We start from the raw sequence: 72,089 nt of genomic DNA, 5'->3' as shown, positions 1-72,089 counted from the left end.
TATATATATATATATATATATATTTTTTTTTTTTTTTTTTTTTTTTAAAGGATGAGATCAGTATAATGTACAGCAAGTTACCTGTTGACAGTTGCTGGCTTGCTCATACCCCAAGACTAAGGTGTCACTTGATATTTGTCCCATGTAGGTTTACCTTGGTTAACAGCCCAGAATTTTTTTAAGGGAATAAGTTTACATGTTGCTTTGATTTCTAGATGAATATTCAGTAATCCTTGGTACATAACTTTATTGAGGTTAAGGATTTCTTTTCCTCATGTACCTCCTCCCTTACATTTCTCTGTCACTGACAGACAAACAGTTCATGCATCCATGAAAGGGTTTATTCACCAGCATACTCTTTAGAGAGTTTCAGATGTTTCTTCAGGCTTCTTGTCTTATATTTTTCCCCAGAGTAAGGAAAGATGGTATTACAAGGATTATACTTACTTTTTTAAACCTCTTCTATGAGTATGTGGAATAATATATTTTCAAGATGGAAACTTGTAAAGGTATCTTGCCATTGATTACAGAGAATTACTTTTTTGCATCCAATGACTTGGAAAATGCTCATCTTGCTGTCCCAGTTTAAAAGCCAGCAGGTCATTCACAGTTAAGATTTATATGGAATGGACTCTCATGGGAGTTTACTTGCTTATCTCAGAGTTTTTTCTTTTCTTCTCAGCTCTTTACTAAATTACAGTAATACCTCGAGATACGAATGCCCCAACATACGATTTTTTTTATATATGATGAAACATTTCATATAATTTGCGCCTCGAAATACGAAGATATTTTTGAGATACGAACAGCCGTCGGTAGGTGGCGCAGCGATCGCTCGGCTACCCACATCCACCAGAACATTCAGCCTGCGTTGTGTATTGTTGTTCATCCTTTGTGCATGTATGTGTCTTTGCTCCTCGGCAGTGTGTATTTTTTCTAAAGTTTTATGAACTCAAGACCATGGGTCTCAAAAGTAAAAGTTTGGTGAGAAACACACAAAATAGCCTGTATTCACATATTGATTACACTTGGAAATTCAATGAACAAGTGAGTACAAATGGTATTCTACCCACAAGCAACTCTTCCTCTTTGCAATACAAAAAACCTCTAAATGTTATGGTTACCAAAATATCACAGGTTGAATGAGGTGGCATCCAATCGGGTTCAGCGGCCTTCTCTCTCTCTCTCTCTCTCTCTCTCTCTCTCTCTCTCTCTCTCTCTCTCTCTCTCTCTCTCTCTCTCTCTCTCTCACTCTCTCTCTGTGTTCATACCACTCTCATTCAAAAGTTGTCTCCCCACAACATGGCGAGAGACCCAAGGTGTAGAAGTAAGGCACGCGGGAGGGGTGGCAGAATTTGACACCGTGAAATCACTGTCGCTCCCGGAGTTGGTGACACAGTGATGTATAGCATATATTTGCTCCTGATGAGTGTTGCTAGCTCACAGGCAAAGAAAACAGGGAGAAAATAGCCAAAATATAGCCGTAAAAAGCTTAAACGTCTATCGACATGCCCTGAGTCTTGCATGATGAACGTCTATCGATGTGTCCTGTGTTCTGCGGGTTAAGTTGTTATTTTGGGGAATATAGTACATTTATATCATCCATACAATGAACATTGTATTTATCTTATATTAAATCTATATTTGGTTGGTATGCGTTAATTTTTTGGGGTGGTAAATTCGTATCACAAGAATAAATTAATTCTATTTCCATTAATTTCTATGGGAAAAATTTAGTTTATACAATTTTTTTATATACAACAATCGTCACGGAATGAATTAAATTCGTATGTCAAGGTATCACTGTATTAAAGATTCCTTTTTCCTATTTTCTGGCTTTAGGTATTCTGACTACTATTTACATTGACGATTGTCTTGCGGTGGCAAATTCAAAAGAGAAACTTTTTCCTCATGTAAAATATGTTGCCTTTACCTTGGATCAACTGCATTTCACAATTAACATAAGAAGTCAGATCTCCAGCCCAGTTATGAAATAGAATTCTTAGGTTTTATTTTGAACTCTAGTGATATGACTATATGACTAATATACTCACACAGGGTACGACCACTAAGATTAAGCAGTTGGGTTTACAATTATTGCAAATGGAGGAGATGCGAGGCGAAGATCTGGCAGTCTTTATTGGTAATGTAATTGGTGCAGGTGACTCTGTATATGTATTGGTCTCCGTTGAAATACAAATATTTAGAAGTTCTGAAGAATGAGGCTCTTACACAAAATTGTGGTGACTTTGATGCCTTATTTCATTTAGATCAGAGAATAAAATGTCTTATACACTAGTGGACAGCTAATATTCATTCTTGTGTGAAATCAATATGCACATCAGCCCCGGACTTATTTATTTCTACAGATGCTTCATTGTCTGGTTGATGGGCTTGTGCAGATGAACTCATTACTGCTTGCCACTGGATTCAGCATAAAAGTGACCATATTAATATTCTGGAATTGCAAGGTGTTCCTTTTTGACTTCAGGCTCTATTGCATACTGTCCAACATAAGCATATTACTAGAATTAATTTCAGGTAATACCATAGTTGATGTGAGATTTAATTATTAGGATAGCATTACACAACATAGCTGAAGAAAAACTTTTTGACTGGGTTAGTGTGCAGAACATAGACTAATTTGCTAAATCCATCCAAGGTTCTTTTAGAATTGATTTAGCATCTCGTGAGTGATTTCAATAAAGAATGGAGATTAATGCCCACAGTTTAGAGATATTTGCAGTATTTATTTAGAACCCTCTATGGTACTTTTTGCTATTCATCAAAACCTTCAGTTACATCTTTTCTACTCTTGGAAACCAGATCCTGAGACTTTGGGCACAGATGCTTTTTCATTCTGTTGGAGTAATGATTCACTCCTTTATGCTTTCCCTCCCTTTAGAGTCATAAAAAACATAATTTAAAAAAAGTAAGGCAAGACAAGGCATCAGTATTAATGGTTCTGCCAGTTTTGGGGGCTCAACCTTGGTTTGCAGAGTCTCTTCACCTGTTGAAAGCTGCACCTCGACTTCTTCCTCAAAGGTGTTTTTTTTTTTTTATACCATGTGGAATTTCTGGGCTAAAGGGGATACTTTTTGGGGTACCTCCTATCTGAAAGCCCACTCGCTAGGAAACCGTTGCCCCGAGTGAGGAAGCCCAACCTACACTCGGACCGTGGACAGAATTCGAACCCATGCACCTGGAGACCCCTCGGACCCCAAAGCATGCATGGTTCCACTGTACCAAACAGATGCACCCTGTCAGGAATAAGGCATATTTACAGTTGACAAAGAAGCTGCGAATAAGACCAGATCAAAATAAACTTGTTAACAACCAGGTTACCTTTTAGGCTTGCATCACAGGCCACAATTACTAGATGGGTCAAGGATGTAGTGAGAGAGTCTGGTATATGTAAGGTGTGGTTTAATGCCTATTCAGTTCGGTTTGCATCCACTTCTACGACATTTAGAACAGGAATGGTTTGGGTGAGGTTTAAACAAGCATTGAATCTACTTTTGCTAAACATTACAAGGCCATATTACCTGTGGGTTCCTTTGGGCAGAACACTCTGAAATTGTGGGCTGAGAGTATGTAATGATCTATTTTTTATCTGTAGTTATTTGTTGTTTCTGGCATGGACAGGCATGTATGCAAATTTGGTGTTTCAACCTTTTTATTATGTTGGGGATGAGGCTATGAAGTCATGCATGACGTCATGCTATTGGACTGCACAACTGATGAGGAATTATGAGATCATCATAACTTACCCTGGTAAGTGTGCAATGATCGGGGTTCCTCTTAGGCTGTGCTGTCCAACTATACATGGTCATGTGTGCCCACCCATCCCATTTCACTTCATGTCCCTTTATTTTTGTGGTTCTATTTGTTACATAGCTCATGCTAGTATATTGTCGTTTCACACATATCTGTATATAGTTTCTTTGTCAATTGTTCTTGTCACCTATGTGTTAACCTAAATTCAGTGTTATGCTTTGTGAATGGTTGTTTTTCTGGTAATGTGGTCCCCCACATCATCTTCTCATCCCCAATTCCAGATGAATTCTGAGCCTTGGTACCAGTGCACCGTAAGTCATGCATGACCATGCATAGTTGGACGGCACAGCCTAAGAGGAACCCTGATCATCGCACACTTACCAGGGTAAATTACGATAATCTCATAATTCTTCGTCTTTCCCTCCTTTATTTCATCCTGATGGCACCACTGCCATCTCATCTCCTTGGATGATTTTGGGCTTGTCCCTCCCTCTCCTCCTCCCTCTGACTTTTTTACGTCTTCAATCAAAATTCTTCATAATGATGTTTTCCATGCCCTCTCTGGCCTAAACCCTCGGAAGGCTTGTGGACCCGATGGGGTCCCTCCTATTGTTCTCAAAAACTGTGCATCCATGCTTGAACCATGCCTGGCCAAATTCTTCCATGTACACCTATCGACTTCAACCTTTCCTTCTTTCTGAAAGTTTGCCTACATTCAGCCTGTTCCTAAAAAAGGGTGACCGTTCTAATTCCTCAAACTACCATCCTATTGCTTGTCTAAATTTTTTTTAATCTAACCTCAATAGAAAGATTCTCAAACATCTGTCACTTCACAATCTTCTATCTGATTGCCAGTATGGCTTCCATCAAGGTTGCTCTACTGGTGATCTTCTGGCTTTCCTTACTGAGTCTTGGTCATCATCCTCTTTTAGAGATTTTGGTGAAACTTTTGCTGTCGCGTTAAGACATATCAAAAGCTTTTTATAGAGTTTGGCACAAAGCTTTGATTTCAGAACTGCCCTCCTACAGTTTCTATCCTTCTCTCTGCAACTTTCTATAGCAGCCATGGTAGACAGCCACTGTTCTTCTTCTAAATCTATTAATAGTGGTGTTCCTCAGGGTTCTGTCCTATCACCCACTCTTTCTATTATTCATTAATGACATTCTTAACCAAACTTCCTGCCCTATCCACTCCTATACCACCCTATATCTTTCCACGTCCTTTCAGGGATGACCATCCTTTCAGGAAGTCAACAGGTCATGCAGGGATGCAGAATGCCTGATTTTCTAATCTTTCAAAAATTTCTGATTGGGGCAGAGAAAACTTAGTAGTGTTCAATGCCTCAAAAAACTCAATTCCTCCATCTATCAACTCGACACAACCTTCCACACAACTATCCTCTCTTCTTCAATGACACAACTGTCTCCCTCTTCCACACTGAATATCCTCGGACTGTCCTTTACTCATAATCTTAACTCGAAACTTCACATCTCATCTCTTGCTAAAATAGCTTCTATGAAGTTAAGCATTCTGAGGTGTTTCTGCTATGTTTTTTCCGCCCCTCCAACTGCTAACTCTGCACAAGGGCCTTATCCATCCTTGTATGGAGTACTCTTCGCATGTTTTGGGGGGTGTTCCACTCAAAACTGTTTTATTAGATAGGCTGGAATCAAAAGCTTTTCATCTCATTAACTCCCCTTCTCTGACTGTCTGTCTTCAGTCTCTTTCTCACCACCAGAATGTTGCATCTCTATCTCTTATTGCTATTTTCATGCTAACTGCTCTGATGATCTTGTTAACAGCATGCCTCCCCTCCTCCTGTGGCCTCACTGCACAAATTTTCTTCTGCCTCTCATCCCTATTCTGTCCAACTCTCTAATGCAAGAGTTAACCAGTACTACTCTCAATCATTCATACCTCTCTCTGGTAAATTCTGGAACTATCTGCCTGTTTCTGTATTTCCATCTTCCTACGACTTGACTTCTTTTAAGAGGGAGGTTTCAAGACATTTGTCCTTATTTTTTGGCTAATTCCTTTAAAATCATTTAGGGAACCTGCAGTTTCAGTGGGCCTTTTTTTGTTTAGTTTTGTTGCCCTTGGCAGGTCTCCCTCTTGCGTAAAAAAAAAAAAGTAATAATAGTAATCACTGAAGTTGAATATTTAATTCATCATTTGTTTTAGGGAATGTTAGAAAAATTATGATGGAGGGAGAAGGTACATTAGTGCACGGGTTCTGAATAGTGCGTGCTTCAATACCCACATTTGTTTCACTCATTACCTTCCTAGGTAAGACATGAAGATTTGAGAACTTTCTTTACAAGTTTATTTTTCTCATATCTGATGAGTGATAACTAAAATTATCACTCATCAGATTTTCAAAGTTTTTGGTGGTCATCTTTAAGACAAGTCTCATTTTTCTTAAATACAAAATCCTCAACTTGTGTGTGCAACAATGTACAAAATCCTCAACTTGTGCAACAATGTACATCATCATTTCATTAATTTGCATAAACACGATCAGTAAATACTGCATCAGATTTATAAGATTTTGTTAACACACACACACACACACACTTAGGAGTGATTATACAGAACAGCTTATCACCAGAAAACCACATTAACAGAATATTTGGAAAAACTTACAGCACACTCCAAAGTATTGAATTCTCATTCAACTACTTGGATGAGAATATGATAAAGAAAATATTAACCACCTTAATTAGACCTCAGTTCGAATATGCAGCTGTGATATGGTCACCACATATGAAGAAACTAGAAAGAGTGCAGCGGTTGGGAACGAGGATGATACCAGGTTTTAAGGAGGTGCCATAAGAGGAGAGATTAAGAAGAATTTACCAACATTAGAAGAAAGAAGAGAGAGGGGAGATACGATAACAATGTATAAAATAGTAAATGGAATGGATATCCTAGATAGAGAAGACTTGATAAGGATGTCTTCCAACAATGAACTGAGAGGACACCCAAAGAAAATACAAGAGGACAGTTGTATGAGAGATGTCAAGAAGTACAGCTTCCCATATTGTGGCATTGACAAATGGAACTAATTGAGTAGAGAGGTGGTGTGTGCGGTGAGTGTCTGTCAGATGAAGAACAAATTTGATAAATGTGGACAAAGAGACAGAACATAAAGAGTCAAGCTCAAGCCCTGTAAATCACAAGGACAAAGAGACAGGACATAAAGAGTCAAGCTCGAGTCCTGTAAATCACAAATACGTAAATATACACACACACACACACACACACACACACACTACAATGACATACTACAACATAGAAAGGGATGAGTGGATGCTATTTACCTGGACTTGAGAAAGGCCTTTGATAAAGTGCCACACAATAGACTGATGTGGAAACTAAAGAAGATTGGAGGAGTAAGTGATAAACTAGCAAAATGGATGGAAAATTACTTAGTGGGAAGAGAAATGCGAACAGTGGTGAAAGGAAAGAAGTCCGAGTGGAAAAAGGTAACCAGTGGAGTTCCACAAGGGTCAGTGCTTGGTCCCATCATGTTTTTTATTTATGTTAATGATATGCCAGTAGGAATTGACAGTTACATGAATATGTTCGTGGACGATACTAAAATTATGAGGAGAGTAAAGAATGTGGAAGATTGTAACAAGTTACAGGAAGATCTTGATAAAATATATGAGTGGAGTAAAGAGTGGCAGATGGAATTTAATATAAACAAGAGCCATGTTATGAAAATGGGAAGAAGTAGATACAGACCAAACAGGGATTACAGGCTGGGTGATGAGAAAATTGAAGAGACCAATGAGGAGAAAGACCTAGGAGTAACCGTGCAAAACACTTTGTCACCAGAGAAACACATTAACAAAGATATTTTGGAAAACATATAACATGTTTCAAAATATTGGTCTTGCATTCCACTACTTAGATGAAGGAATGATGAAGAAGATACTATGCACTTTAATAAGACCACAGTTAGAATATGCAGCTTGCGTCTGGTCACCACATATGAAGAAAAATGTGAAGAAGGTGGAAAGGGTACAGAGGCTGGCAACAAGGATGGCACCAGGACTCAGGGAGTTAGACTATGAGGAAAGGCTGAGGGAACTGGGGCTGACCACATTAGAAAAGAGAAGAAGGGGAGACATGATAACTATATAAATTGGTGAACAAGATTGACTGACATATTGGACAGAGAGTTGATAAAGGTGACCGCAAGTAATCATCTCCGAGTACATGGAAAAAAAACAATAAAAGATCTGTCTAAATGACGTGAGAAAGTACAGTTTCCCGCATCGTAGTACACTCAACCCTCGATTTGCCGGACTAAAAGGGGGGAAGGCTTGTCCGGGAATGGCAAATGTCCGGCAATGGAAAATGTCCGGGGGTCTACCCCCTTGCCGGACTTTACCCTATACAGGTTGAACCCCGCTTTAACGGCACGCGATTTACCGGAATCCCGTGTTTAACGGCAAAAATTTCCGGTGGGAACATAGTGTTGTCTTTAACGGCATTTCGGCACCTGCACCAGCTGTACCAGGAAGTTGGAAAATAAATCAGACGTTTTTTGTTCAGAAAAACAAAACTGAGGGAGAAGAAAGAGACTTTGCACCAGATGTGGAAGACAAGAGAAAGAAAAATAAAAGAAAGGCAGGATCAGGAAGAATAGAAGTAACAGGAGGTGCCGAGGCAAAGGCAAAACCTCCGACGACCATCATCATCATCATCATCATCACCACGTGGGGCCGTAACACATGCCAATGCCGCCGACACGTAAGCACAACACTCGTGTGACGCGGCAGACTTGTTTACAGTCCAGTACTAGACGTGTATGTCCGCCCGCGCTGCCATCTATAGTGCCCGATTTGCGAACTTTGTCTGGCGCGGTAGTTTGAAATCGACTTGTCCCGGACTTTTTTTTTTTTTTTTTTTTTTTTTTCCACAGACTCTTGTCCGGCAAATCCGAAATCCGGCAAATGGAGGTCCGGCAAATCGAGGGTTGAGTGTATTGATAAGTGGAATGAACTGAGCAGTGATGTCGTTGACACAGTGTGTGTCAATCAGATGAAAGAGAGATATGACAGGAGTGGCCCAGAAGGCAGGACACAGAGAGCTTAGCTCAGGCCCTGTAATACACAAATAGGTAAATACAAATAGGTAAATACACACACACACACACACACACACACACACACACACACACACACACACACACACTAGTATCACTGACAGATGGAGATAACAGATGAGAGAACACTCTGAAGATCATTTAGTCAATGTTTGAGGAACATTAAAAAGTTTAGTTTTCCACATTGAACAGTGGATACCTGGAATGACTTGATTGAAGAGATTGTAACAGCAGAAAAAGAAAATGTACATACAAAAGTTGGATTAAAGTAGATATGGAGAATGGTCACTATGAGCCCTGCTCAAACTCTATAGTATACAATTAGGTAAATACACACACAACACACAGAGGAACACACTCCAATGACAGGCATTGTGAAACAGACCTAGACTGTATCTACAGGGGGGAATAGGGCCATAAAGTTGTCCTGTCTTCAAAAATAAGAAAGATTTGGGTGCCATTTGGAGTGAAAAATGGAGAGGCGAATGCAGGTGGTACCGCCAGTCATATGTTTTTAAAACATTCACCATGTCTAGAAAACCCAAGATTTATTGAAACACCAAGACGGAGATTGGGAGAAGAAAGCACTGACAAGGAATTTTCAGGATTTTGGGAGGGAAAAGGTAATGAGAAGGTTGATAAACATGGAGAGGGAGATGAGACATACAAAGGATGTACTCTCAAGTATCCTAGAAAAACCATACAAATTAATGATAGAAAACACTGAACTAAAAGAGAGAATAGAAGGATGTGAGAAAGTAAGAAAAGTAAACCAGGGGATGAAAGAGGAGATGGAGGAGTTAAAGAAACAAAATTGGCTACATGTTGCAAATATGAGGAGACTAAAATGCCTACAGAAGGTATAGAATGAGGCAAGCAAAGTGGAAAATGGAATGGGTGAAATCAAATTGGAGGAATTAAGAAATCCCTGGAGAAAAGAACAGGAAAAGGAAAAAGTTAAATTCACGGAGATAGTCAAGAAACAGATACAAGAAAAAGACAAAGGACACTATAGTACAAGTAATTAAGGAGAAGGAAGATTTGGTGAGAGACACAGTGGACAAGAGGAAATGTTTCCTAATTTTGAGGCTAAAGGGAAAAAAAAAGCCTAACAAGTTCAGAGAGAGAGAGAGAGAGAGAGAGAGAGAGAGAGAGAGAGAGAGAGAGAGAGAGAGAGAGAGAGAGTGAGAGTGTTGACAAAGATTGTTATTAAGTTAGTTCATGACAGCACACAAGGATTGGAACAAGAAGTGGAGGAAGTGATCACATTGGGAAGGTTTAGTGAAGGGGAAAAGAGACCACTGAAAGTGAGGATGAGATCTCAAGTGGCAGTGGAAGAGATAATGGAAAGAAAAGAAAAATTGGCTGAAGATACTGAATTTAATGACATAGGGATAAAGAGTTATGAACCTGGAAGAGAGAGAAAAGGAGAGTGTGCTAAGAAATGAAGCTAAGGAAAAAAACAAGAAAAGGACAGAGATCAAGAAATTCTACTGGAGAGTTCTAGATATGAGACTGTAGTGGTATCTTCGGGAAAAAAAGGAGGTAATGGAAGAGGTAAAAAATTAAGAGTGACTTGTACAAATATAGATGGGTTGTTGTCCAGTGTGTTGAAGGTTAGAGATTATTTGAAGGAGAAAAGACCGTATGTAATGTGCATAGTTGAAATAAAGCTAAGAGAGGAGGAGGTCCATGTTAGTTTTAAGGAAGAGGGATATAAAAGTTGAAGAGACAGAAAGGGAAAAGGGGGTAAGAATGCTAATAATGGTTCATGATAATATATGTGTGGAGGAAGTAAACTATGGAGATGTCATGGTGGAAATAATAGGAGTAACAATCAAGACAGAAGAAATGAAAAAAAGGAGAATCAGTCACGTATGTGCCACCTAAGACAAATACATGGAGAACAGAAGAATAAGGAAATGGAAGGAGAGGTGATTAAGTGCTTGGGTAATATGATGAGAAGAGATGGAAAAATACTTTTAGTAGGAGACTTCAACTGTAAAAGAGTAAACTAGAGAGAGATGGAAGTAATGGGTAATGCTGGAGCGTGGAGATGTTACAGTTAACTTTGGTGAATACACTGGATCAGTGGGTATAACACAGAAAAGAGGGGAAGAAGAACCATCATTGCTTGACCTGGTATTCACAGAGAAGCAGGAGCCCCCTCCTATCATATATTATCAGAGTCCAATGGGAAGAAGTGATCATGTAATTTATGTTGGAAATGCAGGAAGAGGATGTGTGCTAAGATACACGGAACTACAAAAAGGGGAGATTAAATTATGCAAGAGCAAATTTTGAAAAGTTGAGACAACTTTATGGTGGCATAGAATAGAGAAACATTATGAATGGAAAGACAGTACATGGGAAATATGAATAATTCATATTTCCCCTGTACTTCTGTAAGAAACAATTATTGTTCCTACAGAAGTAAAGCGATGGAGTGAGGAAATATGTACCAATCTATAGAGTAAGGAAAAGCATACAAGCTTGGTACAATGGCAGATGTACAGAAGCTAAGAGGGAAAAAGATAAAGCTTGGAAGAACTCAAAAAGCAGAGAAATGAAAGCAACAGACAGCAGTATAAGGATGTGAAAAATGAATATATTAGAGTAAGAAGAGAGGAAGAAAGAAACATTGAGAAAGATGTGGTGCAAAAAAGCAAAGATGAACCTAAGCCTTTCTACAAGTATACAAACTGTAAGATGAAGAATAAGGAAGCAATAGAAAAAAATAGTTACAGAAAGAAAGATATACCAAACAGCAAAAGAAAGGAGTGAAATAATGAATGAGCTTCAAAAGATGTTCACTAAGGAAAAGGGATTTATAGAACTAAATAGAACATTGCACTGTCAAGGCTTGCAGGAAATCATAAGTGCACAAGCAATAAAAGTAATGGAACCGGATGGTGAGTCAGGCTGGACACTAAAGGAATATCAATTGTTAGAACCAATTTGAGAAATGGTTACAAGCTCATTTAAGGAAGAGAGAGTACCACTGGAATGGAAGAAAGCCAATATAATCCCATATTCAAAGGAGGAAAATCAACCGAGCCATTAAATTGCTGACTGGTGTCACTTACAAGTGTTGTGGGGAAGATATGTGAAATTGTTATCAAAGAAAAATGGGTTAAATATCTGGAAGAAAAACAAGTTACATCGAGCAAACAATTTGGGTTCAGGACAGGAAGATCATGTGTGTCAAATTTACTAAGTTTCTACTCAGGAGTAGTAGTTGAAGGACTGGAGAGCAGAGATGGATGGTTGGACACAGTATATATCTAGACATAAAAAAAGGCTTTTGATAAAGTCCATCATAGCAGACTACTTTGGAAATTAGAGAACATGGGAGAACTGAGAGGAATTATGTGAGATTGACTATGGGATTATTTAAAAGGACAGAGAGGTGAGAATTGTGATCAGAGATACATACTCATCCTGAAGTAAAGTAACAAGTCAAGTACACAAGGGTCACTGTTAGCCCCATTATGTTCCAGGTATATGTAAATGACATACTGTACAGAGTGACTAGTTATATTAATTTGTTTACTAATGATGCAAAATTCCTAAGAGTAATCAAGACCTGGGAAGACTGTTTACTGCTGCAGGAAGATATGGACAAAATTTGACTGGAGTAAGGAATGGAAGTTAGAATTCAATGTCAAGAAATGCCATATACTGGAATTAGGAAAGAGTAAAAGAAGACTAGTATGGAACTATCTGATGGGAGAAGAACAAATAATGAAGCCTAAAGAGGAAAGAGCTCTGGGAGTGGTTATACAAGAAAATCTGAGCCCCAAAAAACACAAGTAAGATACGTAATACTCCACTTAACGAACAAGATAGTGGGTGTCAAAGCTGTTCGTAGAGTGGAAATTCATTAAGCAGACGTAATTTTCCCTTAGGAAATAATGGAAATAGAGGGGGATGCGTTCTAGGCTGGTCCCCAACATACCAAATGGGTTAAAAAATATATATAATAAAATAAATCAATAAAAAAAAAAAAAAAATATATATATAAATAAAAAAAAAAAATATATATATATATATATATATATATATATATATATATATATATATATATATATATATATATATATATATATATATATATATATATATATATATATATATAGCTTTTTACAAGCCTTGCTCCCAAGAAAGGATTGTTTTGTAATGCATAAAGTGAAATCTTACATGAAATACCAAAAAATAAAGCAGAGATGATGAGATCGGCCACAGACAGCGGCGACTTGGCCGCTTCTTCTTCTTCTTCTTGTGACCTTTTTAGCTTGGCGGGTTGTCTTTCATCACGATATTAAATTTGTTTTCACTCCTCTTTTGCCTGCTATAATGGATATCATATCTTAGTATTCATATACGCTCATGCCATGAGGATAACCTGGACTCCATGGCACTCAGTGATAGTGAATTACTAATGAAATACTGCGGTATTTCATTAGTAATTCACTATCACTGAGTGCCACAAAGTCCAGGTTATCCTCATGGCATGAGTGTATATGAATACTATGATATGATATCCATTATAGCAGGCAATAGAGGAGTGGAAACAAATCTAATATCATGGTGAAAGACAACATGCCAAGCTAAAAAGGTCACAAGAAGAAGCGGCCAAGTTGCCGGAGTCTCCGCTTTCTGTGGCCGATCTCATCATCTCTGCTTTATTTTTTGGTATTTCATGTAAGATTTCACTTTATGCATTACAAAACAATCCTTTCTTGGGGGCACGGTTTGTAAAAAGCTAATAGAAATGTTTTGTGAACATATATGCATATATAAGACAGTAACACCACATCCAGAGGTGGTGTTCCCAGCAACCTCAGAGCAATCTCGTCACTGTCCCTCCAAGCGTTCATGGAAGCCATTTCGCGGCAAGAGGTTGCTCTGAGGTTGTTAAAGAATCTTGGATCCAGCTCCAGGAGCGCTAGAGACAGGCGGAGAGCCAGACAATCACAGCGAAGCTGCCGCGTTCGGTCCCTCACCCGGCAAATTCAAACCCAGAAAATTCGCTAAAACAGGTGTGGTTGTACGTTATGCGGACTTTTTGGTCTAACTTTATATAGTACGTTAAACTGGAAATTTGTTAGACGAATGTTCGTTAAGCAGAGTATTACTGTATTTGGAACAGTGTATAAAATATTGACTAATATTAGGGTGGCATTTCAGTATTTGGACAGATATGATGAAAAAAATTATTACGAGTATGATGCGTCCAAAGTTGGAATATGCAGCAGTGGTGTGGTCACCAAGCTTGAAAAAAGATAGAAGATTAGAACAGATCCAGAGGATAGCTACAAAGATGGTGCCTGAACTAAAGGACCTAACATATGAAGAAAGGCTGAAGGAAATGGGACTGCCAACCTTACAACATAGAAGAGAAAGAGGAGACCTAATAACATTGTATAAAATAGTTAATGGCATTGAAAAGATAGACAAGCAAGACTTGGTGCTGGTGAGAAAAGAAGCTGGAAAGACAAGAGGACATGCAAAGGAGATTAAGAAGGGGCATAGTGTGTAGGATATTGGAAAATGCCATTTTCCACATAGAACAGTGGAAAAGTGGAATGCATTGAATGATAAAGTTGTTACAACACATAATATGCATAGCTTTAAAGAAAAAAATAAATAAGTGTAGATATAGAGACAGAACACTGAGCCCCACTCGAACCTTGTACAATACAACTAGGTAAATACACACACACACACACACACACACTAAAATCCTCTTGCTTGCTGGTTTCATTTGATTTTGAAGTATGTAAATGTAAAGAACATTAAGTAAGCATCTGCAAAGCATGGGCACTCTTCACTTTTATGGAGTTGTCATGAGGCATTTATTTCATAATTCTAACCTTGGCTTTGACTATGTATTGTATCTTAAATTGCTAGTCTTACAGCAGTTCTCCTAAACAATCTTGCATTGGTTTTGGCTCCATTGAAAAAGAGCAAAAGAAAACAAACCTTTCATATTCTTTAGTATCAGAGGCATGCAAGATATTATATATAGGGTATAAAACATGAGGTTTCCTTTGGATACTCTAGAGGTGAAAGTACAAGCTATTCTTAGTAAAAAATATTCCATACACATGGGTGGCTTTGTTTACACATGAGGTGAAATTCATGTGGCTGGGTGACGGATACAACAGCTGGGCTAGGCAGCTGTTTTATGTCATAGAAACAGCTTGTCAGCATACTCCACCTTACTGTTAAGTGTGACATTTTTAATCATGCAGTATATGACCGCATTTAGTGCCACCATCTTGGTGTGAAACTTCAAATAACTGCTACCCTCACCATCTCCCTGCCTGGCATTGTAGCCTATTATTCCATTTTTTGTTCATTATAGCCATTCTAATTCTAACATTGTAATGTTTATTGGTAAATCACCTATTCATCACAATTCTTCTTCTCATTACAGGTTACAGTAATACTCCAAACTTGTTGAAATGGTGATGACTGTGTTGATGTGCATTGTTCAAAAGTAAAATTAGGAGTTATTCAGTCATCATTTCTACAGGTTTGGAGTATTACAGTACCCTGTAATGAGAATAGTAGTATTAATGAGTGAACAGGTGATTTACCAATAAACATTACACAATGTTAGTATTGCAGTAATTAATCAACAAATAGAATAACAGGCTCTGTGACACTTTGCCTACTTGGGGGACTGGCCAAGGGCAACAAAAAAAATTGATTAAAAGAAAAAGCCCACTGGGGTGTCAGTCGCCAAACAAATTAAATTGATAGTAAATAGACAGGGACTACAAGGATGGTAAAGCAGTCATGCTTTTTATAAGGCAAATATGAGATACAGTAATGTTTTTTACATAATGGCCTTCTGCCTCCAGCAGCCTTCCTTGGCCATCACCCCAACTGTTGGCAATTGCACAAGTAAAGCCTTACTATTGCCCTACATGTGTCAAACACTTGCCACAGCTGTTGTCAACAACATTGTTTCCTCATCCCATGAGGCAAGTAGTGGGGCCTATACAGAATAGTGCCTTGGACAGCTTTGCAGGGTGAAGGTGGGCCATGTCACCATGCCCAAAGGCATGACCAGCAACAGTCACCATTATAAGACCACAAGCCTGTCACCCATCAGTACTATCCCATCTCCCTCTACCCACATTTGTGCCACACCCTCACCACCCATCACCTCGAGCCCAGCATAACATTGCAAACCAGATAAAAATAAAGTTAGCTGTTACCAACTCAAATTTGACATTTTTCAGCCAAATTGGCTTTTAAAACTGGCTGAAAATGGCCACAGCAATTTCTTTAAATAAAAAAGTCATTTTTGTTCTTGTTCAAAGTCATGGCAAAAATTGCAGAAAGTTGCTGGTGCAACTTTGCTTAATCTGACTTTCAGAGAAAGTTTGTGGCTTTCAACTTTACAATTTAGAAATTCATGATGTGGCAATGTCACAATTCAGTGCTGCAACCCACAGTTCTGGTTGTATGTGTCACCATGTCTTGCTTGAAATTCACCCCAGAACTGAACAAATCTTCAAAATGCATATGTGTAGAGAACATTTTCTACTTAGAATAACTTTATTTTGCTTCTTGCAGTATCTGCAGAAACTAGTGTTATGTAAATACACTCTGTATACAGTAGAGAGCGCTTCAAATTTTAAGCTAACTTTGGATACTAATTGACACTCAGTCCCACACACAACACTGTGGGACTAAGCTCTCCCTTGGATAACAAAGTCTAGTACACAATTCTCCACATTGTAGGTTAATTATACCTATCTTAACTCACTTGCTAACATTTACAAACCACATTTACTCACTCACCATTTATAAACAATACATTTTCTCTTCTTTCCTAACAGATCCACAGCATGTTTATTACTCATAGCCCCTTACTATCTTTTATAAGTGATAACATTCTAATTTTACTTTGATTTAGCAAACTTACATTAAATACCCAAATCTCCAGGACTCTCCTCTATTAATACCCTCAGGATCAACAATACAGCTGAGTGGTTGGTCTAATTGCCATAGGATTTAGAACAAATTATCACCCATGCATTTACAATAAGGCACATGAAAGGCTTGCAGAGTTAAAAACCAGCATTATACTTCATCATTGATAAAACTAACCTCTGTACAACTTTACACATTTTGAGTTGGATGGTCATTTAAATTCTAAAGTGGGTAAAATGCTGAGCTGAAAAATTCAATGCAACTGAAAATGTAATGGAAGTTGACATCTCTCTGCATCCATTAATGCAGAACTCTGTTCAGTAACAATGGCTTATCCTAAAAATTTGTGTTAGACACAATATGTGCACAATATTTTAATAAAAGAAGTTTAAAGGTCAGTTTTATGCAAAGCAAGAATGAACTGCTTCAAACTGGATTCTTTTTGTTAGGAGTTAAAAAAAAAAAAAAATCATATTAGGAATGAAACACTAGTGGATATATAACTTTAGACAAGATCACTCAGTTGCTGCTCTCAAGTATCCAGTAAATGAAATCAAGTGTTTTATCTCATTATGTGTTGAACTTACTTAGCTTCCTTTCCTTGTTACTGTACCAACAATTAATTGCAGATAGTGTGAGGCTGAAAAAACACACTGCATGACCTGCCATCAAATCCTAAGGGAGCACACCCATGCATGATCTGCTGTTCCATTAGTGTTTTAGCAAAAGTAATGTTATCATTACATTAAATCCATCTCTACCTATAGTGCTTCCTCCATTCGTCCTTGATGTGAAGGGGCCTCCTTCCCATTCACTCATTTCTCATTGACTTTCTTGTGGAGAAATGTACCTGTCATGTAGAGTCTAACCATTTTTTAAATTTCTTTATTTTACTCATTTTTGAAATCCTGACAAGGCTAGATTCTTGAGATCTGGACAAATTCTTTATTTACTATGCCTGCATGACACAGCTGTGAATGCTGCCTGCAAAATCATGACTAACACAACTCAACTGGAGTCCTCAAGCACAATACTTTTTTTGGCAAACTTTCAGCTCTGCACATTCCTCAAGCACAATACTTTTTTTGGCAAACTTTCAGCTCTGCACATTCCTTCACTCCTGCAACAACTTGTCTCCTAGTCATCTCAAATGATGGCCTCTCCACATTAACTGTCTTCCTCATTATTTTGTGTAATACTTGGTTTCTCCAATAGACATCATGCAATTTGAGTCACAAGACAGTTTTAAGTGTTTATGCATGGGGTGTAACATGAGTTTTATGGATATTACTAGAGGTTAAAGTACAATTGTACTTTCACCTCTAGTAATATTCTAAGTAGAAAATTTTCTGTACATTTGTTGTTTGTTTAGCCGTGGAATGAAATTTCAATGTGGCAGGGAGATGGATACAATAGTTGGACTGGGTGACTGTCAGCATACTCCAGCTTACTACTGTGTTTCACTGTTTCACTGTTTGATCTGCTGCAGTCTCTGACGAGACAGCTAGACGTTACCCTACGGAACGAGCTCAGAGCTCATTATTTCTGATCTTCGGATAAGCCTGAGACCAGGCACACACCACACACCGGGAGAACAAGGTCACAACTCCTCGATTTACATCCCGTACTGCTAGGTGAACAGGGGCTACACGTGAAAGGAGACACCCAAATATCTCCACCCCGGTCCTCTGGCTTGTGAAGCCAGCGCTCTAACCACTGAGCTACCGGGCGTGTGTGTGGAATATCATGCAATACATTAAAGTATTCACTGTCACTGTACCATTGCTGTGGCTGGGTTTGAGCTAATTCTTTTTATTATGAAAATGGAATCCTTGTGGTCCAACACCAAAGAAAAATGGGTTCTAAGTACCTGTTGTAAATGTAAAAAAAATTTGTGATATCAGCCTAAATGTGTCTGAGCCAAGCCTTTTCTATACCCACTGTGATGAGCAGTGGTGAGTCATGAGGCAAGCCATACCCCAAGGGCATGCACTAAAGCATGGGCATCCTTTGGGATGACTCTGTCAAAATTTGAGCACTTGGTTAATGCATTGGGAATATTCTATGAATATTTTAATTTGTCGACACATAACGTGCGTCGCCCACAGTTTTCGGTATTTTACTGTGTTGTCATCTGCAGGGGACAGGTTAAAATAGATTGTACTTTTACCACTAGCAGTATTTGCAAAAACTTATGTTGCACCCTATAACATTGTGATGTCAATGCTGCTTTCATGGAATTGTAATAAAATACCACAGTAAATGTGGTAAAACTATTTAAGTAAGCATAAAAAGAGTGCCAAGCAACTTTTCATCCCAAGCTGTAGGTGTAAGACGACACCAAAATAATGAATGAATCATAATCACATGCAGACAGATGCTATCATCATCATCTTGCAGTAATAACCTGGGATGCTGCTTACCACTCTTTATATCCTTATCTATTTTTTTTTTTTTTTTTTTTTATGGCCTATCATGTCTGTATGTATACTTAAAGAGCATGTATAGGAAGCACTTTCAGCTTCCAAACATCAGTGGTGCAGGCAATTTAAATAATGGTACCCATATTAGGGCCCATATCACCACTCAAGCACACTTTTGGTGTAATTGGTGTAATCACCTAGAGCCTGGGTATCACGGTGATATGTAGGTACCTTTAAACCTCACAACAAATGGCAAAGTTTCATGGTAGTATGTGGTGGGATTCAAACCTACATGTGAACATCTGCTCAATCCCATGCTCACCATCTTATCCACTAGACCACTGCCACCCTTGTCTAGAAGAGCCTTCTTTTTTCATATACAACTATTATTAAAATTATTCATAAGTATAAGCACTTTCAACTCCACCCATGACTTAAAATTACATTCTCAGTTTTTTTTGGGGCAATTTAACTTTGTATGATAGTGGAATCTCAGTTCTCTAAATTAATTCCTGGATGCAGTATAGAATTATAAATGTTCAGAAACTGAAAATATTTAACCATGGCAGTAAATGAAAATTAATTAATGTTCCAGACACCAGATGATTTTTTTTTTTTTTTTTTTTTACAACTGCAGTTTGTGTGTAAAAGAAAAACTTCAAGATGAGTTAGTTCAGGACTAAGTGCATAAATCTGATATGATAAGTTTCAAGCCTCAGTTCTTTATAAGGGATAGCTCCACAGGGGAGTGATGTGGACTATGGTGTGGATGTACAATGAACAAGGGATGTGTGATTAACACACACACTGTGGTTATGTATGCACAGCTTTTTCAAGAACAGAAATTATAGTATGGCAACCTAAGCAATTTTGAGTTATAACTGGTTCCACTGTAGTATATCATTCATCTATTCAATGATGGAAAAAACAAATACAGAGCACAAGATGAGGGAAAAAATAATATTTTTAGTGTGGAAAAACCCAGCAACTGAGATAAGCAGGAGACAGGGTGACTGAGCCATTGTCTAATCAGTGACAATTTATGCTGTGCTTGAAAGCTGGCCCATTATAGTAATGATCTTACATTGATCAAAGCTGTTTCCAAGATACTTGAGGGCAACACTGATTACTCAACAAAATTCTTCCATTTCTACTTTTGTGGTCCCTCTGTAACTAAATAATCATCAAATCCAACATTAACAACATCAGCTTCACAACTCCTGCAACTTCACTCTCCCTTATGCTTGCCCATCCACTAGGAAACAACCATTGCAATAGTACACCTAAAATCTAAAATCATTTCTTCATGTCTCCTCGTATCCTCCAAGCGCCAAGAGTGTACCTAAGCCAGATGGTGAACAAGTCCAGCCCCATTTCTAGCCAACTCAGCACAGGGGTCATCTTTGTACCTGTAACAATCATCACAGTTAAATAAATTATTTAAGGTGATAGTGGTTTCTTTCTACTTTGAAATAAATTATTTAAGGTGACAATGGTTTCTTTTTACTTTATGAACAGTTTATTAAAACCTTACATAACATCTTTTCAAACAATTCATATGAAATGCTTTTTTAAATTCTTAGAATTAAAATTAATTTGAATTAACCATAAAACTACATAAAACATAATCAATTTGAATTAACATCATGAAACTTCATAAAACATAAGGACTTTTAGATTAAAACTTTTTCTTATATAACTAAGAGGGAAAAACTAACCAAGGGCAACATGAAATTAAAAGTTAAGGGGGGAAAAAAAAGCTCACTTAGTTGCCAGTCCCCGTGCACCTGAAAATTCTTAAAATTAAAATCAAGTTGAATTAATTCCATGAAACCACTTAAAACAGGACTTTTAGATCTAAAACTTTTGTTTTATGTATGAGAGGAAAGCTAGCCAAGGGCAACATGAAATTCAAAAGTTAAAAAAAAAAAAAAAAAAGGCCCACTTAACACGTTAACCGCGTTTGGCAACTGAGCACACTCGCCTGCACTGCGTAACTTTCATTACCCAACCACACCAGTGTCCATTGGACACTTTAGAGAGAAGAGGTATATATCATTGTGAGAGCGTGGCCTCTAGTATAGAGCGTAAAAATCCATGGTACATATATATACCGAATCGTGGACCAGTAATTTTTTTTCCCTTCTAACGCGTATTGGTACACCAGTGTGCCAGGCATGGGCTGTAGCATATGATGATATATTCTTGACACTATCAACTGTACCTGAGTAAGGTAATAACTTAGTTCCAAGTGGAATGAAAAACAGAGAAGAGATTGTTAAACCTGAAAGTGTCATTGAGTACAATAAAGCAAAAAAAGTGTTGATGTTGCTGATCAACTCAATTCCTACTACTCGCCACTCTACAAATCAAGGAAGTGGTACAAGAAGCTGGCTCTGGAAATGATTGCTGGGTTATCAGTGACAAATGCTCAAATTCTATACAATAAATACTGCTCAGCAAAACAAGTATGCCTAAAAATCTTCATAGGATCAGTAATTCTCTCTCTTACTAAAAACATTCCTGAGGAAATTACAAAACCAGGGAAGAGGACCTCTGATATATTGGGTGCAAGAAAAGAACATACCTTACAGGAAGCAGATGGACCAATGAAAAATACAAGGAAGCGATGGAGAGGATGCTATGAGAAAATCTCACTGTCTGAGGAATACAAGGTGGCCACAAAGAAAGGCTAGGAGAGTATTCATCTATTACAATGAATGTGAGGGTCAACCACTCCTTTGCATTTCATGTTTCAACGAAAAACATGACTTGTGTAATTAGTGATCAACATTATGATGATCTAATATTCCATTATTTTCTTATATTGATTGTATTTTTGAAGTAAAATGTCACCAAACATTACTTGTTATTCAGAAGTATATATTTTTTTCTTTCAACAAAGGAAATTAGTCTTATCATTTTTATCTTATTTTCCAGTACCTTAGCAACGCATCTGCGGCCATAATAAATACAATTTTATACACAAATTGTTTACATACTCAAGTTTATATTAGTTTTTAGAAAGTGATATTTGGGCCTCAGATGTACCAATACACAACAAGTGAAACATTTGCTCGGTACACGGGTGGCCTGATACGCGGTTAACGTGTTAATTACCAGTCCCTGTGCAGGTCCGAGAGATTTAGCCAAAAGAAAGGGATAAATGTCTTGAAATCTCCCTCCAAAATGAAGTAAAGTCATAAATATGGAAATACAGAAGCAAGTAAGGAGTTCCAGAATTTACCAGAAAAAGGTATGAATGATTGAGAGTACTGGTTAACTCTTGGATTAGAGAATTGGACAGGGTAGGGATGAGAAGAAGAAAGTCATGTGGATCAAGGCCACGGGAGGAGGAGAGGCTTGCAATTAGCAAGATCAGAAGGGCAGTGGGCACAAAAATAGCAATACAAGATAGCAATGCCACATTGTGGCAGTGAGAAAAAGGCTGTGATAGTGTAAAAAAAATTAAACAAACCTTCAATTTCATTCCATTCTACAGCCACCTCATCTATGGGAATCTTTAAAGACTGTGCCAAGTATAGCATTTCAACATCAAAGGCCCTGGAAGAATATGAAAAACACTTATTATATAAATTAAACATCATTAGTAACTAACTATCCTAATTTTTCATTCTTTATTTTCCTCTAAATTTAGCTTCCCATGCAATTTTTTCTTTAAAATAGGAAGGGAACTTCTCTTACTTATGGCATGTTAAAAAAAAGCGATCCTTTAATCCCACTGTCCCAAAATAAACAATGAAATAATGGAAACATACTGACCATCTTTCAACATGGAGGCTGTTGAAAAGGATACGGGCAGCTCTCCTGGTGAGCAGCTTAAATCCACACTGTGTGTCCCTCACACCCCGCACAGCAAACAGCCACACCAAGGCATGGAAGCCGTACATGAGCACTGTACGGAAGAATGAGCGTGTGGCCACTGATTCTTCCTCCAGGTGAGCACGGGACCCACAGGACACTCCCAGTGCATCACTCAGCTCTCTTTCCTCTGCCAGCAAGATAATCAGTTAAGTTGCTGAAAACTTTTGATGCTGCCAATCAACATGCTGCTCATCAATATCAAAATCAAATAAAGATGAAAAAAGTTCACACATGATTCTTTTTTCTGCCAAATAATGAGATAGGCATTAACAGGATATATAAAACAATTCGTACACTAAAAAAAAATTATGAATTACATGCATCAATGACTGTCCTACAAAGATAACATGATCCTATCAAGGAAATTAATGGACATAAGTAAATATAGCAGACTCAAACAGAGAAGCTATGAGATAATCAATTCCAAAACTAGTAGTAACTGGAATATTTTCCAAATATCAATAATTTGGAAGCCAATTAGCTTCCCTCTATAAAATCACATTCATTAATTTATCTATTAAATTCATATATTCATTTATCATTTATCTATTTATTTATTTTTTTGTTTTGTTTTTATGTTTGAGGGTCACTAGCCAAGGGCAAGAGAGGCCAGCCCACTGAGGTACAAGTTCCAGAATGTTGAAAGCAGAGTAAAAATGGATACAGGACAGGTGCCTCAAAACCTTAAGACTTCATCATAAGAAAGTTGCAGACTTCACAAAAGAAAAGGATGAATGACTGAAAATGCCCCTGTATGGAGTTAGCAGTTGGGAGGGGGTGACAATAACTGAAGGAAACAACTATAGACGTCTAATTTCACAGAAGCTGTTTTAGCAAGAAACAAGATCTATAGTTTCCAGTTTAAATTATAAGTAAAGGATAGGCTGAGGATATTCAATGTTGAAGAGGGGGACAGTTGAGTGCCACTGAAGAAGATGGGATAGTTGTCTGGAAGGTTGTGTCAAGTTGATAGGTGGAGGAATTGAGTTTTCGAGGCATTGAACAATACTAAGTTTGCTCTGCCCCAATCACAAATTTCAGAAAGATCCAGTCTCTGCATGAACTGTTTACTTCCTGAAGGGTTGGATGTCTATGAAAAGACATGGAAAAGTGTAGGGTGGTATCATCAGCATAAGAGTGGATAGGACAAGAAGTTTGGTTTAAATATCATTAATAAATAATAGGAAGAGGGTGGGTGACAGGACAGAACTCTGAGGAACACCACTGTTTGTAGATTTAGGAGAAGAACAGCGGCTGTCTACCATAGCAGCAATAGAATGGCCAGAGAGGAAACTTGAGATAAAGTTGCAGAGTGAAGGATAGAAGACATAGGAGGATAGTTTTGAGATCAAAGATTTGTGCCAGATTTTATCAAAAGCTTTTGATATGTCTAAGGCAACAGCAAAAGTTTCACCAAAATCTCTTAAAAGAAAATGACCAACACTCAGAGTAAGGAAAGCCTGAAGATCATCAGTAGAGTGGCCTTGATGGAAGGCATACTGGTTATCAGATTAAGGACTGTGAAGTGATACATGTTCAAGAATTTTTCTATTGAGGATAGATTAAAAACTTTAGATAGATACGATATCAAACCAATAGGACAGTAGTTTGAAGGATTAGAGCAAAGTTCATGCAAAGGGAAGCAGGATTTCAATAGTAGGTAGTTTACTATCACTCAGTGTCAAAGAGTTAAAGTGATTCTTATGGCATAATTGTATATGAATACAATATATGATATCCATTATAGCAGGCAACAGAGGGGCAGAAACACAAATATTGTGGTGAAAGCAACACACAAACTATAGGGAGTCACAAGAAGCAGCAGCAGCTGCCACAAATTGTAGCAGACAAAATAATACCTCCTCATCTCCTGCTTTGTTTTTGGTGTTCCATGCAAGATTTAACTTTGTGCATCACAAAACAATCCTTTCCTAGTAGCGAGACTTGTAAAAGGCTAATAAAAATGTTTTGTGAACACAAATATATATATGAAACAAACAGTAACATCTCCTTGAGGTGGTTTTTTTCTGACAGTTCTCACCCCTCAATCAGTCTGGAGCTAACCGGCACTATGAATGGGTTGTTTCTCTGCCTTTTCACCTATTGTCCTCAGCTATGGTATGTAAGTGTCCTTCACCAGGAAAGTAATTGCAAGAAATCAAGGAAGACTGTAACCAATGAAAAGAAGTTGGAAGTGTTTGATCACTATGCTAGGGGAGAAAAGACCTTGGTCATTGTCCCTGCAACGGGACTCAGGGAGAGCAAGTTGCATACCATCAGAGCTAATACAAGGAAAAAATGTGTTTTTATGGTCTCCATGACCTAGTGATGTATTAATAGTTTTATTAAGGTCTGAGCAACAAAATCCCCAAATAAGCAGACTTTCCCAGTGGCCAGAAATGTAATTCCCCCTATTACCATTGTTTTCTAAGGAGAAATTAAGTTTGAATAATGCAGCATCTCCAGGAAGGTCACCCTCGCATTCATAGAGAGTTGACTGGGAAAACAACACCGCCACTGCTCTGAACCTCCCCACCCCCTGCCCCTACACACATACAAGATCAGGCAGGGAGTTCCAGAGTTTACCAGAGAAAGGTATGAATGATTCAATCAATCAATCAATCAATCATGGGGGGTACACGTCAGGTAGCATGTCGCCTCGCCTACCCTATGGCGACACTCTAGGTGGTCACACAAAGCAAGTCTCCATGCAGGCTCCCTTCCCATGCCAAGTAACTCCCAGTTGCCTGGCACTGGTTAACTCTTGTATTAGAGAGTTGGACAGAATAAGGGTGAGAGGAAAAAAGCAACCCTTGTGCAGTAAGGCCGCAGGAGGAGGGGAGGCATGCAGTTAACAAGATCAGTAGAGCAGTTAGCATGAAAATAGTGATTAAAGATAGCAAGAGATGCAATATTCCGGTGGTGAGTAAGAAGCAGAAGACAGTCAGTCAGAGGAGGGGAGTTGATGAGAAACAGAAATTAACAAAACTGTGTGAGTGGAACCCCCCAAACATGCAAAGAGTACTCCATACAAGAATGGATAAGACTCTTGTACAGAATTAGCATTTGGAGGGTGAGAAAAACTGGCGAAGACGCCACAGAACGCCTAACTTCATAGAAGCTGATTTAGCAAGATGATGAGATGTGAAGTTTCCAGTTTAGATTACGAGTAAAGGACAGACTGAGGATATTCAGTGTGAAAGATAGGCACAGCTGAGTATCATTGAAGAAGAGGGGATAGTTGTCTGGAAGGTTGTGTTGAGTAGATAGATGAAGGAATTGAGTTTTGAGGCATCGAATACTACTAAGTTTTCTCTGCCCCAATCAGAAATCTTAGAAAATCAAAAGCCAGGCATTCTGTGGCATCTCTATGTGATCTGTTGATTTCCTGAAGGGTCAGTCATCTCTGGAAAGACATGGAAAAGTATAGGGGTGGTATAATCAGCGTAGGAGTGGATAGGGCAAAAAGTTTGTTTAAGATCATTAATAAATAATAGAAAGAGGGTGGGTGACAGGACAGAACCTTGAGGAACACTACTTTACATATATATAGAAGAACAAAATAATGGCTGTCTACCACGGCTGCAACAGAACAGTTGGAAAGAAAACTTGAGATAAAGTGACAAAGCAAAGGATAAAAACCGTAGGATGGCAGTTCTGAAATCAAAGCTTTGTGCCAGACTCTATCAAAAGCTTTTGATATGTCAAATGCAACAGCAAAAGCTTCATGGAAATCTCTAAAAGAGGATGATGACCAAGACTCAGTAAGGAAAGCCAGAAAATCATCAGTAGTGACCTTGATGGAAGCCATACTGGTGATCAGAAAGAAGATTGTGAAGTGACAGATATTTGAAAATCTTCCTATTCAGGATAGATTCAAAGACTTTAGACAAGTAAGAAATTAAAGCTATATGATGTTGGTTTGAGGGATTAGAACGGTCACCCCTTTTAGGAACAGACTGAATGTAGGCAAACTTCCAGCAAGATGGAAAGGTAGAAGTTGATAGGCATACTTGAAAGAGTTTGGCCAGGCAAGGTACAAGCATGGAACCACAGTTTTTTAAAACAATAGGAGGGACCCCATCAGGTCCATAAGCATTCCGAGGGTTTAGGTTAGCAAGGGCATGAAAAACATCATTACGAAGAATTTTGATTGAAGACATGAAATAACAACAGGGAGGAGGAGAGGGAGAGACAAGCCTAGAATCATCCAAGGTGGAGTTGTTAGCAAAGGTTTGAGAGAAGAGTTCAGCTTTAGAAACACATGAGATGGCAGTGGTGCCATCAGGATGAAATAAGGCAGTGAAAAATTAAGAAGTAAAGTTATTGGAGATGTTTTTGGCCAGATGCCAGAAGTCACGAGGGGAGTTAGAGTTTGAAAGATTTTTGGCATTTTCTATTTATGGAGTGTTTGGCAAGTTGAAGCACAGACTTGGCATGAAATATAAAGTGCATGAGATTCAGGAGATAGAAGGCTCAAGTGCCTTTTGTGGGCAACCTCTCTATCATGTATAGCCTGAGAACAGGCTGTGTTAAACCAATTTTAGAAAGTTTAGGATGAAAAAAAGAATGAGGAATGTACACCTCCATGCCAGACACTATCACCTCTGTTATGCCTTCAAAACACAGAGATTGATCTCTGACACGGAAACAGTACTCATTCCAGGGAAAATCAGCATAGTATCTCCTCAAGTCCTCCCAACTGGCAGAGGCAAAATGCCAGAGGCACCTCTGCTTAGGGAGATCCTGGGGAAGGATTGGAGAAATAGGACAAGATACAGAAATGAGATTGTGATCGGAGGAACCCAATGGAAAAGATAGGGTGACAGCATAAGCAGAAGGATTTGAGGTAAGGAAGAGATCAAGAATGTTAGGCATATCTCCAAGATGGTCAGGAATACAAGTAGAGTGTTGGACCAGTTGCTCTAGGTCATGGAGAATAACAAAGTTGAAGGCTATTTCACCAGGATGGTTAATGAAGGGAGAGGAAAGCCAACCAACACTGGTTTACCTATAAGAGTTTACCTATAAATTTGCTACAGGAAATGAGCTACGCTCGTGGCGTCCCGTTCGCTTGAATCCATTTATCATATTTTTCTTTAAAACTATGGATACTTCTTGCTCTCACTACACCCTCCGGTAATCTATTCCAGGCAGTGACAGTTCTTGCTGGGAAACTGAACTTCTTAATATCAGTTGTACACCCCGGAATCCTCAATTTCAAATCATGATTATCTCTTGGTCTTCTCGTCATATCCAGCTCGAGAAAGTCATCTCTATCAATCTTGTCAATCTCATTTACACACTTGAACAGTTGGATCATGTTACCTCTTCTTCTTCTCTCTTCCAACGGTGGCAGATTTAGTCTACATAATCTTTCCTGGTAATCTATATCATGCAAGGCTGGCACCAGTTTTGTTGCTGCTCTTTGTACCCGTTCCAGTTTATGTATATGTTTCTTCAAAATGAGGTGCCCATACCACCTATGCATATTCTAATTTTGGCCTCAGAATTGGTTCTATTACTTTTTTGACCAGTGTTTCATTCAAGTGAGTAAATGTAGTTCTGATATTTGCAACTACAGGCAACCCTCGTTTAACGAAGGTTCACACAACGAAATTTCGCTACAACGAAGGTTTCGTTTTACTACCATCTGCTCGTTTAACGAACACCAAACTCGCTTTAACGAAATTTTATCCCGGTAATTTTTTCCAAATTTGAAAGCCCCACCGTATCATGCAAGCTGACAGGCTTTTGAATACACCAGGAGCTGCTGGTACTAAGGCCTGCCTCAGGAGAAGTCCTGAGACACCTGTAGAATAAAGATCAAGATCAAGCCTCTCGTGGACAACACAGGCGCTGCCGATACAAAGGCCTGACTCAGAAGAAATTCTGCGTCACCTGTAGCATCAAGATCAAGATCAAGATCATGCGCACCACTCACTCCCCAGTCAAAACATAACAGCGTCACCAGCAGCTCATCTTCCCTAGTTCAACTTACCACCAAAACGCCCTGCAATGTGGCCTAACGTTACTAAGAAGACCAGGAAGTGTCTTACTCTCGAAGTGAAGCTGGGTATTATTCACAGACAAGAGAGAGGCCAGAAAACTAATAACATTGCTTGCCACCATCTTGACTCCATCTACTGTCTACTATTTTCAAGTCAGCAGACTCTATTAAGAAGGCTGGTGAGACCGCATCTTCCCTGAAAGCTAAAAGAACCACCTGAACTCGTGACTCTACAATGGATAAAATGGAAAGCCTTGTGGAAATGTGGTACATAAGTTTTGTATGCAGTACCATGATGTGCACTTTGTTTACATTCCACAGGTTGCCGGTTAGTGTATTTCCCGTTTCACTCTCCCTCCCTTCATAAAGTTACGATCATCAACATTATAAAGTTATGCACATACATACATTAGTGTACATTATAATGACTTAAATTAAACTACCTAAATGTTTAACTTAATTTTTACTTTCATTAAACCTTTTACTGTACTATGATGCACTCTCGCTTTGCTTACTCTCAATGGAAGTTCAAATCAGGGGTTAAATGTGTTAAAATCGGTTCACTTAACGAAGTTTCGCTTAACGAAATGTTTTTTAGGAACGTAACCTCTTCGTTAAGGGGGGTTGCCTGTATTGCCAAACCTTCCCCTACAATTTTGTTAATACATTATGTCCCTCAGGTGACAAGTTGTTTTGTACTATAACCCCCAAGTCTTTTTCTCTTTCTACACACATTAGATTCACTCCACCTAAGTTATAGCTTGCATGAGGTCTGTGTATACTTCTTCCCATTTCCAATACATGACATTTGTCAGCATTAAATTCCATCATCCTTTTATTGCTCCATTCGTGAATAATATCCAAGTCCTCTTGTAATCCTTGACAATCTTCTTGGGTTTTTACTTGTCTCATTATTTTTGCATCATCTGCGAACAAATTAATATAACTTCTCGAGAAACTCCATCCGGTAGATCATTTACATATGTCAGGAACATTAGGGGTGCCAACACAGACCCTTGTGGGACTCCACTCTCTACTTCAGCCCATTCAGAGCTTACACCCCGTACTACTGTCTTCATTTTTTCCCTGATAAGTAACTTGTCATCCATTAAGTATCTTGTCCCCAAGTCCTCCACATTTTTCCATCTTCCACTTAAGTCTTTTGTGGGATACCTTATCAAAAGCCTTTTTTTAGATCAAGATATATACAGTCTACCCATCCTCCTTTCAGATCAACTATATCAATTACTCTTGAATAAAAACTTAGAAGGCCAATGTTTTCCAACTTGGGGCCTTGATATTCTCCTAGTACTCCTTCTTCTCCAACATAATCACCATCTTTTACAAACACTGATTTAAACTTGTTATTTAATACCTGAGCTATTTCTCGCTCATCTTCAATAATCTCTCCTTCCACTTTCAGCCTCTGAATTGCACCTTTAATTTTGGTTTTACCATTAATGTATTTGTAAAAAAGTTTAGGATCACTTTCATATTTATCCACAATGTTTTTCTCATATTTAGCCTCTTCCTCTCTTCTCACCTCTGTATACATATTCCGTGCTCTATGATACTTTTCCTTTGTCCCTACATTCCTTCTTTTTCTCATATTTTTCCATGCTCTATCTCTCTCTTCTTTGGCTTTTCTGCATCGCTCGTTAAACCACACTTTTTTATCTCTCTCTCTTGGCTTATATAAAGGGACTGTTTTCTGAACCACTTTGTCATATACTCTCAGTACCTCTTCCAGCATTGCCTCTGTATTCAATTCCAAAATCCTCTCAAACCACCTCCTCTCTCTAAAATATTTCTTCATATTCTCTATGTCAGCGTTCTTAAAGTTGTACTTATTAATCACAGTTTTCTGGGACTCACACTCCAATCCATATCTGAGCCACACTTCACATATTAGGACTACGTGATCTCCTCTTCCTAATGGGCCCTCAATCGTGATATTACCTATTTCTTCCTCCTTTCTAGTAAATACTAGATCCAATCTTGATGGGTTATCATCTCCTCTAACTCTTGTCATTTCTTTGATGTGTTGGTACAGAGCATTTTCTGTCATTTGATCAAATACTTTAGCTCCCCAACTCCCTTCCTCGCATTTCGGCTCCATACTTTCCCAGTCCACTTCTTTACAGTTAAAATCACCATAAAGTATGATGCGATTTGATCCTGATTAATCTTTCTAAGGTATCCAAGGTCTCTTTCCTCATTCTCTCATGGCTTTCTCTTGTCCAAGCTCCTGTGTATGGTGCTACGTACGTTATCACTGTGATTTTTTCATTTTCTTTCGTTGTAATTTCCACTGCTAACACTTCAGCTAATTCAGACTCAATCTCTATATTTTTCACCCTTAAACTGTTGTGGACCAGAATACAAACTCCTCCACCAAATCTACCCACTCTGTCTTTCCTCCAAATGTTGTATCCTTCCCAGCCAAACAACTCCAAATTTATCTCTTTTTTTTACTTTAGTTTCCACCATACAAAATACCATGGGAATTTTTTCCCTTATCAAGTCTGCTATTTCTAGTCTTTTGGAGCTTATGCTATCCACATTTGTATAAATTAACCTTAGATCCACAAAAACTTCTTCCTTCACACCTCTTGTCACTACTCCCTCGGGGCCATCATCCCTCCTATGGCCCCTTTCATCTCTACTGACATACCTCTCTTGAACAGTCTCACCACTTTTCCCCTCCTTATAGCAAAAAAATATTTCTTAGCTTCTTCATCTGTTCTGTTTTCATTTTGACTTCTAGCCACTTTTCTCATCTCTTGAACTTTCATTCTCTCTGGTAATGACATATCTCTATTTATATAGATTTCTTTCATTCCCTCTATCCTTCTGAGCCTGCTTGCCATGGCCAACACCTCCCTTGCAGTTCTTTCAGAGCTGAATCTCACTTTCATAGGTCTTTTGTTACAACTTTTCTTATCGTGATCGTATCTACCAACTCGCCTTATATCTTATATCTTATCTAATATATCTTCCATTCATCTGTCTTCATCATCCTTTATTTCATCAAATATCTTATGCACCATATTTTTGACATGATCTTGTCTCTTAACTATACTTTCAATCACTGGTTATTGTATTCCCGATATAATAATTGAGGAAGCCCTTTCACATTCTTCTCTTATTAGGTTGGTATTTTCCTTGATTTTTCCCTTCACCAGTCCTTTCATGTCACCCACCACTTCTTCCACCCTGGAGCTAATTTTTGATAGCTCACTTTTGTCCTCATTTAAATCCCTGCTCAATTTTACCTCATTATACTTTCTTTCCACTAATTCTTCAGACTTTTTAACAGTTGTCTCAATTTCTCTCTTATTTTGCTCCATTTTTCCTACACACTCCTCTGATTTCTTCACACTTGACTCTACAGCTTTATTATTTTCTTCCACATTATTAAGTAAGGCATTCAACACTATCTTGTTTGCTTAGTTCATTTTTTCAACTCTTCAAACTGGCTTCTCATATTCTCTGCTTCTGTCTCAAACTGTTTGACCTTCCTCTTAAGGCCTACATCACCCATCAAACTTCTAATCAGACCCTTATTTCTCCTGGAATTTACACAAACACTCCTTAAGGTTGTCTCATCCATATTCATGACATCCTGAGAGTCTTCTATGTCACTTACATCTTCTAAATCAAAACTTACTGATTTGGCTTCTTTTCCCTCCTCTGCCAGTCTCTCAAAAGTTCGCATTATATCACCTTTTTCACCTCCTTTGTCCAGGATCACTCTCCCAGTAGCTCTGTCTGCTGCCTCTGCCATGTTTGTTTACATCCTCCTGGGAGACCTTCACTTGTGACCATCTAGATCGTCACTTTCCAGAATAAATCAGTTATTTCAACACTTCTCAACAGTTATAGCACTTCACAAATACAAAAATGCGGTAGGGACACCACGGTTGTTGCCTCCTTCAGCAAATTCAAGGCAGAAAAGCTTGGAGCTACTTCAGCTGCTTCCCGGAATCTGCCATCTTGGATTTGAACACTGAAATCTCCAAGGATGGAGATCTCCACAAAAGGGTAGTGACAGAATGTGCTCCACTTTGGAAGTTAGATGGTCAAAGAATTTCCTATAGTCAGAGCAGTTAGGGGAGAGATAGACCACAGATCAATTTAGTTTGAGAGTGACTGTTGAGTCTAAGTCAGATGGTGAAAAACTCGGAAGACTTGAGAGCGTGGGCACGAGAGAAAGTTAAGTTGTTGTGCACATAGATGCATCATCCAGCTTTAGAGCAAAAATAAGAATAGAGAAAGTAGAAGGGAACAGAGAAGGGGCTACTGTTAGTTGCTCAGACAGCTGTATTTTGGAACATTAAAGTCTCTAACAATGAATATCTCTGCAAAAGGGAAGGGAGTCAGAATGTGCTCCACTATGAAATTAAATATGTAGTCAAAAGAATTTCTTATAGTTAGAGAAGCACAGATAACTTTAGTTTAAGAAGAATGGCTCTAGTTGTAGCTAGATGGTAGAAAACTTGAAGATTAAAGAGTGTAGGCACAAGAGCAGGTTAAGTCATTGCACACCGACACAACCTCCAGCTTTGGATTGATAAATGAGGCTACATAAAATTCATAAAATACCATCAACCTGAAAACTTTCTGAGCCCAAAAAGACTGAAAACATAAACTGCATCAAACCTTAATAACTCAAGTCAAAAAGTCAGTCAAACCTTTGCATTTATTCCTCAAGCCCTCCTCCACTCGGTCATACTCAGAGAAAGTAGTGGCCCCATCAGCGTCTGCAAAAAGCAACAACCTTCCTCGACCCCGAAACATTCCCTGAAAACAACAATCTTTACTTCAATGTCACTGTTCTCTTCACTGCATTTCCTACAAAAGCAGGATGTAAAAGTCTAACTTCAGTAAAATCACTGGCATGAGCTGGACTATTAGACCATCAATTAATATTGGTAGAAATGTAAACACAGACATGCATCACAAGGTACTTTATGAATAGCAATGCACTGAATATTAACAGACTTCACCTGAGTCATCAGTAGTTAGGTTTTTAATTGTGTTCATTAACAATATTGTCATCTCTCTCTCTCTCTCTCTCTCTCTCTCTCTCTCTCTCTCTCTCTCTCTCTAATAGCACAAAACTGTGATCCATTCTAGTACAACTACAGTTTTTACGTTTACTACTTACCATTCTCACCGCTCCTCCTTTCCCTCTATTCCAAGCCAGAGTGAGAACACGAACTTTCTCACAGCCAAACTTCTTGCTGTAACCCATTGCAACCTCAGTAGTTTTGTCTTTACTACCGTCATCAACAATGATTATTTCATAAGTGAAGGTACTGTCTTTCTTTGCCCTCTTCTCTAGGTACGCAAGACTCTCCTCCAACATCACAGGCACTGAAGGAAGATGGATTATCAAATGATTTTCATGTTGAAATAAATTTTGATGAAACATGAAACTATGAGCAAATAAACATAGAGATTATTTAAACATTCATTCATTCATTCAAACATTACCAGCCAAATAATAGCTGAAGTCATAATGATTCAAAATACAAAATAATACAATAGCTCTGAAAATTTATCGATCTTTCTTATAATCAGAGATGTGCAAAATGTAGATCATCATACATAAATCAAAGGAAATTTCTCATCACAAATACCATAAAGTTTTATACTTTTTAAAAGCAATGAATAATAGAATAATCTAAGCTCCATGTCCTCACATCTCTTTTCCTCATTGTAAGCCGGTACCACAACAGTCAGGGATTTGCTTGGCTTGTCAGTGATGGACGGGAAAGGCAGCTTCTTCCCGCTGGAGGGATCACTGAAGAAATCCTCAGATTTGTGGGAGGCAATTGCAGGGAATGTCTCACTTGTTAAGTAGAGCCCCACACATATCTGTAAATGGCAAAGGGTGAAAAGTGTTGGTTTTTAAGATTAAATATGGACAAGAAAACTCTAGTAACATTAAACTTAGTATGTACTGGGCAATGCATTTTCAGAGAAAATAAATCTAATAAGAAATGTATCCATTAAGGTTTTCATTCTCCTGTCTTTCATAACAAACATAATTTACTCTTGAACAAGACAGCTTAATAAATATTATACAAGGAGAAAGAAATTGCGACTGCAAAGAGGAACACCTCAGAAAATATAAAAAATTTCTAGTCCATGTAGATGGGAACAAATACTCACTGAAATTAAAGCAATAACAGCTAGGCCAACTAAGTATCCAAGCAATGCAACAAGGTCCATTTCTCCAGTCAAGAGTCACTCTCCTGAAATGAAACATTACATTGTTATCTTTGCACTCCTCATTCCTTTTATTTGCAGGATATTAATGCACTTCTTTAAGCCACACTTCTATAGACTTATAATGTTATCTAATTTCCACAACACACCCAGTGGAAATAATCACACCTCCCTTCATAATCATAGGGCCAAGGGACACAGATGCCCTTGGTTGATGAATTTCCATGGATACTTGCCACACCTTAGTAAAGAGCTTCTACAGTGTAAAAAGTGTAAAGTAACTTTTTCACTGAGCTTTTGCTAGCTAATGGATTAAGATAAAAAGATCAAGAAAAATAAGGAAAGCTGCAAAAAACTATCAAGCTTGCACATGCTGAGTGGTAAACTTTTGTGCTGAAGTATGAGACTTCTAACGGCATTGAAGACTGATATACACAACTAGGAGTAGGGATAGAGGACTGAGACCAGATGCTACATGAGTTATTCTCTTTGTGTGTGTGTGTGTGTGTGTGTGTGTGTGTGTGTGTGTGTGTGTGTGTGTGTGTGTGTGTGTGTGTGTGTGTGTGTGTGTGTGTGTGTATTTACCTAATTGTATTTACCTAATTGTAACATACGGGAAAAGAGCTATGCTCGTGTTGTCCCGTCTCCATATCTATTAATGTCCAGCTTTTCTTAAAATCATGAATATTCCTTGCGTTGACCACTTCCACGTCTAAACTATTCCATGCTTCCACCCTTCTATGAGGAAGCTATATTTTTCACATCTCTCCTATAAGTGGCCATTTTAGTTTTTCCCATGCCCTCTCGACATTCTTCCATTCCACATACACAGATCTTCCCTATCCATTTTTCCATGCCAATCATCACTCTGTATATTGCTATCAGGTCTCCCCTTTCTCTTCTGTTTTCCAGGGTTGGAAGTTGCATTCTTTTCAGTCTGTCTTCATAAGTCAAATCTCTTAAGTCAGGCACCATTTTCGTTGCAGCCCTCTGTACTTTCTCTAGTTTCCTTATGTGTTTCTTTAAGTTCGGAGCCCACTGTATTGTTGCATATTCAAGCCTCGGTCTTATCATTGCAGTAATTATTTTCTTCATCATTTCTTCATCTAGATATACGAACGCCACTCTTATGTTCCTCAATAAGTTCAATACTTCTCCAATTATTTTGTTTATATGTCTCTCTGGCGATAGGTCATTGGTAATTGTCACCCCAAGGTCTTTTTCTTCATGACTGGTTTTATGTCTTCATTTCCTATCTTGTACATACTCCTGATTCTTCTTTCACTCTTGCCAAACTCTATTTTCTTGCATTTTGTCGTGTTGAACTCCATTTGCCATGTACAGCTCCATTTCCATATTCTGTCCAAGTCTTCCTGGAGTAGTTCGCAATCTTTGTCACATCTCACTTTTCTTAACAATTTTGCATCGTCTGCAAATAGGCTCACATAACTGGACACCCCATCCACCATGTCATTTATGTAGACTGCGAACATTACTGGTGCCAACACTGATCCCTGTGGAACTCCACTCTCCACCAATCCCCATTCTGATGGTCTGTCCTTAATTATTGTTCTCATTTCTCTTCCTACCAAAAGTCTTCCATCCATTTTAGTAAACTGCCATGCACTCCTCCTACCATTTCAAGTTTCCAGATCAGTCTCTGGTGTGGTACCTTATCAAAGGCCTTTTTTAAATCCAGATATATTCCATCAGCCCAACCATCTCTTTCCTGTATTACATCTATCACCCTCGAATAGTAACATATCAGGTTTGTCGTGCATGAACGCCCTTTCCTAAAACCAAATTGACACTCACAAAGTATGTCATTTTTCTCCAAGAAGTCTGTCCATCTAGTCTTCACCACCCTCTCACACATCTTAGCTACCACACTTGTAAGTGACACTGGTCTATAGTTCAATGGGTCTCTCTTGTTACCTGATTTATAGATTGGGACAATGTTAGCTCTTTTCCAGTCTTGGGGCACTACACCTTCCCTTAATGAGGCATCAATTACTTCACAAACTTTTTCTGCCAATTGCTCCCTGCATTCTCTTAAAATCCATCCTGATACCCCATCAGGTCCCACAGCTTTTCTCACTTCTAAACTCCCCATCATGTTCTTGATCTCCTCCACAGTTACTTGAAACTCCTTCATAATCCCTTTCTGTTCCATTACCAGTGGTTTGTCAAAAGCAGTCTCCTTTGTGAATACCTTCCGAAAGCATCCATTCATAGCCTCTGCCATTTCCTGGGATCTTCACTGCATACTCCATTTACTTCTAAACTTTCAATACTTTCTCTATTTTTGATGTTGTTGTTCACATGTCTGTAAAAAGCCTTGGTTGGTCTTTACATTTATCAATTATATCCTTTTCTTGTTTCTTTCTTTCTTCTCTTCTAATCAACACATATTCATTTCTTGCTCTTTTGTAACTTTCCCACTGCTTAATCCGTCTTTTCCTTCTCCACCTCTTCCATGCATCCTCTTTTCTTGTTCTAGCCTTTTCACATCTATCGTTAAACCAGTCCTGCTTTCCAACTTCTCTATGTTGTCTTATTGGTACAAATTTTTCTCACCTTCTTTGTATATTTTTATAAATTCCTTCCACTTTTCATTTGCTCCTTAGCACTCTTGAATTTCATCCAATTTGTCTCTTGAAAGAATTTCTTTAGGTTTCCAAAATCTGTCTTGGCATAATTCCATCTTCCCACTTTATATTCTTCATTTCTTCTAGATTTCTCTTCGTCTATCACCTTGAACTCCAAAACTGCATGATCACTCTTTGCTAAAGGGCACTCCACCCTCATCTCCTCAATGACCATTGGCTCTGTACTAAAGACCAAGTCCAGTCTTGACGATGCTCCCTCTCCTCCAAACCTAGTATCTTCTTTGACCCACTGAGTTAACACATTTTCCATTGCCAGTGTCAATAGTGTATTTCCCATGTTGTCTCTGATCCTTCCATTGACCAGTCCTCCCAACACACCTCTTTACAATTAAAATCTCCCATCATTATAGTTCGTTCACAGCCACCCAACATTTCTTCCAGACATGTTCCTGTATCACTTATCATTTCTTCATATTCCTGTACTGACCATGCATTTGTCTTAGGTGGTACGTACACCACTATGTAGTGCCTCTTTTTCCTTCATTAGTTTCTGCTCTGATCTTTAGCACTTCTGCCTTTCCCATACCTTTTTCACTTGATCCACCTTTATATCTTTTTAACCAGCAACATCACTCCTCCTCCCATCTTACCTACTCTATTTCTTTTCCAAACGTTATATTTCCTTCTCCAACCTTCATCAGGTCTTCTCCCTCTCTCAGTTTTGTTTCAGTAAGACCCACAATATCTGGGTTCTTGTCCCTCAAGTAATCGTTGAGTTCTAAAATCCCGATATCACTCCATTTATGTTGGAATACATTACATTTCGCTCATATGTAAGTTTCTTTAGTCCTTTCTTGCTGTACTTTTCTGGGTTATGAACCACTTCCTCAGTCTCATATCCAAGATTCTCCAGAAAAACTCTTTCTTCTCTCTTCTGTCCTCTCTTCATTTTTTCAAAGCCTCCTTTCTCAACTCATTTAACATTTCTCTTTCCTTTTCACCGAGATCTCTTCTCAACCAAATCTTCCTTGTTGTTTCCTGCTGGGCTAGCCTCCATGACTTCTCCACCAATTCATCTACATCCTTTTGTGACTTAAGTTTGATTCTTATTGGCCTCATACCTTCTCTTGTGAACTTTCCAATTCTATGGAAGTCCTCTATTTCTTGTACTAGGTCTTTTCCTCCTCTTGCACCACATTAATGATATTATTTATCACCTTTTTATGTTTTTCTCTCTCCATTTTACTCGGTGTCTTATCCTCCTCCACACCAAATATCACCACACATCTCTTTTTGTCTACAGTTTCCCTCACCAATGTCTCATTTGACTTAATAACCTTCACCACTTTCTCAGCTATCTTCCTTCTATGATCTGTGTCTATAATTTCAGCAAGGCCCAAAGTTTTCTCCCTGACTCTTTGATGTTGCAACTGTCTCCTTGTCCACTCCTGACTTTTTCATTCAGCCTGCTTCTCTCACTTTTCCTATCTCCATTGCAATTCACTTTACAACTTCCTCTTTCAGTGCTGCATTTTCCTTCTTCATATCGACATCACTGCTCAGTTTATTCCAAACAGTTATCAATTTTACCTTCTAACTCCAGATTTTCTTCACATAAGCGCTCTTCCATTATTCCTTGAAACTGTAAGTCTTTCTCAGTTCGTCATTTAGACAGATGTCTTTTATTAGTGTGTTTTTCCATGTCCTCGGAGCTAAGCTGATTACTTGTGGTCACCTTTATCAATTCTCTGTCCAGTTTATATGTCAATCTTGTTCACCAATTTATACATAGTTATCATGTCCTCCTTGTGGTCTTGTTCTTCTCTCTTGTTCACCAATAATGTGGTCATGCCCCAGTTCTTCCTCAGTCTTTCCTCATAGTCTAACTCCTGAGTCCTGGTACCATCCTTGTTGCCAGCCTCTGTACCCTTTCCACCTTCTTCACATTTTTCTTCATGTGTGGTGACCAGACACAAGCTGCATATTCTAACTGGGGTCTTATTAAGGTACATAATATCTTCTTCATCATTCCTTCATCTAGGTAGTGGAATGCAAGACCAATATTTTGAAGCATGTTATATGTTTTCCAAATATCTTGTTAATGTGTTTCTCCGGTGACAAAGTGTTTTGCACGTTACTCTAAGTCTTTCTCCTCATTGGTCTCTTTAATTTTCTCATCTCCCAGCCTGTAATCCCTGTTTGGTCTGTATCTACTTCTTCCCATTTTCATAACATGGGTCTTGTTTATATTAAATTCCATCTGCCACTCTTTACTCCACTCATATATTTTATCAAGATCTTCCTGTAACTTGTTACAATCTTCCACATTCTTTACTCTCCTCATAATTTTAGTATCGTCCATGAACATATTCATGTAACTGTCAATTCCTACTGGCATATCATTAACATAAATCAAAAACATGATGGGACCAAGCACTGACCCTTGTGGAACTCCACTGGTTACCTTTTCCACTGGACTTCTTTCCTTTCACCACTGTTCTCATTTCTCTTCCCACTAAGTAATTTTCCATCCATTTTGCTAGTTTATCACTTACTCCTCCAATCTTCTTTAGTTTCCACATCAGTCTATTGTGTGGTACTTTATCAAAGGCCTTTCTCAAGTCCAGGTAGATAGCATCCACCCATCCCTCTCTATGTTGTAGTATGTCAGTCACTCTTGAATAAAAACATAATAAATTGGATACACGATCTTCCTTTTCTGAAACCAAACTGCCTTTCACTCAGAATGTTTTCACTTTCTAGATACTCACTCCACTTTGCTTTAATTACTTCTTCACATACCTTGCACAATATACTAGTCAACGATACTGGTCTGTAATTTAATGGTTCCATTCTACTTCCATTCTTATATATAGGCACAATGTCAGCTCTTTTCCACTCTTTCGGGACTATTCCTGTTCGTATGGAGGTTTCCACAATATCAAATATGGGGTTCAACAATTGATCTTTACATTCTTTCAGCAACCTCCCAGATATGCCATCAGGCCCCATTGATTTATTAATATCCAGATTGCTTATAATTTTCCTTATATCTTCTTTAGTAACCATGATGTCGTGCATTTGCTTTATTTCCATAGGCCTTTCTCCTTTGTAAACACTTTGCAAAAGTTGTTGTTCAATATTTCAGCTATATCTCTAGCATCCTCATATACTTCTTCCCATTTTTACCTTTTCTATTGCCTCCCTTTTATTTAATTTTCCATTTATGAATTTGTAAAACATTTTACGGTCACTATCACAGTTTTCCACTACTCTGTTCATATTCCTTTTGTGCTGTTCTCCTTACTTCAACATATCTATTCCTTGCTGTTTTGTACTTCTCTTGATAATACATCACTGTTTTTCTTAAGTTTCTTCCATGCCTTTTCTTTGTTCTTTTTGCTTCTTCACAATTTCTATTAAACCACTGTTTATTATTTAAAGTCCTCTTTCTGTGATATGGCACAAACTTTTCACAGCAGAGTTATATAAATCCATAAATTTATCATATTTCAATTGCATATCCCTTCCTGGTATACCACAGACCAGTCAATTTCATTAAAGAACTCTTATATGGTTATAATTTGCCCTGACATAATTTAATTTTTCCTCCTTGTACTCCACACTCTTTTTCATGCTTAATTCCATATCCAGCTCAAATCTTAGGACATCGTGGTCGCTTTTCCCCAAGGGACATTCATGTTCAATTTCCTCTTTTAGAGATGCCCTGGTAAATACCAAATCCAACCTTGCTGCAACATCTGTCCCCTGCACCTTGTTGGTGATCTCACCCACTGTGTCATCAAGTTATTTGTTGCTACGTTTAACAATTCCTCTGCCCACTCACCACCATTCACCACTTTTTAGTCTTCCCACACTATTTCTTACAATTAAAGTCCCCAACTATCATCATTCTATCCTTTCTGATGAGTTCTTGTTTCATTCTGTTTAGAGTATTTCTCATCACCTCTTGATACTGTTCATAATTCCAAGCACTGGTTCTGGGTGGTATGTATACTGTTATAATATTAATGTCCCTCTTACCATCTGTTATAAGCATACTTATCACTTCCTCATTTCCCTTACTATAGTTCACCTCCTTCACTATCAGATTTTTTTTATTAAAAACCATTATACCACCACCTCCTTTATTCTTTCTATCATTTCTCCATACTTTGTAGTGTTTTACATCAAACCAATCTAGCTTTATTTCGGGCCTTAACTTTTTTTTTCCACCACACACATTATGTCCGGTTCACTGTTTCTTAGGTAATCCATACACTCTAGCCTTTTAGACAGAAATCCATCTATATTCGTGTATGTCACTTGAATTCCATTCCTAATCTCTTTCTTCCATGTTTCAGTCTGTGTACTGTCTATTCCGTCTGTTTGTTTTATCATGATACTTCTCTTCCTCTTCTTCTCCAAACTTTCTTCCACTGAATTTCTCCTTCCTTCTTCCACTCTTAATTTGTGATCAACTGTGATAAAGTTTCTTTTTTATATTTTTTTTTTTTTTTTTTTTTTTTTTTTTTTTTTATTTTATATTTTTTTTTATCCTTTGTGAATTATTTATTTTGAATGTCAACTTCCATACTTTTGGATGTATTATGTATTTTTGCCATTCTTGAGTATATTATTGTTTCATCTTTAATAGGAATCTCCCTTTCATTTTGTGATCAACTGTAAAGTATTCTGTGATTATCAGATATATTTTGTAATAATTTATTTTGTATATGTATTATCATTTATTCTCCTCAACCAATTAATTGTTTATTTGTTCCTCTTCCATGTGTGTGTGTATTTACCTATTTGTATTTACCTATTTGTGTATTACAGGGCCCGAGCTAAGCTCTCTGTGACCTGTCTCCTTGTCCATTCCTGTCATATCTCTCTTTCATCTGATTGACACACACCACGTCAACATCACTGCTCAGTTTATTCCACTTATCAATGCCACGATGCAGGAAACTATATTTTCTCACGTCATTTAGCCATATGTCCTTTATTAGCTTTTTTCCATGTCCTCGGAGATGATTACTTGTTGTCACCTTTATCAACTCTCTGTCCAGTATGTCAATCTTGTTCACCAATTTATACATAGTTATCATGTCTCCTCTTGTTCTTCTCTCTTCTAATGTGGTCAGCCCCAGCTTCCTCAGTCTTTCCTCATAGTCTAACTCCCTGAGTCCTGGTACCATCCTTGTTGCCAGCCTCTGTACCCTTTCCACCTTCTTCACATTTTTCTTCATATGCGGTGACCAGACACATGCTGCATATTCTAACTGGGGTCTTATTAAGGTACATAATATCTTCTTCATCATTCCTTCATCTAGGTAGTGGAATGCAAGGCCAATATTTTGAAGCATGTTGTATGTTTTCCAAAAAATCTTGTTAATGTGTTTCTCCGGTGACAAGGTGTTTTGCACAGTTACTCCTAAGTCTTTCTCCTCATTGGTCTCTTTAATTTTCTCATCACCCAGCCTGTAATCCCTGTTTGGTCTGTATCTACTTCTTCCCATTTTCATAACATGGGTCTTGTCTATATTAAATTCCATCTGCCACTCCTTACTCCACTCATATATTTTATCAAGATCTTCCTGTAACTTGTTACAATCTTCCACATTCTTTACTCTCCTCATAATTTTAGTATCGTCCAAACATGTTCATGTAACTGTCAATTCCTACTGGCATATCATTAACATAAATCAAAAACATGATGGGACCCAGCACTGACCCTTGTGGAACTCCACTGGTTACCTTCTTCCACTCGGACTTCCTTCCTCTCACCACTGTTCTCATTTCTCTTCCCATTAAGTAATTTTCCATCCATTTTGCTAGTTTATCATTTACTCCTCCAATCATCTTTAGTTTCCACATCAGTCTATTGTGTGGTACTTTATCAAAGGCCTTTCTCAAGTCCAGGTAGATAGCATCCACCCATCCCTCTCTATGTTGTAGTATGTCAGTCACTCTTGAATAAAAACATAATAAATTGGATACACACGATCTTCCTTTTCTGAAACCAAACTGCCTTTCACTCAGAATGTTTTCACTTTCTAGATACTCACTCCACTTAGCTTTAATTACTTCTTCACATACCTTGCACAATATACTAGTCAACGATACTGGTCTATAATTTAGCGGTTCCATTCTACTACCATTCTTATATATAGGCACAATGTCAGCTCTTTTCCACTCTTTCGGGACTAATCCTGTTCGTATGGAGGTTTCCACAATATCAAATACGGGGTTCAACAATTGATCCTTACATTCATTTAGCAACCTCCCAGATATGCCATCAGGCCCCATTGATTTATTAATATCCAGATTGCTTATAATTTTCCTTACATCTTCCTTAGTAACCATGATGTCCTGCATTTGCTTTATTTCTGTAGGCCTTCCTCCCATAAAATGCTCCTCCTTTGTAAACACTTTGCAAAAGTTGTCGTTCAAAATTTCAGCTATATCTCCAGCATCTTCATATACTTCTTCCCGTTTTTACCTTTTCTATTGCCTCCTTTTATTTAGTTTTCCATTTATGAATTTGTAAAACATTTTGGGTCACTATCACAGTTTTCCACCACCCTCTGTTCATATTCCTTCTGTGCTGTTCTCCTTACTTCAACATATCTATTCCTTGCTGTTTTGTAGACTTCTCTTGATAATACATCACTGTTTTTCTTAAGTTTCTTCCATGCCTTTTCTTTGTTCTTTTTGCTTCTTCACAATTTCTATTAAACCACTGTTTATTATTTAAAGTCCTCTTTCTGTGATATGGCACAAACTTTTCACAGCAGAGTTATACAAATCCATAAATTTATCGTATTTCAATTGCATATCCCTTTCCTGGTATACCACGGACCAGTCAATTTCATTAAAGAACTCCCTTATATGGTTATAATTTGCCCTAGTATAATTTAATTTTTCCTCCCTCGTTCCACAATCTTATTTGTGCTTAATTCCATATCCAGCTCAAAGCTTAGGACATCATGATCGCTTTTCCCAAGGGACATTCATGTTCAATTTCCTCTTTTAGAGATTCCCTGGTAAATACCAAATCCAACCTTGCTGCAACATCTTGTCCCCTGCACCTTGTTGGTGATCTCACCCACTGTGTCATCAAGTTATTTGTTGCTACCTTTAACAATTCTTCTGCCCACTCACCACCGTTCACCACTTCGTAGTCTTCCCACACTATTTCTTTGCAATTAAAGTCTCCAACTATCATCACTCTATCCTTTCTGATGAGTTCTTGCTTCATTCTGTCTAGAGTATTTCTCATCACCATTTGGTACTGTTCATATTCCCAAGCACTGGTTCTGGGTGGTATGTATACTGTTATAATATTAATGTCCTCTTGCCATCTGTTATAAGCATACTTATCACTTCCTCATTTCTCTTACTATAGTTCACCTCCTTCACTATCAGATCTTCCTTAGTAAGAACCATTATACCACCACCTCCTTTATTTTTTCTATCATTTCTCCATACTTTGTAGTGTTTTACAACAAACCAGTCTAGCTTTATTTCGGGCCTTAGCTTTGTTTCCACTACACACATTATGTCCAGTTCGTTATTTCTTAGGTAATCCATACATTCTAGCCTCTTAGACAGAAATCCATCTATGTTCGTGTAAGTCACTTTTATTCCATTCCTAGTCTCATTCTTCCATGTAATGCCTATTCCATCTGTTTTATCCACCACTTCTTTAGCCTCCCATTTCTCATCCTCCAAAAAAACTTGGTCTTTTCCTCCTCTGTTCTTTCGTCATTCCTCTCCTTCACTTCAGTTACAAGCTCCTTCATTTTCATTCGCTCATCTTGTGACATATTTCTTCTTATGTAAATTGTTTTGCTTTCTTCAGAGTCCTTAAGTTTCCAAGCCCTCCTCAACAAGGCCTCCGCTGCCACCTGAGACATTAATTTAAATTTTAATGGTCTATTCTTGCCTTCCTCAAAAGCTCCCAATCTCACAGTTTCTTCTACCTCAGCATATAGGTCCTCTTTTTCCACAGAGATCTTGTTCAGTAAAGACTTAATCCTGTCATTTTCCTTATCCCTCCTGTCCTGCCAGTTCCTGTTAGTTTCTTCCCTCAATCCTATTATGATCAGCAATATCTCTCACCACATACTCATTTTCTTTTAGTGCCTTTACCATTTCCCTCTGCGTAATCCCTTTATTTTCCTCTTCCTGCATTTTTACTATCTCCCTAAACAACCTTTGTACCTCCTGATGTTCATGGTTCACTTCTTTCATCCTGGTATCAATTAGATTAAGGCATTCCTCCTTCCTCAAGTCCCCTTTGGATATTTTCATCTCCATTTCCATGAGTTTAGCCTTCATCTCTTCACATTGTTTCCTTAGTTGTTGGTTTCTTTCTCCATCTCTACTTTTTCCTTCAATAGCTCTTTATTCTCGTTAACAAATAGATCTCTTTTTGAATCATCATTCTCAGAACTCTCTCTCTTTATTCTTCACTCTTTCTCTCTGTCCTTCCACTTTTTTGTTTGTGTGTGTGTGTGTGTGTGTGTGTGTGTGTGTGTGTGTGTGTGTGTGTGTGTGTGTGTGTCTCTCAAACAGTGTTTTTCAATCTTTCCTGAGACCAGGACACACAACAGGACAACACTCATCCTGCATGTACTATCACTCTATGTCACTATAAACACTTCCTCCATATCTCTCTTAGCGCCTCTAACCACTGAGCTACACCTTTGTATTTACCTAATTGTAACATACGGAAAAGAGCTATGCTCGTGTTGTCCCGTCTCCATATCTATTAATGTCAGCTTTTCTTAAAATCATGAATATTCCTTGCGTTGACCACTTCCACGTCTAAACTTTCCATGCTTCCACCCTTCTATGAGGAAGCTATATTTTTCACATCTCCTATAAGTGGCCATTTTAGTTTTTCCCATGCCCTCTCGACATTCTTCCATTCCACATACACAGATCTTCCCTATCCATTTTTCCATGCCAATCATCACTCTGTATATTGCTATCAGGTCTCCCCTTTCTCTTCTGTTTTCCAGGGTTGGAAGTTGCATTCTTTTCAGTCTGTCTTCATAAGTCAAATCTCTTAAGTCAGGCACCATTTTCGTTGCAGCCCTCTGTACTTTCTCTAGTTTCCTTATGTGTTTCTTTAAGTTCGGAGCCCACTGTATTGTTGCATATTCAAGCCTCGGTCTTATCATTGCAGTAATTATTTTCTTCATCATTTCTTCATCTAGATATACTGAACGCCACTCTTATGTTCCTCAATAAGTTCAATACTTCTCCAATTATTTTGTTTATATGTCTCTCTGGCGATAGGTCATTGGTAATTGTCACCCCAAGGTCTTTTTCTTCATGACTGGTTTTATGTCTTCATTTCCTATCTTGTACATACTCCTGATTCTTCTTTCACTCTTGCCAAACTCTATTTTCTTGCATTTTGTCGTGTTGAACTCCATTTGCCATGTACAGCTCCATTTCCATATTCTGTCCAAGTCTTCCTGGAGTAGTTCGCAATCTTTGTCACATCTCACTTTTCTTAACAATTTTGCATCGTCTGCAAATAGGCTCACATAACTGGACACCCCATCCACCATGTCATTTATGTAGACTGAACATTACTGGTGCCAACACTGATCCCTGTGGAACTCCACTCTCCACCAATCCCCATTCTGATGGTCTGTCCTTAATTATTGTTCTCATTTCTCTTCCTACCAAAAAGTCTTCCATCCATTTTAGTAAACTGCCATGCACTCCTCCTACCATTTCAAGTTTCCAGATCAGTCTCTGTGTGGTACCTTATCAAAGGCCTTTTTTAAATCCAGATATATTCCATCAGCCCAACCATCTCTTTCCTGTATTACATCTATCACCCTCGAATAGTAACATATCAGGTTTGTCGTGCATGAACGCCCTTTCCTAAAACCAAATTGACACTCACAAAGTATGTCATTTTCTCCAAGAAGTCTGTCCATCTATCTTCACCACCCTCTCACACATCTTAGCTACCACACTTGTAAGTGACACTGGTCTATAGTTCAATGGGTCTCTCTTGTTACCTGATTTATAGATTGGGACAATGTTAGCTCTTTTCCAGTCTTGGGGCACTACACTTCCCTTAATGAGGCATCAATTACTTCACAAACTTTTTCTGCCAATTGCTCCTGCATTCTCTTAAAATCCATCCTGATACCCCATCAGGTCCCACAGCTTTCTCACTTCTAAACTCCCCATCATGTTCTTGATCTCCTCCACAGTTACTTGAAACTCCTTCATAATCCCTTTCTGTTCCATTACCAGTGGTTTGTCAAAAGCAGTCTCCTTTGTGAATACCTTCCAAAGCATCCATTCATAGCCTCTGCCATTTCCTGGGATCTTCACTGTATACTCCATTTACTTCTAAACTTTCAATACTTTCTCTATTTTTGATGTTGTTGTTCACATGTCTGTAAAAAGCCTTGGTTGGTCTTTACATTTATCAATTATATCCTTTTCTTGTTTCTTTCTTTCTTCTCTTCTAATCAACACATATTCATTTCTTGCTCTTTTGTAACTTTCCCACTGCTTAATCCGTCTTTTCCTTCTCCACCTCTTCCATGCATCCTCTTTTCTTGTTCTAGCCTTTTCACATCTATCGTTAAACCAGTCCTGCTTTCCAACTTCTCTATGTTGTCTTATTGGTACAAATTTTTTCTTTGTATTTTTATAAATTCCTTCCACTTTTCATTTGCTCCTTTAGTCTTGAATTTCATCCAATTTGTCTCTTGTTTCTGTGTCTTGTGTGTGTGTGTGTGTGTGTGTGTGTGTATTTACCTAGTTGTAGTTTTACAGGGCCTGGGCTTTATGCTCGTGTGGTCCCGTCTCCATATCTACACTTATCCAATTTTTCTTTAAAACTATGTACACTCTTTGCTGATACCACTTCCTCACTCAAACTGTTCCAAGTCTCAACACATCTTTGTGGAAACTAAATTTTTTAACATCTCTCAGACATCATCCCTTCCTTAGTTTCTTACTATGCGATCTTGTGCTTCTAAAGTCATATTCTTCTCTCAGGATCAGTTTCTCATTATCCACTTCATCCATTCCGTTAATCAATTTATAAACTTGTATCAGATCCCTCTCTCTCTTCTCTGCTCCAAGGTTGGTAGATCCATTGCCTTTAGTCTCTCCTCATATGCCATCCCTTTAAATTCTGGAACCATTCTTGTAGCCATTTTTGTAGTCTCTAATTTTCTTATGTGTTTCTTTTATGGGGAGTCCACACAACTCCTGCATATTCCAATCTAGGTCTTATTTTAGTACTTATCAATTTCTTCATCATTTCCTTGTCCATATAGTGAAATGCTACTCCAATATTCCTTAGCAAATTATACGTCTCTCTGAAAATTCTATCAATATGGCTAACCGGTTGATTATTTTCTTCCATTGTCACTCCCAAGTCCTTTTCCTTTTTACTTTTCTAGTTCTACTCCATCTCCCATCTTATAGATTCCCACTGGTCGTCTTTCACTTTTTCCCATTTCCATGACATGGCTTTTGTCCACATTGAATTCCATCTCCCATTTTTGCTCCATTTCCAGATCTTGTTTAAGTCTTCCTGTAGTATTTCACAATCCTCTTTTGTTTAATGACTCTGCACAGTTTCGCATCGTCCGCAAACAGATTTATGTAGCTGTTCACTCCTCTGGCATGTCATTTATATATACGAGAAAAGTATTGGTGCCAATACTGACCCCTGTGGCACTCCGCTGTCTACTGTTCTCCACTTGGACTTCATATCTTTAACTATCGTCCTTATTTCTCTCCCCTTAAGTAATTCTTCATCCATCTCAATGTGCTTCCTTTTAAGCCACCCTTCTCCTCTAACTTCCATAGTAATCTTTCATGTGGCACTTTATCAAAAGCCTTTTTAGATCTAAATAAATACAGTCAACCCATCCTCTCTCTCTTGTACTTTATCAACTATTCTAGAGTAGAAACTCAATAAATTTGTCACACATGACCGACCTTTTCTAAAACCAAATTGGCTATTTGATAATATTTTGTTGTCTTCAAGAAACTCGATCCATTGCTTCTTTATTACTTTTTCACACATCTTGCATATTACACTAGTTAGTGATACCGGTCTGTAATTTAAAGGTTCTTCCTTCCTTCCGCTCTTATATATGGGAACCACCTCAGCTCTTTTCCACTCCACTGGCACTGTTCCATTTTCTATTGAGCATTTTATGATGTTGTATATTGGACTTGCTAGTTCTTCCCTACATTCTTTCAGTATTCTGCCTGAGACTTCATCCGGTCCCATTGCCTTTTCCTCATCCAATTCCGTCATCAACTTTTTATTTCAAGCTTGGTTACTTTAATCTCTTTCATATAGACAGTCTCTATTACCCTGTGGTCTTTCAAATTTGGATTCCTTAGTAAAGACCTCATGAAATTTACTATTTAACAGTTCTGCCATACTTTTGGGTCTTCCACCATTCCGTTTTCTCCTTTTAACCTTTCTATTGTTTCTTTTGTCTTATTTTTCCATTTATGAATCTGTAGAACAATTTTGGTTGTTCCTTACATTTTTCGACAATGTCCTTTTCATAGTTCTTTTCTTCTTCCTTTCTCACCTTAGCATATTCATTTCTTGCTGTTTTGAAGTTTTCCTTATTTTCTGGATTTCTGTTTCTTCTCCACCTTTTCCATGCTCCATCTCGTTTCTCCTTTGCCCTAGCACATCTTGCATTAAACCAATCTTTCTTTCCTTCTTCTTTAGGTCTATATTTGGAACATATTCCTGACCCCAGTTTTGTATATTTCCAAAAATAAGTTATATTTCTCTTGAACCGTTAATGAGTTTTCCATCTCCTCCCAGTTTACGTTTTAAAATAGTTCTTGAGATTCTCAATATCAGCCTTTCTGTAATTTAATCGGTCTCCTTTGTATGATTCATCTCTATCTTCCTTTCCTTCTTCTATATCCATCTCTAATATTACATGGTCACTCTTTCCCAATGGGCACTTGTATCTTATATCATCGTTAATTGGTATATCCCTTGTAAAAACTAGGTCTAATCTTGCCGGCTCATCGTTTCCTCTGAATCTTGTGTTTTCCTTTACTCTTTGGACCATCAAATTATCTATCATTAGGTTCAGGAATCTATCTCCCAGGCATCTTCCCCCATACCACTTTCATAATTTTCCCAGTCTACCTCCTTACAGTTGAAATCTCCTATCAATATCACTTTTCTCCTTTCCTTAATGATTCTTGTAAGACTCCTTATTGTGTCATCTATCATGTCTCTATATTCTTGGTTAGTCCATGAGTTTGTTTTTGGTGGCACATATGTTCCAATGATTGTTAACTCCTTTTTGTTAATATGCATCTTAACATACAGTATTTCTGATTTTCCTTCCCAAACTCCACTTGATTTACCACTATCTCCTTCCTTAACATCATCATGACTCCTCCTCCTCCTTTACCCACTCTCTCTCTCCTCCATATATTATACCTTTTATCTATGTCTATTTTTATTGCCTCATTTAACTTTGTTTCCACCAGGCATACAATATCTGGTTCTTCTTTCTTTATGTAATCTCTTAATTCTAATTTACTAGATAAAATCCCATCTATGTTTGTATACATCATTTTAATCTCTTGTTCTTATCATTTTTAGTTAAACTTGCTCCATTCTTTCTCTTCTTTCTCTTTTATATACCATTTCCTTATCCTGTCTCCTATAATTCTCCAAAAAAATGCCTTCTTCTCCTCCTCTGACCTTTCATTATTTTTTTTCTCTTGCTTCTGCCACCAGTTCATTGTGTCTCTTCCTTTCCTCCTCGTTTCTATTTTTCTTTATATATATATCTTTGCAACCTTCTGTTTCTCTGAGTTTCGTTTTTCTATATAGTACTTCTTCTGCTGCTGCTTGTGATTTTAGTAATATCTTAATTGGTCTCACTGTTCCTTCTTGATATGGTCCCATTCTATGGATTTCTTCTACTTCCTCTTCTAAGTTCTGTCTATCCTCGTCATTCAGATGTTTTAGTAGGTCTTTTACTGATTTCATTTCGTCTTTTTCCCTTCTTGGTCTATATTTAACATTCTTTTCTTTCAGTGTGTGTGTGTGTGTGTGTGTGTGTGTGTGTGTGTGTGTGTGTGTGTGTGTGTGTGTGTGTGTGTGTGTGTGTGTGTGTTTACCTAGTTGTATTGTACAGGGTTCAAGCAGGGCTCATAGTGTACTGTCTCCATATCTCCATTTATCTAGTTTTCCTTTAAAGTTAAAGTTATACACACTATGTGCTATGACAATTCCATTATCCAATGCATTCCATTTTTCCACTGTTCTGTGTGGAAAACTGTATTTTCCAATATCCTCCACACACTGCCTCATCCTGACCTTCTTTTCATGTTCTCTTGTCCTTCCATCTTCTTCCGTCAACAGCACCAGGTCTTTTGTCTTTGCGGATGTATAAGCGGATGTCATTTTGCGGATGCAAATGTGGATGTGGATATCAGTCTCTGCTAAAATGCGGATGCAAATGCAGATGCGGATATCAGAATATGACATCCTTGCGGACAGATGCGGATGTTTTTACATCAAGCGCTCCGACCAAGAGAACAAAAAATAAATAAATAAATAAAAAATAAAATAAAATAAACCTACTTCAGTGTCAGACCATGCAGACAGCAGGAGAAGTAACAAATAAAAACAAAGTGGGAGAACCAAAATACTGCCAAATGAGTTTGAATGGTGTCTTAACATTTGATACTTCTCTCTTTAAAAATATCTAATTCATCCATGACTAACATTTCTGCTATGCATTTATCCAGTTTCTTTGCCTTAGGGTTAGAAGCATCCCGAAATTTTGCACTCTGAAAATACTCAGCAACATTCCTTTGATTAGCATCTGTCTTTGCTAAGTTGTTTTTTCTATATTTATTTTTCTTCCAACTTCTTTCCCCTTTTTGCCATTAACTCTTCAAACTGTTCTTTATGCACTGATTTCAAATGGTTTTTCAAAGATGTAGTTCCATGTCCCTTTCGTGAATAATCTTTCTTGCACAACAGACACTGTGCTAATTCACTTGACTTACTCATGAAATATTTCCACACTTCACTGCTATGTGATGCCATTTTTCAGCTGCTATAGCAGTCAGCACACAGAGCAATAAGGCTTTGTAAACTTGATTATAATATTCTTTTAAACACACACTGGCAAACTGTTTATCAGCGAGGAGCAAACAAGGAAGGAGCAGTACTTCTAACTTCGAAGGCAAACTCTTACCAAACTGATAACCTGCCCGTGTACTATTTATGTTCAGAATGCCAGTTTACAACTTATGGATCAATATTACAAATTTTCGAGATGCTTAGCAAATGTGAAAAGAAAATTACTGTATTATAATGCTTCCTTGCATTAAATTCTAGTAAGAAATACATCAAAAAGGCCTCTATAATAGTAATAATAATAATAATAATAATAATAATAATAATAATAATAATAATAGCTAATATAGTAGCTTCCTCTGTGAAATTTTTTTCATCGGCAACTCACTATATCAGGGGAAACGGGTGATGACAGGAAAACTCATGCGATAAGAAGAGGTCAGTGCTGTCGGTTCATATTTTTCAATATTATTTGTATAATTATGAAAACATTCCCAATAAATGTATTTAAGGAAGAAGCACTGAATTCTATCATGTGAAGTGGAAATAAGGTCTAAGACTGCAATGTACAACATTACCCAGCCACACGACACACACATTACAATTTCTCTCTCTCTCTCTCTCTCTCTCTCTCTCTCTCTCTCTCTCTCTCTCTCTCCCACAATACAGCTGTCATCATCCTCCAGGAGACACTTGTGGCTGATGCCTCTATCATGAGGTTTGGGGGAGGCTATCAGTGCTTCCACCAACCCTATCAGCCTGGGGCATCACATGGCCTCATGACTCTGGTGAGAAAGGACATCCCAGCCACTCTGACACACCCTCCTATCAACCTGGGAGAGCAAGTGGACTCCCTGTGTGTTACCCTGCAACTGGGGCACACCACACTAGATGTTCACAATATGTACTGCCGGCAGAGGTCGCAAGAGTAAGGTCAAGCAGGAGGCAGAGGGAATGAGGATTCGGGAAGTAAGGGAGGCTCAGGAGAGTGGCAGCACCAGCGCAGTGTGGCTTCACCTCGTGCAGGCTGGCGGGAAGGCAGGCAGCGAGGTTCTACACGGTGTGATAGAAGCCCAGATACGCCTAGGCTATCCCTACGGGTGGCAGCTGGGTATCGCCACACCAGACGGCAGGAGACAGTGTCGTCTGTGTGGAGCAGGTGACTCACACACACTGGAACACTACCTGAGGGACTCTGGCAGTGTCACACCTGCAGTGAAGTGTAGTGTTGCCTCCCCTACTTTACCGGAGCTTGCCACCCACTTTATCAATATCCTTCCCCAAACACTCAGGGACTATCCACAATTTTGTGATGTTTTGTAAATATGTACATGCTTAGCTTTGATAATCTAGATGTAAGTCATTAGGCGCCAAGACTGGGCTCAAGCCCGAGTCTTTTTTACAAATGTTTTGTTTTGTAATGCTATTTGTGAATAAAAGTTCTGAATCTGAATCTGAATCTCTCTCTCTCTCTCTCTCTCTCTCTCTCTCTCTCTCTCTCTCTCCACCACCAGCATTAAGGCATCAGAAGTTGGGGTGAAGGTGACAAGCAAGGGTGATAACCTCCTCTCCATCTCCCTCTTCACCTCACACACACACACACAGTGACTCACTCATCTGTCGTTAGTAAGTTTCTAACATTCCACCATTCAAAGTTTGCTATTTATTTACTTCGTATTTGTATTTCATAGTCACTACGTAAAATTTGCTACCTCCTCCTGTCTTTCCCCTAAATTCTAGACACATTACGTTGTGTAAGTTTGAAAGGAAATGAATACATGATATTATATGCTTTAGTTTTACTAGATAATTAATTTATTAGACACATCAATAAATTTACTCCACATTTCTAAGCAGTCTGAACTCTAAGTCTGTAACTGGGCAGTACTCTGCGAGTCTGTGATTGCATGTCCATATATTACTCTATAATCTATAGGTTGTGCAATGTATAGAATACATCCGCATCCACACATCTTCTGTAGAGTGCAGATGCGGATGCGAATATATATTTCCCCATAAAAGCGGATGCGGAGGCAGGACGCAGATGTTCAGATTATCACAACTATGGATGCGAATGCGGATGTGAAAAAATATGTGGATGTTCCGCGGATGAGGATGCGTATGCAGATATCCGATACATCTCTAAGTTGAAAGAACTAAGAAATGAATGGAAACAAGGGCAAGAAGAAGAAAAAGTCAAATTTTCAGAAGTGGTAAGGAGACAAATTCAGGAGAACACAAAAGTCACTGTAATAGAAGTTATCAAGGAGAAGGAAGATTTGGTGCGGGATGCAGTGGACAAGAAAAAAGCTTCATAATTTATGGGATGAGGGAATAGAAAAATGCAAATAAATTCACGAGAAGACGTCAAGAAAGCGAAATGGCCCAAACTGTTATCAAACGAGTACAAGATAGCACACAAGAATTTGACCAGGAGATAGAGGAAGTGATTAGACTGGGAAGATACAGTGAAGGAGGCAGGAGACCAATTAAGGTGAAAATGAGATCTCAAGTGGCCGTAGAGGAAATTATGGCTAGAAAAGGGAAGCTGGCCGAGGATGTTGATCACAAGGAACTATGGATAAAAAGAGATATAAACTTAGAGGAAAGGGAAAAGGAGAAAGTGCTAAGAAATGAAGCTAAGGAAAAAAATGGGAAAAGGACAGAGATAGAGAAGAAGAATTTTTACTGGAGGGTTCTGGATATGAGACTAAAGAAGTGGTACCTAAGGAAAAGAGAGGAGGTCGTGGAGGAGACAATAAATTAAGAGTGACTTATACTAACATAGATGGGTTGTTATCAAGCATATTGGAAGTTACGGATTATTTGAAAGAGAAAAAGCTGGATGTAACTTGCATCATTGAAACAAAACTGAAAAAAAGGGATCCATATCAACTTCAAAGAGGAGGGATATAATACTTGGAGGAGGGACAGGAAGGATAAAGGGGGAGGAAGAGTGCTAATAATGGTTCGTGATAATATATGTGTGGAGGATGTGCAATATGGTGAGGACAAAGTGGAAGTAATAGGAGTAACAATCAAAACAGAAAATTTGAAGAAAAGAAAAATTATAATTACATATGCTCCACCAAAGACTAATACAGGGGGATCAGAAGAGCATAAAGATATGCAAAGAGAGGTGATAAAGTACCTAGATAATATGATAAGAAGAGATAGAAGAATACTCTTAGTTGGAGACTTTAACTGTAAAAAAAAATAAACTGGAGAGAGATGGAAGTAATGAATAATGCTGGGTAGTGGAGCAAGAAAGTGTTACAGTTGACTATGGTTAATACAATGGACCAGTGGATGGAGGAATCAACAAAGTACAGAGAGGAAGAAGAATCATCATTGCTTGACCTAGTTTTCACAATGAAACCAGAGCCCCCTCCAATCATACAATACCTTAGTCCAATAGGGAAAAGTGATCATGTGACATTTGAGATGCAAATGCATGAGGAAAATGAGATAAGTTACAGAGAGGAGTGTGTGTGTGTGTGTGTGTGTGTGTGTGTGTGTGTGTGTGTGTGTGTGTGTGTGTGTGTGTGTGTGTGTGTGTGTGTGTGTGTGTGTGTGTGTGTGTGTATTTACCTAGTTGTAGTTTTACAGGGCCTGGGCTTTATGCTCGTGTGGCCCCGTCTCCATATCTACACTTATCCAATCTTACTTTAAAAGTATGCACACTCGTTGCAGACACTACTTCTTCATTTAAACTGTTCCACGTCTCAATACATCTTTGGAAACTATATTTTTAACATCTCTCAGACATCTTCCTTTTCTCAGCTTTTTACTATGCGATCTTGTGCTTCGAATGTCATATTCTTCTCTCAGGATCAGTTTCTCATTATCCACTTGGTCCATTCCATTGATCAATTTAAAAACTTGTATCAGGTCTCCTCTCTCCCTTCTTTGTTCCAGGGTTGGTAGATCCATAGCCATTAGTCTCTCCTCATAGTCATCCCTTCAAATTCTGGAACCATTCTTGTAGCCATTTTTTGTAGTCTCTCCAATTTCCTTATGTGTTTCTTTTTATAAGGGGTCCACACTATTCCTGCATATTCCAATCTGGGTCTTATTAAAGTACTTATCAATTTCTTCATCATTTCTTTGTCCATGTGGTGAAATGCTACTCCAATATTCCTTAACAAATTATATGTTTCTCTAAAAATTCTATCAATATGGCCCACCATTTTTTCCATGCCAATCATCACTCTGTATATTGCTATCAGGTCTCCCCTTTCTCTTCTGTTTTCCAGGGTTGGAAGTTGCATTCTTTTCAGTCTGTCTTCATAAGTCAAATCTCTTAAGTCAGGCACCATTTTCGTTGCAGCCCTCTGTACTTTCTCTAGTTTCCTTGTATTGTTGCATATTCAAGCCTCGGTCTTATCATTGCAGTAATTATTTTCTTCATCATTTCTTCATCTAGATATCTGAACGCCACTCTTATGTTCCTCAATAAGTTCAATACTTCTCCAATTATTTTGTTTATATGTCTCTCTGGCGATAGGTCATTGGGTCTTTTCTTCATGACTCATTACTGGTTGATTGTTTTCTTCCATCGTCACTCCTAAGTCCTTTTCTTTTTTTACTTTCTCCAGTTCTTCTCCATTTCCCATCTTATAGATTCCCACGGGTCATCTTTCACTCTTTCCCATTTCCATGACATGGCTTTTGTTCACACTGAATTCCATTTCCCACTTTTTGCTCCATTCCCATATCTTATTTAGGTCTTCTTGCAGTATTTCACAATCCTCTTTTTGCTTTATAACTCTGCACAGTTTCATATCATCTGCAAACAGATTTATGTAGCTGTTCACTCCTTCTGGCATGTGTGTGTGTGTGTGTGTTCACTGTTTGATCTGCTGCAGTCTCTGACGAGACAACCAGACGTTACCCTACGAAGAGAGCTCAGAGCTCATTATTTCTGATCTTTGGATACGCCTGAGACCAGGCACACACCACACACTGGGACAACAAGGTCACAACTCCTCGATTTACATCCCGTACCTACTCACTGCTAGGTGAACAGGGGCTACACATGAAAGGAGACACACCCAAATATCTCCACCCGGCCGGGGAATCGAACCCCGGTCCTCTGGCTTGTGAAGCCAGTGCTCTAACCACTGAGTTACCAGGTGTGTGTATGTGTGTGTATGTGTGTGTGTGTGTGTGTGTGTGTGTGTGTGTGTGTGTGTGTGTGTGTGTGTGTCTACCTAGTTGTATATTACAGGGTTCAAGTGGAGCTCATAATGACCTGTCTCTATATCTACTTTTATCTAACTTTTTCTTGAATATATGTACATTTTCTGCTGTTACAACCTCTTCGCTCAAGTTGTTCCAGATATCCCCCATTTTATGTGGAAAACTAAACTTTTTTTATGTTCTTCAAACATTCTTCTTGGAGTGTCCTCTTGTCCGTCTGTCTCCATTTTCTGTCAATGATATCAATCAGGTCTTCTTTGTCTATCTTTTCCATATAGTTTATGATTTTATACATTGTTATTGGATCTCCTTTCTCCCTCCTATTTTTCAAAGCTGGTAGTCCCATTTTCTTCAGTCTTTCTTCATAGGTAAGGTCTTTCATCTCTGGCACCATCTTTTTAGTTGACCTTTGAATTCTTTCTAATTTCTTGATATCCTTTTGCATATGTATTGACCACACCACTGCTGCATATTCAAGTCTGGGTCTTATCATAGTGGTTATGATTTTCTTCATCATACTCTTATCCATGTAATTAAAAACCACCCTAATATTTGTTAGTGTCAAATGTTTAAGTAAATCAACCCATCTATGTGCCTTTCTGGAGTCAGGATGTCTTTTATAACAATCCCCAGGTCTTTCCCTTTTTTCTTCTTCATTATGATCTCTTCTCCCATTTTGTATTCCCATATAGGTCTTCTATTACTTTTATTCATTTTCATCACATGGCATTTTTCAGCATTAAATTATAATTTTCACTTTTGGTTCCACTCCCAGATCTTGTCAATATCCCTCTACAGTTCTCAGTGTTCTTTTGTACTCTCAATAGTTTCATAACATCAGCAAACAAATTTATGTAGCTATCCAAACCCTCTTGTATATCATAAATATATATTTGGAACATTATCAATGCCAGCACGGATCCGTGTGGTACACCACTAGTTATTGTCCTCCAACTTGATGAACGGTCTCTTATCACAATCCTCATTCCTCTTTTTAATTAAGTAGTCTCTCACCCAGCTTAACATATTTCCTTGTATTCCTCCTATCTGTTCTATCTTCCACAAGAGTCTTTTATGTGGTACTCTGTCAAATGTTTTTTTGATATCCAAATACATGGTGTCAACCCATCCATCTCTTCCTTGTATTATACACTTAGTAAATTTGTTATACACAATTTTCTTTTCTAAAACCAAATAGGGAGTTATTCAAAATTTGATTTTCCTCCAGATATTCCCACACCATTTTTCCTTAATCACAATTTTGCAGATCTTTCCCACAACACTAGTCAATGACACTGGTCTATGATTTAGGGGCTCGGTCTTTTTTCCTCCTTTGTATATAGGCACTATATTTGCTCTCTTCCATTCCCTTGGTACTCTCCTTCCATCAAAGCAGTGTTAATCACATCCCAAATTGGTTTCACCAGCTGTTCTCTACATTCCCTCGGTATCCATTCTGACACTCCATCTGGACCCACTGCTTTTCTAACATCCACCTTCTCAAATAAAATATAACTTGCTAATTTTTCTGTTGTTGCACCATATAGGAGGTAGTGAACACCTACCAAAATGATAATTTACTCCCAGCGAGGTCTTATAGTACTAGTTCAGCGGGTGCTGTGAACCTTCCATTAAAGCTAGTTGTGATCTCACTGAACGTTTCTCTTTGTGTCTCACAACTCAAGAAGGCAGTCACAGCCTGCCCTCTAAAGATAACTCTCCTTCTTCACACAAAACTACATGCACTTACCACACATACACCCTTCACTTAAAATCTGAAATTATAAAATGGTGACTCGAAACCCAGCCTCAGAGTCCCTTCTGGGGAGGATACCAGAAATGTCCCCAGGTCGGACTGCTTTTTCGTTGGCAACCCAAAATGTCTTGACACCTCCCTCAACTTTTTCTTCACTAACTTCTGCAACATTCATGGTCTTCAATCTGAAGAACAGCACCTCTCCTCTATGCAAGGTGGGAATGGCGATGGGCATAAAAGACAATGGAAGCATACCTCCCGAGCATTATTTGGTCATGTATAGAAATTAACATAATGCTTATTTGTCAGATTCATGATAAGTTCAATCTAAACTAAAAATATTTCAGTAATAAATACAGAAAAATTATCTTGTGATTTTGCTAAGTTAGATTTCTTAAAGAGCACACATTTATTCCCAAACAATTATTGAGGTTCAATAAATATCATAATATATACAAATTTCCAGTGTTTTCTTTGTTTTCCTACTTTATATATTTTACAGGTTTTTTTTATGGGTAGTGCCCATGCATACTTTAAAGGACATGTATGTTTTCCCAATTTCTGAATGCAATTTCCAAAAAATTTCTTTTTTTATTTGTATTTCTTATCCCATAGACCAGGGTTTCTCAACTTTTCAAGCTGTGGAATTCTTACATCCACTTATCTATTCAAGGGACTCCTTGGTGCTTGATTAGATAGGATATAGTCATTTTACATCTGTAAGTTGCTCAGGTTTAGCTCAGCACATTGTTTGTTTGGCAGTATTTCTTGTTTTGATGTGGATGGTCTAATAACATTTGTCTATTTTCCTAAGAGACAGGTACAAAGAAGAAAAAAGAAAGAAAACCCTAAAAGGTGAAGGCCTACATATGTGTTGGCCAGTTTCAGTATTATAGTGTGGTCCAACAAGCAAACAAACAAGTTCAACCATATTATAGGAAAAATTACAATCTATAAGTACAGCCAGTCACGCCATGTGTTCAGTCAGCAGCCATCGATGGTAGAATGTATACAGCTCCCAGGCTGACCTCTGGCAGCGTGCTACTGTGTAGCTATTGTATCATGTTATGCCACTCCAGAAGCAATGTTGCAAACTCTGGTTTCCCTTCAAAACGCAGAAATCTTTCGCCTTTTACTAAAGATTTCCGTGGAGGGGAGCAACTCAATGAGTCTTAAGGCTATTAGGGGCCGCCGTGGTACAGTGGAACCATGCGTGCTTTGGGATCCTAGTGGTCTCCAAGCGCACGGGTTCGAATCCTGTCCACGGTCCGAGTGTAGGTTGGGCTTCCTCACTCGGGGCAACGGTTTCCTAGCGGGTGGGCTTTGAGATAGGGGATACCCAAAAAATATCCCCTTTAGCCGATAAATTCCTGTGAAAAGCCCACATGGTATAAATTAAAAAAATATATATATATAATTTTCTAATTTTTTAAGCATTTAGTCATATAAATACATTACAATACACTAAAGAAATAATCACACCATTCTGAGATAAAACTAGCCAGGGAAAAACTTGAAAAGAAAGCTAGACATATAAATTAACTATCATATGTTCAGTTCCCTGTCATGCCAACCCCTTGATAGGTTTCTGCGGCCCCTCTATTGACCTAGACATCATTTGTACCAAATTTCATAAAATAGTTCAAATGGGATCTATGACTGGGCACTAATGGGTTGATCTGTCCTCATAAGTAAGATCTCTGAAACTTGGAAGCAGTTTGGTTGCAGCTCTTTGAATCCTTTCTATCTTCCTTATATCTTTTTTATTATGTGGTGACCATATAAGTGCATCATATTCTAATTTAGATTGAATCATGTATTCTATTAGTTTTTTCAACATCTCTTCATCTATATAAGTAAATGCCCATTTCATTTTTCTTATTAACTCATATGTTTCCCCAACTATGTTGTTTATGTGTTTTTTCCAGTGATAAAAATTATCATTTACAGGGGATCCTTGCAATTTGATGGGATGAGGGTGGTTTATCATTGGTCGAATCAGTGATTATTCGAATCATGAAGCAATTTTTTCCCAAAGATACTTAAGAATTAGAGGGGGATAGGGACCAACCTCCAGCCTAGACTCTCTAAAACATCACTATAACCTCTAAAAGACACTAACTTACACTAAATCGTTACTATTAAAAGCTTCATTTATATCTAAATTTCTTTAATCAAACACATTAGGGTGCTGTACAATACATTTTTGGAAATACAGGCAACCCCCGTTTAACAAAGGTTCACACAACGAAATTTTGCTACAACAAAGGTTTCGTTTTACTACCATCTGCTCGTTTAACGAACACCAAACTCGCTTTAATGAAGTTTTATCCCAGTAATTTTTTCCAAATTTGAAAGCCCCACCGTATCATGCAAGCTGACAGGCTTTTGAATACACTAGGAGCTGCTGGTACTAAGGTCTGCCTCAGGAGAAATCCTGAGACACCTGTAGAATAAAGATCAAGATCAAGCCTCTCGTGGACAACACAGGCGCTGCCGATACAAAGGCCTGACTCAGAAGAAATTCTGCGTCACCTGTAGCATCAAGATCAAGATCACGCGCACCACTCACTCCCCAGTCAAAATATAACAGCGTCACCAGTAGCTCATCTTCCCTAGTTCAACTTACCACCAAAACGCCCTGCAATGTGGCCTAACGTTCCTAAGAAGACCAGGAAGTGTCTTACTCTCGAAGTGAAGCTGGGTATTATTCACAGACAAGAGAGGGGCCGGAAAACTAATAACATTGCTTGCCACCATCTTGAATCCATCTACTGTCTACTATTTTCAAGTCAGCAGACTCTATTAAGAAGGCTGGTGAGACCACATCTTCCTTGAAAGCTAAAAGAACCACCTGAACTCGTGACTCTACAATGGATAAAATGGAAAGCCTTGTGGAAATGTGGTACATAAGTTTTGTATGCGGTACCATGATGCGCACTTTGTTTACATTCCACAGGTTGCGGTTAGTGTATTTCCGTTTCACTCTCCCTCCCTTCATAAAGTTAAGATCATCAACATTATAAAGTTACGTACATACATACATTAGTGTACATTATAATGACTTAAATTAAACTACCTAAATGTTTAACTTCATAATTTTTACTTTCATTAAACCTTTTACTGTACTATGATGCACTCTTGCTTTGCTTACTCTTAATGGAAGTTCAAATCAGGGGTTAAACTTGTTATAATCGGTTCGCTTAATGAAGTTTCAATTAACAAAGTGTTTTTTAGGAACGTAACCCCTTCGTTAAGCGGGGATTGCCTGTACACTCGACCCTCAAAACAACGGACCTCCTATCAACGGATTTTGGAAACTGCGTACAAATTCTGGAGTCTGGTTTGATCTACAGACGAACATTAAAATGCGTGCGATTGTCCGTTCCGGCAAATTATTGTCCGGTAGGTGGTGGGTCGATCGCGTCATCAGCTGTTGGCCGCCATGTTTTATCTTCAGTCCATGCGTTTTCAACCAATTTCAGGTTATTTGTTGTACTTAATGCTTTGTAATACTGCTTGAATGATTTCTTAATGATTATACAGTATTTTACGTACATTTAATACAGTTTTTTACGTACTTTTGCAATCTATGGACAGGGTCGTGCACGCATTTGTCCGTTGTTTCGAGGGTCGAGTGTAAAAACACTTGCAAAAAAGTTGTTGATGTAGTGGTCTCGTGGTACTTGTCCCTGTTCTTCCAAATTGTCGATACTGTTGATCTAGGGACATCCATTTGCACTGCAATGACACTGTGAGCTATACCTGCCTCACACTTTCTTATAAGCTCAAGCTTATCTTTGAAAGGCAGGAAATTGTGCTTCTTAGGGCTGGTTCTGGAGGTGGCTTTGCACAGCATGGTCGAAGCAACGTGGAGGCAGGAGGTGGAACGGCGGAGCGTGGCGTGCCTGGACGATAGCTGGGGCGAGAGTGAAGTAGAGGAAGCGACACACAGGATAACATTGGTTTACACTTCCGCCTGGCGGGCTGCTAGCGAATTAAGGGTGGCAGCAGATTTGACCAAGTGGGTGGCATGCGAGATATGAATGTCAAATTGGCGAGTCAGTCGGTCGAACCTTGAGGATTGGGTATTAATTGACTGAGTTCGAATTGGCAATAATTCAAACTGCGAATGGTCAAACCACGAGGATCCCCTGTATTGTAATATCCAGGTTTTTTATTCTTTGGTTTTCTGTATTTCTACTCCTTCCATAGCGTAAGACAAAAAATAGATGTTTGCTTTTACCTAGAGGGCAGTGATGATTTATTTCTTTAATGATGTCAATCTCTTTTGTTAATAATAAGTCCAGCCTCAATGCCTCCTCTTATCCTCCAACTCTTGTAGTTTCCACAATCCACTGTGTCATAGTGTTAGTCATTATTATTAGATTTAGTAGTGTATATCCCTATGACTCTTCTCCTTGGGTAGTCCAGTTTTCCCTACCTCCTTGTAGTTAAAGTCACCCATAAGTGTTATATTCCTACTTTCTTGCAATATTTTTTAAACAATTTCCCATATTTCTCCCCATTTCTTTTTACTCATCTTGATTCCATGCATTAGTTTTTTGGTGGTACATATACTACTGTAAAATCTCTTTTTCCATCTCCCTTTTCTTTTATCTCCTCAGATCTTATTTTAAATACCTTCTGCCATCTCTATATTTTCCACCGTTATATTCTTCTTGGTCAGTACCATCACTCCTCCCTTCTTACTATTCCTAGATCTTAACCACACATTATAATTTTCATCTCCAATTTTTATATTTTCTGGTGAGGGATACAGTGGACAAGAAGAAAAGTGTAATTATCTTTGGCTTGAATGAAGAAAAGAATCTGTAAAATTAAAGGGGGAGAAAGAAAAAAAAAAAAAAAAGGTAGTAGAGGATGTTGTAAAAAGTGTTCAAGGGGAAGGTGAGGACTTGGTGAGTGAAATTGAGGGAGTACACAGACTAGGAAAACATACAGAGGAAGGAAGAAGACCACAAAGTCAAGTTTAGAGGACAAATGACAGCATCAGAGGTAATATCATATGCATGGAAATTTGACAAGACAGAATACAAGAAAATTTGGATAAAACGGGACATGAATAAGGAGGAGAGAAATCAGATAAATGAAATTATAAAAGAGGCAAAGGAATAAAAACGACAACAGATTGGATGAAGAGAAGTAGTTCTACTGGAAGATCAATGACAAGAGGATGAGGAAGTGGTATCTACGAGTAAAAAGGAAAGAATAAGGAGTCAGTAATGCAAGTAGAAACGTTAAATGGTCAATAGCATATACAAGCATAAATGGAATAATATCAATGCTGCATGAAGTTAATAATTATATTAAGATAAAGCAGCCAGATATCATGGTACTCATATACTCATGAACATATATGCAGATAGTGAATAGCATGTACAACCATATACATAATACATACATAAGCACTTGTGAATATACAAAACATTAAATTACTGAATCCAGAATGAAGTGGTGTTAAAGGAATAGTTACTTTAAGGCATGTGGTTAATGATTAAGTGGAAAAGAATTTTCTGATATTAGAGTTGAATGCATTGAGTGAAGTTGTGGACTTTAGAACGTTGGGCAACATGTTCCATTGCTTGGCATCTCTAACAGTGACGCTCTGTTGAGCATAAGTTGTTCTGGAAAGTGGAATGCTAATATTCCTAGGTCTTCTAGTCTCCATATTATGATGCAACAGCTGAAACCCTACAGAATATTAACTAATAGATTTAAAATCAAACAAACAAGTTATCAATGAAATTATGTCACATAACTTGAGCAAGAAATATTTATCGAAAGTGGGTATGTATGTGTGTTCATATTTTGATTTGTTAAAAATTACTCGGAGAGAGAGAGAGAGAGAGAGAGAGAGAGAGAGAGAGAGAGAGAGAGAGAGAGAGAGAGAGAGAGAGAGAGAGAGAGAGAGAGAGAGAGAGAGAGAGAGAGAGAGAGAGAGAGAGCGAGCGCACAATCATAATGTGATGTAGAAGTATCAGAAACAAAAACAAAAGATAATACAGAGCAGGTAAATAAAATACCAATATGATCATAGCAAGGAGACAATCAGTGTTAGACAAATCAGCAACCTTACCATGACATGAGGTGAAGACTAGATCAAGCACATAATAATAATCAGAGGACAAACATAAAGAGGACAAACCCACTGAACAAAAACTAAAGTAAATGTATCAGGAAATAAACAGGAAAGAGAAGAGTGTGCCAGTGGAACATAACCAGACCAATTAATATCAGGCATATTGAAATCACACATCAATCAATATGACATCCTTACTAGAACCGAAGAAAATGACTGGCATAGCATTTTCTGAAAAGGAATAGCTTGGAGACCTACAACCATGACATAAATCTTGTAACATCCATCTTATCTAATAATTTGTTAATAAACCAAGTGTGTTTGGGTGAGTATAGGAAATTGGAGCAATTTTGAAAAGTGCCACACACCATGGTTAGAAAATCCAAAAAGACAGTAATTCTTACTATAGCTACAACACGTAAAAAGATATAACAACAGAAAAATTTATAGCTGGAGTAAGCCAAGTTTCTGTAATATCAACAATATCAATATGATTAGAATAATAAAAACTTGAGGTAAAATTAAACTTATTTATCACACAATTAACATTTTGTAACCAGAACTAAACAAAAGAAGATCAAGAAGAATTTAATTCCACACTTGAAAATTTAGAACACTAGGCCTGAGACACACCTGACATTCGATACAGGCTATCAAAAAGTATAGATATTATCTTTTTTTATGCAAGAGACAAAAACCAGCCAAGGGCAACAAATGATTAAAAAAAAAAAAAAAAAAAAAAAACAATTGAAATGCCAATTCCGCTTAAAGATTAACATAGAATTAGCCAAAAGTCTGGGACAAATGTCTTGAAAACCTCCCTCCTAAAAGAAGTCAAGTCATAGGAAGATGGAAATACAGAAGCAGGCAAGGAGTTCCAGAGTTTACTGAAGAGAGGTATGAATGATTGAGAGTACTGGTTAACTCTTGCATTAGTGAGTTGGACAGAATAGGGATGAAAGGAAGAAGAAATTGTGCAGCGAGGCCATAGGAGGAGGGGAGGCATGAAGTTAGCAAGATCAGTTGAGCAGTTACCATGAAAATAGTGATAAAGATAGAAAGAGACGCAACATTTCGGTGGTGAGAAAGAGGCTGAAGACAGTAAGTCACAGAAGGGAGATGAAATGCTTTTGATTCCACCCCATCTAATAAAACTTTGCGAGTGGAATCCCCCACACATGCGAAGAACGGATAAGGCCCTTGTACAGAGTTAGCAGTTGGAGGGGCGAGAAAAACTGGCAGAGATACCTCAGAACACCTAACTTCATAGAAGCTGTTTTAGCAAGAGCTGAGATGTGAAATTTTCAGTTAAGATTATGAGTAAAGGACAGACCAAGGATATTCAGTGTTGAATGTCATTGAAGAAGAGGGAATACTGTAGTTGTCTGGAAGACTGCATCGAGTTGATAGATGGAGGAATTGAGTTTTTGAGACACTGAACACTACTAAGTTTTCTCTGCCCCAATCAGAAATCTCAAAAAGATCAGAAGTCAAGTATTCTGTGGCATCCCTACGTGATCTGTTGACTTCATGAAGGGTTGGTCAGCTCTGAAAAGACGTGGGTAGATGTAGGATGGTACCATCAGCATAGGAGTGGATAGGGCAAGAAGTTTGGTTAAGAAGATCATTAATGAATAACAGAGAGTGGGTAACAGAACAGAGCCCTGAGGAACACCACTGTTAACAGATTTAGGAGAACTGTGGCAATCTACCACAGCTGCAATAGAATGGTTGGAAAGGAAACTTGATAAAGTTGCTGAGAGAAGGATAGAAAGTGTAGGAGGGCAGTTTTCAAATCAAAGCTCTGTGCTAGACTCTATCAAAAGCTTTTGATATGTCTAACATAAAAGTTTCAACGAAATCTCTAAAAGAGGATGACCAAGACTCAATAAGGAAAGCCAGAAGATCACCATTAGAGCCACCTTAATGGAAGCCATGCTGGTGATCAGATAAAAGATTGTGAAATAACATGTTTAAGAATCTTCCCATTAAGGATAGATTCAAAAACTTTAGACAAGCAAGAGATTAAACCTATAGGACAGTAGTTTGAGGGCTTCGAATGGTCATCCATTTTCAGGAACAGGCTGAATGTAGGTAAACTTCCAGGAAGATCTAATTCAACTATCAATATACAGAGCATGGTGACAACAGATATAAAAAACAGGTAAGGATTTTATATTTGAAGGAAATAACTTATTGAAATCCTGAAATGTACAACTGACATCCCAAACAGGCTGCCAAAGTGTATAGATGTCATAATGTACTGGTTAACACACAGGCAGTGAAAATAAACATTCAGACAAGCAGTAATAATGGTTCCCCCTCCTGCAGTTAGCAAATTGCGGCTATCGAACAACTCTGGAACTCCTTGAACTCCATCTTCCTATGACTTGAATTAATTTGAGGGAGGTTTCAAGATATTCATCTAATTCTTTTGGCTACAGAAGTAATTCCATTACATGCCTCAATAGCTTAGGTCATATGACAACACTAAGGTTAACAGGAGAATGCTGCAACTCTCACTAGGCAACTAGGTTTGGCAAGCATTAAAGCCTGGGCCACCTAGACTTCTTTTGGCTAACTCTCTTAAATCTGCTAGGGAACAGGGATCTAAGTGAGCCTTTTTGTTTAATTGTTATTGTTGCCCTTAGCAAGATTTTCCCTCTTACATAAAAAGTTACACTATAAAACTTACCAAGTATCAAAAATTAAGGAAATAAACAAAACCAGTTGATTTCCAGACAGCTACAGATACTTCTTGGCAAAATAGGATGCCTGTTCAAGTAATGTATATACACAATGGAAGGATAAGCAGTGATATCTAATGAGCTGAATGAATACAAAACTAACCTAATCTAACTTAACATTACCCTTTAATGGAAATTCTGATGTTAATTTAGTATTAAATCAGGTGGCCACACAGATTTTCCCACAGCGCTGCCAACACCCACACAAACAGTGAAAATGTGCTGGTGCTTCCCTCCCTTGTTTGGACGAAATGTACCAGTAACAACCCATCCAAACCATACCTTGTTGCTGTGTTAATGTATGTTTGAAATAAAGACGGGACTCAACACATTGGCACATAACAAACACAGCTTTATATTTCTTCTCAGGAGAATAAATAATATATTAGAATGCAAAACACAATAAAAGAAAACTTTACAACAGGATAAGTTACAGTAGTGCTTAGGCAGTGGAATCATTAATGACAGATAGGATGGTGTGTATAAATGTACTTTACCTTTGTTGAATATACCAGGTGTTGGTTTGATTTGATAAGTTTATTGTTGAAAAAAAAGTACAACAAAGGAGATGGGAGGAGCCTGCCACCCATCCCCAAACAAATGTTCATATAAAACTAATGTATTGCAGTACAAAAATAAATAACCTTAAGTATATTTACATTATTTACAAAGGTGGAGCAAAAAGTGGGAAATCCTTGAGGATGGCAGGGATGATGTCATTGTTGAAGAACCAGCTTATCATTGGTGGCAGGTCCCAGTTCCCCTGTGGGCGGAAATGCACCAGCAAGGGACACTCCATGACATAGTGGGCAAGTGTGTGCCCTGCAGGACTGTGACACAGCTTACAGGGCACAGCAGCAGCCCCACTGACCTCCCAATAGTACCTGTAACCCAGCCTGAGACGCATAGCAACAAGGTCATGGGCGGCACTCTTCCTGCCATAGGTGACACTGCTGGTGTGGGAGACATGTACATAATGGACTGAACTGGGACTGCCTTTCCCATAACAAGTGTCAAGGTTATGAGCAATGGTGCTGCAAACATGACGTTTAAGCTGACCCTTGATGTTATTATAAGTGTGTTCAACAGGACAGTCAGCAATGTCCTCAGTAAGGGAGTGACGGGCAAGAACATCAGCTTTTTCATTATGGGAAATGCCAACATGAGAAGGCACCCAGGTGAAACATACTCTGAGATTATCTCTCCAAGAGATCAATGACACCAAGACACTTGTTGATGAGATCACAATCAGCAGGGGAAGGAGACAACAATGAATATAAGGCACCCTGACTATCAACAAAAAAGTAAACATCTTTCCCCAAAGGAAGGACAATTTGTAAACCTTCTAGCATGGCATATAGTTCTGCCCTTGTAGAGGACAGGTTGTCAGGAAGCCTCTTGGACACCTCAGTGTCAGTGTATTCAGAGGGAGAGGTGTAGTTGCGGATGAACAGGCCACATCCAGATTTGCTGCCATCCACTGAACCATCACAGTAAACATGTACAGCCTGCACCCTTGAGTAGTTAGACAATTTATGCATAAAAAGTTCATGTGGGAACCAGTTATATTTAGGAGCAGCAAGTTTTTCTATATCTACACTGACTTTGTGAGGTCTCCAAGAGGGGAACCAGAGGTGGTAACAACATTGAGGTAGGAGTCAAGGACATCAAATTTGGTTAGTGATGTTAAAAGCTGTCTCAAGTAAGAGTTAGCAGGGGCCCTGGGGTTAGCATGAAGGTGGGCAAGGGAACGCAAGGGTTGGCTGGCACCATTACATGCCATCCGACACAGTGCACGGCAGGTGATTTCCTGTATTCGACAAACAATGGTGGGGAGGTCCAATTCTGCTCGGAGAACTTCAAGCTTTGCAGTCTTGGGGCAGCCTAAGATTACTCTCATGCTCTCATTCTGAATGTACTCAAGGGGTTTCAGCTGTGTTGGACTATACCGAAACAAGACTGGAGCAGCATAGTCTATTAAAGCCCTGATAACAGAAATGTAGAACATCCTAAGCACTGGGATACCCACACCATAGCCCCTGTGAGCTAGCACTCGTAGGGGAGCAAGCCGTAACAAACATTGATTGCGAACATAGGTAATACAGTGAGAATCCTTAGTAAAACCGAGTTGAGCTCCCAAGTATTTATAGCACTGCACACGACTGATTTTTATGGAATTTATGCTTGGTGGTCTGCAAACTCTGGGAGTTGCTTGAAATTTAGTTTTAGTTTCATTGATGACAAGGCCCATGTCAGTACACAGGGACTCAAGATGGCTTAAGGCCGAGGTAAGGGTCCGAGGAGCATTACACTGTAGCAAGATGTCGTCAGCATAGACAATTACCTCTGTGCCCTGGGGAAAAGGATATCTGGCAATTTTATCCATAAGTATATTGAAAAGCATGGGGCTGAGTACACCCCCCTGCGGTGTACCCAAGTCAAAATTCCTTCAGCAGAGACTGCCCCCTGGAGCCACACCTTTGCCTTCCTGTCACACAAATAATCCCAAATCCACCCCAATAACTTTCCTTTAACACCCTTCAACATGAGTTCCTCAAGAATGACATCCCTGTTGGCCTTGTCAAAGGCACCCTTGAGATCAATAAAGGCACGACAGTTAACATTGGCATTACTGAGGCACTTAATAAAACAGTCACTGGTAGAGCGGCCCTTCATAAAACCATGCAAGTTTTGCGACAGAAGATCCCCCACTTTATAAAGTAACCGTCTTAATATGACTCTCTCCATCATCTTACAAAGACAACTAGTTAAAGAAATAGGCCTGAAAGAACCATCACCCTTTGGAATAGGAATGATAACAGCAGTTTTCCATGAGGAGGCAGACATCCTGAGGCATAAGACATGTTAAAAGATCTAATATAGGATTTTCTGGCAAAACTAGCAATGCATTAAGTATATCATATGTAAGGCCATCCTGACCAGGTGCTGTGGACTGGCCCTGCTTGACTGCACAAAGGAGTTCATCGTGAGTAATTGGTACACAAGTATCATCAAGTAAAGAAACATTGCACTGCAGGCTGGCCAGTCTGTGAGGTCTGTGGCGAGCAAGGGCATCTCTGTGGGAGGCAGGAGCCCAGCCAATGCCGAGGCACTGG

The 72,089-nt window shown here is 38.4% G+C and overlaps 1 protein-coding gene and 1 non-coding gene across 2 annotated transcripts; one reads left to right on the top strand and one right to left on the bottom strand.

The window, feature by feature from the left end:
- Positions 1 to 14,771: 14,771 nt before the first annotated feature.
- Positions 14,772 to 69,495, bottom strand: LOC123508351 (dolichyl-phosphate beta-glucosyltransferase-like). Its single transcript, XM_045261982.1, has 8 exons — positions 69,471 to 69,495; positions 35,346 to 35,428; positions 34,874 to 35,048; positions 34,336 to 34,544; positions 33,860 to 33,968; positions 23,054 to 23,282; positions 22,749 to 22,834; positions 14,772 to 20,679 (listed from the first exon to the last, which is right to left on the bottom strand). Exons 2-8 carry the CDS (start codon positions 35,403 to 35,405, stop codon positions 20,567 to 20,569), a joined length of 981 nt encoding a protein of 326 aa, XP_045117917.1. The 5' UTR covers positions 35,406 to 35,428; positions 69,471 to 69,495; the 3' UTR covers positions 14,772 to 20,566.
- On the top strand, positions 61,215 to 61,330 carry LOC123508495. Its single transcript, XR_006675951.1, has one exon. It is a non-coding gene; the product is annotated as a U5 spliceosomal RNA (small nuclear RNA).
- Positions 69,496 to 72,089: the final 2,594 nt, after the last annotated feature.

The sequence above is a fragment of the Portunus trituberculatus genome, chromosome 24 (genome assembly GCF_017591435.1).
Source record: "Portunus trituberculatus isolate SZX2019 chromosome 24, ASM1759143v1, whole genome shotgun sequence".
Classification (NCBI taxonomy): Eukaryota; Metazoa; Arthropoda; class Malacostraca; order Decapoda; family Portunidae; genus Portunus; species Portunus trituberculatus.
The sequence above is the reverse complement of the archived record's forward strand: the minus strand, read 5'-3'. Positions and strand labels throughout refer to the sequence as shown.

What these genes read in the sequence shown, in the direction of transcription:
- LOC123508351 (XM_045261982.1), bottom strand. Translation starts at nt 35,405, where the DNA reads ATGGACCTTGTTGCATTGCTTGGATACTTAGTTGGCCTAGCTGTTATT. An exon ending in TTACAATGAGGAAAAGAGAT is followed by an intron (nt 34,545 to 34,873) that starts GTGAGGACATGG and finishes ATCTTCCTTCAG; the next exon opens with TGCCTGTGATGTTGGAGGAG. An exon ending in AGCCTCCATGTTGAAAGATG is followed by an intron (nt 22,835 to 23,053) that starts GTCAGTATGTTT and finishes ATATTCTTCCAG; the next exon opens with GGCCTTTGATGTTGAAATGC.